This window comes from Argopecten irradians, chromosome 8 (assembly GCF_041381155.1).
Source record: "Argopecten irradians isolate NY chromosome 8, Ai_NY, whole genome shotgun sequence".
NCBI classification, from domain to species: Eukaryota; Metazoa; Mollusca; class Bivalvia; order Pectinida; family Pectinidae; genus Argopecten; species Argopecten irradians.
Window position 1 is genome coordinate 25846775 of NC_091141.1, and position 70267 is coordinate 25917041.

Below are 70267 nucleotides of genomic sequence, written 5' to 3' on the forward strand. Positions count from 1 at the left end.
CTAAATGACATTTTTTCTTTTTAATTGATGTTATATTATGGTATAAGAGTTAGCTATAACGCAGCTTGTAACAAACACCCAATCAATGTTAAGAGGTGATAAACTGAGAGTGAAGGATCGGTTTTATATACATTTTTGTATATTGTTTAACCAAGTAATCCGCCTAATATGCAGTAATTTCTGCATATTTTTGCATATATGTCACTAGTTTAATAATGGCTGGGATTCCATTGTGACGTCTTGGCTTGACGTCAGTTAACAATGACATGACGTCAGGCTTTGAGGAAATCGTGACATAATGGCGGCTTTCGCAGATTTTGACGTTAATAATCTTTGAAATGTAGGCTGTTGTAGTTACGTGATAAAAGTATCTTAAATGTTGATTTCAAATGCAAGATTTCATGAAACTCGTGTCGAAGTTTCAAAACACAGATATTGTGTTAAAGCCATATGTTCTTCAAATGATTCAATATTCAAACACAAATAACAACACAAATAACAGGAGGTTTCTATTCCACAAGTATTGGTTAATTTTGAAAAAAAAAACCTACAAATTCAAATGGGTAATTTAAAGCATTTGATGTTTTCTTTATTTCAATGTAAATGTTAAGACACAGCAGAAGGGGATGAGTGGTTTTGTGAAAAGAAAATTTGAAGGTTTTCTTTTTCTTGAATTTATATATATGATTCAATTTGAAAATGATACACACAAATCATGATGCACCGTGAGATATTCTCTACAAGACAAGTTAGATACCTTAGACATTTAGCGTTAACAGTTGCATCATCTGTGTGCTCAATATATATTTTCTATTTTTTAATTAAACAAACCCCACCTAGGAGGACTGACGAACAGGTTACCAAGGCTTTCTGCAACAGGTAGAAAAGGTGATAGTCATAATCCGTGCGATTGGTGATGTGGGCTAGAGTCATATTGTCGGTCTCGCAGATTGCTTTAGCGTCAAACCAGGACTTCGATGGGGAATAAAACTTGTACAAACACCATTGGTAATCTAAAACAAAATAAGGAGTTTAAATGTGTATGAGATGTTTGTAAAAACAATTAATAATAACAAGCTTACAGTAAGTGTTGCAAGCAACACACGTCCCCTGCCGTCAATTACATTTTCTAATCTATGGCAAGTTATTTTTGCTTAGTTATCATTGTATGAAGTTTGAACAAATTATATTGATGTGTTCTTAAATTATCGTCTGGAAACGAAGATTTGTGAAACACACTATGTTTAGCAATAGTGACCTTTGCATTTCGACCCGAAATTCACTCTCATGCTATGTGTTCTCCTGTGTTATCATTGTATGAAGTTTGAACACATTCCGTTCTCAAGTAATCATTCGGAAAATAATTAAACTGTGAACTTTGTAGTTGACCTTTGGACCCAAAATTAAATCCCAAGCTGTATTTTCTCAAATGCTACTATTGTGTGAAGCTTGATCAGAAATCCATTGATTTTTTTTATCAAGTTATCGTATGGAAACAGGGAAATTTTAAGCAATCTGTTTTTTAGTAACAGTGACCTTTGTTGTTGACCTTTTGACCCCGAATTTAACCCAAGCTGTATTTTCTCATATGTTTCGATTTTGTAAAATTTGATGCCGATTCCGTTGATATATTCTCATCCGGGAACTAAAATATGAGAAACAATCTTTTTTTTTAGTAACAGTGACCTTTGTAGAATTGATATTTTGACCCCAAACTCAATCCCAAGTTATTTTTCTTAAATGCCTCAAATGTGTGAAGTTTGATCAAAATCCGTTGATATTTTCTCAAGTTATCATCTGGAAACTAACATTTTGTAAAGCAATCTATTTTTAGTAACAGTGACCTTTGTAGTTGACATTTCGACCCCAAATTCAAACCCAAGCTGGTTTTTTTCTCAAATGCTATCATTGTGTGAAGCAAGATCACAATCCGTTGTTTTATTTCTCAAGTTATCGTCTGGAAACAGAGAAAATTATAAATAATCTAATTTTAGTAACAGTGGCCTTTTTGTTCACCTTTTGACCTCAAAGTCAATCCCAAGCTGTATTTCTTCATATGCTGCCATTGTGTAAGCTTGATCAATATCGGCTGATTTTTTCTCAAGTTATTGTTTGGAAGCTAATATATGTGAAACGAAACAATCTATTTTAGTCACAGTGACCTTTGTTGTTGACCCTTTGAGCCTCAAAATCAATTCAAAGCTATGTTATCTCCTCTGTTCCCATTGTGTGAAGTGTGAACAAATTCCGTTGATGTGTTCTCAAGCTATTATTCGGGAACTAAAGTTTGTGAAACACTCTGATTTTAGTAACAGTGACCTTTGTAGTTGACCTTTCGACCCCAAATTCAATCCAATATTTACACATATGATATCATTGTGTGAAGTTTGAACAAGTTCCGTTGATGTGTTCTCAAGTTAAAGTGTGGAAACGCAACATTTTAACAATCTATTTTTAGTAACAGTGACATTTGTTGTTGACCTTTTGACCTTAAAGTCAATCCCAAACTATGTTATCTCCTTTGTTACCATTTTGTGAAGTTTGAACAAATTCCGTAAATGTGTTCCCAAGCTATCATCCGGGAACTAAAATTTGTGAAACAATCTATTTTTAGTAACAGTGACCTTCGTAGTCGACATTCCGACCCCAAATTTAATCCCAGGCTGTATTATTACATATGCTACCATTGTGTGAAGCTTGATCAAAATCCGTTGATTTTTTCTGAAGTTATCGTCTGGAAACGAAATGATTTAAAAAAATTTTTTTTAGTAACAGTGACCTATGTTGTTGACCTTTTGACCCTAAAGTCGATCCCAAGCTATGTTATCTCCTATGTTACCGTTGTGTGAAGTTTAAACAAATTCCGTTGATGTGTTTTCAAGCTATCATCCGGGAACTTCAATTTGTGAAACAATCTATTTTTAGTAACAGAGATCTTTTTAGTTGACCTTTCGTCCCCAAATTCAATCCCAAGCTGTATTTACCATATGCTACCATTGTGTGAAGTTTGATCAAAATCCATCTATCAGTTCTCAAGTTATCATCTAGAAAAAAAAAAGCAAGCCAGACAGTCAGACAGACAGACAAACGGGAACACACACTAATGGATGTCATAAACCTGTTATGTATGACACTAAATACATGTAGTTTAGTGAGCTAAGGGAGATAACTCCTATAGCTTTTTTTATCAATACATCCTATGAAGGTCATATCATTGATTTAGGTTATAGAACTTTCTAGAATATAATCATGTATAAACAAATATGTTTGTAAACATGTTGATTTTAAGTAGAGATCTAGAATGATCTATTTCAGAAATGTTATGTGTGTTTTACCTTGTTTACTGTTTTTTAGTTAGATATTTCTAGAAGTAGAAGGTTCTTCCAATATTCTTGAATTAGGGTTAAGCATATATATACTCTCAGCTGTCCAAGGCTAATCAGAACTGTAATAAGGAGACCTGTTATAAGACATATCAAGAATTGTACAGCGGCCATATAAGATTCTATTGGGAGAGCTATTGTGACTTTATCTGTGGATTATTACAACACTTTGTGTGGATTTATTCATATTGCCTGGAACTTTACAAATCATCGGTGGACATTCAATTTCCTTGTGGATTTGTGATTATTGTTAATTTGAAACCTGGAAGGATCAAGGATTATACCAGGACATTCGCATACAGATAAGTAAACACTTTAAATCATCGTACTAGTCTTGTACCACCACCAATTACTTTAGATATTGTAAACCATCTCTGTATAATATTGTATATATAATTAAATTGTGTTTTGAATTTAGCTGCTGGTTTCTCCTTTCTGTTATTCGTTAATGTAACAGAATTGGGGGCTAGTGTCCGAGATCGATATTTAATTTGTGAAATCTAACTTTGAAAAATTTAAGAAATTGTAAAAATTTGTGTACAAACTTTGAGTTTACATTTGAAACCAACAGCTAGATAAATATGACTACTATGCAGGTAGAACAGTTTGTTAAAGCGCCATCCCTGGAAGTTCTTTTGCAAGTTAGTAAGAAGGATTTACTGTTATTGGGTAAACATTTAGGCCTTACTATCAAAACTAATTTGAGGAAAGCTGAAATTAGGAATGTAATTATAAGATATTTTGTTGACAATGGCAAATTTGACTCTAGTGCATTAGATAGTATAGAGGAAACAGTCACTTCAGAAATCCAAATTAGACAAATGGAACTTGAACATGAAATGAAAATGAAACAAATAGAGAAAGAAATGAGAGAAAGAGAAATAGAAAAGGAGTTAAGAGAAAAAGAAATTGAGAAGAAGTTTAAAAAAAAAAGAGAGAGATCAGATGTTAGAGCTAGAAGAAGCAAAAAAAATTCAAGCTGAAACAGAAAAACTTAGAATTAAAGAATTAGAACTAGCTTCTCAAGACAGTTCAAGTAATCCAACTTTTAGGGGTTTACAAGGAAACAGAGGTTTTGATGTCAGTAGAAACATTAATGGTTAGTTCCTCCTTTTCAAGAGAAAAAAGTTGACAAGTATTTTCCGCATTTTGAGAAAATAGCTGACAGTATGAAAATGGCCTGAAGATAAGCTTACAATGCTTCTTCAGAGAGTGTCTTGATTGGTAAAGCTAGAGACATTTATTCTTCTTTATCTGTAGATGAGATTTCAAATTACCAAGTAGTCAAAAAAGCTATTTTGACAAGCTTATGAGTTAGTTCCTGAGGCTTACCGCCAGAAATTTCGAAACTCGAGGAAAGAGAGATGAACAAACTCATGTAGAATTTGCCAGAGAAAAGGAACAATTATTTAATAGGTGGTGTGATTCTAAAGAAATTGATGAGGATTTCGGTAAATTGAGGCAATTATTGTTGATAGAGGAGTTTAAACGTTGTGTCCACACAAACATAAAAACTCATTTAGATGAGAGAAAAGTTGAAACACTTAGTGAAGCAGCTACAATGGCTGATGATTACGCTCTCACCCACAAAGGCTCATTTGTTAAAAAACAGTTCTCAGACAAAAACAGTACCACAGGTACTAGTAAATTTGGTCAGCCTAGGAACCCAACCTTTAGTGGCCCTTCCAACGACAAACCTAAAAATTAGGTGATAAAACTAAGTCTGATTCTAAAACAGATCATAGGGCAGGTGTGGGGTCTCCTTCTGATCCTGTTTGTAATTACTGCAAGAAAGTAGGGCATGTTATGTCTGAATGTTATTCTCTCCAGCGTAAGGAGCAAAGGCGTAAACAGTCAGTTCCTTCTGTGTTAGCTATGTCAAAGCCTAGTCAGAAACTTAGTGATATTGTGGAAGATTCTAAAGTGTCTGTTGAGATTAAGAGCTCAGAGTCTGATAGTGTCTTGGAGAAGTACTCTTCCTTCATTTCTGAAGGTTTTGTTTCACTTACTAGTGATATTACCAACTGAAAACCTGTGAAGATTTTTTGCGAGATACTGGGGCTTCTCATTCTTTGATATTAGATGGCGTAGTGCCTTTGTCTGAGGAAGACCTCATCTGGTAGTAGTGTTTTTGCTTCAAGGTGTAGAGTTAGGTTTTGTTAATGTGCCTCTCCATTGTGTTTATTTAAAGTCAGATTTGGTTACTGGGCCTGTCACCATTGGTGTTAGACCGGAACTTCCCATAGAGGGCGTGTCGCTCATTTTAGGCAATGACTTGGCTGGAGAGAAAGTTAGGGTAGATCCCTTAGTGTCCAGTATCCCTGATAAAACAGATGATGCTGAGACTATTCAACAGGAATTTCCTGGTATTTTCCCTTCTTGTGCTGTAACTCGTTCAATGAGTAAGAAGGTTTCTGATGTTGCAGTAGTTGAGGATCATTATAGTCCAGGGTTAGGTGACACTTTCTTGGCTCATGATATAAAGGATGTCGGGAGCAAGTGTGATCTTTTGAGCAATCCTGTAGACTTTGATAGTGATAGAGTTGTTCCTAACAAGGGTACTTCTTTGTCTGACATGATGAGCAAATCATCTTTGTCTAGAGAGGAGCTTATAGTAGAACAGGAGAAAGATCCTGAAATCTCCTTATTGTGTAATCGGGCTTTGAGTGAGAAGAGGCTGAGAAAGTCCCGGTTTGTTACTTCCGTCAGTCAGGTGTGTTGATGCGCAAGTGGCGCCCCCCTGATGTGTCTTCCGAGGAAGACTGGAAGGTTGTCAATCAAATAGTTGTTCCACCGAGGTATAGGCAAGATATTCTGAGTTTGTCTCATGACGTACCTATTGGCAGGGCATTTAGGTGTGACCAAGACTTATAACAGGATCTTAGATCACTTCTTTTGGCCCAAGTTGAAACGGGATGTGGCTGATTTTTGTAGGTCTTGTCATACTTGTCAGGTGGTAGGGAAACCTAATCAGAAAATCCCTGTTGCACCTTTGCACCCCATTCCAGCATTTGAGGAACCATTTAGTAGAGTTATTATAGACTGTGTAGGTCCTCTACCCAAAACTAAGTCTGGGAATGAGTATCTTTTAACTATTATGTGTGCTTCCACACGCTTTTCCTGAAGCCATTCCACTAAGGAATATTAAAGCACCTAACATAGTCAAGGCTTTGGTTAAATTTCTTTACATTGGTTGGTCTTCCAAAAGCTGTCCAATCGGACCAAGGTTTCGAATTTCATGTCTGGTATTTTTCAACAAGTCATGTACCAGCTCCAGATCAAGCAGTATAAGTCTAGTGCTTATCATCCAGAGTCTCAGGGTGCTTTAGAACGTTTTTCATCAGACATTGAAGAATATGATGAGATCTTATTGTTTTGAAAACAAAAGAGATTGGGACGAAGGTATATACACATGTTGTTGTTTGGCGTTAGAGAATCTGTACAAGAATCTCTTGGCTTTAGTCCCTTTGAACTTGTGTTTGGACATACTGTACGTGGTCCTTTGAAAATTTTGAAAGACAAAAATTTTGGACGAAGATTCTAAAGTGAATCTCTTAGAGTATGTGTCTAACTTTAAGCAAAGGTTGACAAGGGCATGTGAACTGGCAAAAGAAAATTTGGCCGTTACTCAAACCAAAATGAAAACATGGTATGATAAAAGATGCCCGTGCAAGAAGTTTTGATCCAGGTGACAAAATTTTGGCTCTATTACCAATACCGGGTCAGCCTTTTGCAAGCTAGATATTTTTGGACCTTATGTTGTTGAGAAAAAGGTCGATGATGTTTAACTACATATGTTACAAACTCCAGGGAGGCGCAAGAAAACTCAATTATGTCATGTTAATATGCTTAAGAAATATGTAGATAGAGAAGAGAGCAAGACCTCTCAACCTATTGCTACTTTGGCCTCTGTACCATCACAAAGTGAAAGTACAGCTGATATTTGTAAATTAGACTTAGATGGTGGTGTACAAGATGTAGGTTTTAGACTGTGGTGTTAAGTTACGGAATTCAGATGTGCTCGCGAACTTGGACAAGAAACTGTGTCATCTATCAGAAGAGGAACGCAATGAACTGAAAGATTTTGATACTTGAGTTTAAACATTTGTTTCCGGATACACCAGGCAAAACAGATGCTATCTATCATGACGTGGATGTAGGCGACGCGCCACCTGTCAAGCAACATCCTTACCGTGTCAATCCTTTGAAAGAAGAACACTTAAAGAAAGAAATTCAATACATGTTGGACAATGATATTATTGAACCAAGCAAAAAGTGAATGGAGCTCTCCATGTGTTCTGGTGCCAAAGCCAGACAAGACATACCGGTTCTGTACTGACTTCAGAAAAGTAAACTCTGTCAGTAAAACAGACTCTTATCCAATTCCAAGGATTGACTCGTGTATTGACAAAAGTTGGCAAAGCCAAGTAACGTAAGCAAAGTTTGACCTGTTGAAAGGATATTGGCAGGTGCCATTAACAGAAAGAGCCTAAAGAAGTGTCGGCATTTGTAACCTCGCAAGGTTTGTACCAGTACAAAGTTTATGCCATTTGGTATGAAGAATGCCCCGGCAACATTTTCAACGTCTTCTTAACAGCGTGATATCAGACCTGGAAGGCTGTGATGGATACATTGATGACGTCATCAACTACCACGACCCACGTGGGAAGACCATCTACGCGGGATTCGTGAATTCTTCGAAAGACTCACTACCATGAAATTGACTGTAAACTTATTGAAATGTGAATTTTGTCATGCCAACTGTTGAATTTTTAGGCCATGTTGTAGGACAGGGGCAGGTTAAACCTGTTCAGGCCAAAGTAGAATCAATTATAGATTTTCCATCTCCTGAAGCCAGAGAGAGCTGATGAGATTTCTTGGTATGGGCTGGATACTACAGAAAATTTTGTCAAAATTTCTCTGTTATAGCAGCTCCACTTACTGCTTTGTTAAAGAAAAAATGTCAAATTTGTCTGGTCAGACGAATGTAAGTCTGCCATTTGAGAAATTGAGAAAATTGAAAGCCATACTATCAAACTCACCAGTTTCTGACTGCTCCAGATTGTTAATAAACAGTTTAAACTGTTTGTTGACCGCCAGCGATGTAGGTGTTGTGTGCTGTTTTGATGCAAGACTTTGCGTACTGAACAAATTTGACCATCCAAATTGTTATTTCTCGAAAAAGTTTGGACAAAGAACACCAGTAAATTATTCCACACCATTGAAAAGAATGTTTAGCTGTTGATTTTGGCCATGAAACCAATTTGATGTGTATCTCTGCACAACAGTTTGTGCCTGTGTTTGTCTTCACCGACACACAACCCTTTAACATCTCATTAGGAAAGAGATGAAAAACAAAATTATCAAAGAATTCTCAGTGGAGTTTGTACTTTGCAAGAGTACAATCTTGACATCAAACATAGCCATAGGGATAGAACAATATTCTAGCAGATGCTTTCTCAAGGATTTAAATATACTTAATATTGTTTCCTTTCCAAGAAAACTTTCTTTTCTTAAGGAGGTGGTGGTTATGTCTGACATCTAAATACATGTAGTTACTGAGATAAGGGAGATAAACTCCTATATTTTTTTTTATCAATACATCCTATGAAGGTCCATATCAGTGATTTAGGTTATAGTAACTTTTCTAGAATATAATCATGTATAGAAACAAATATGTTTGTAAACATGTTGATTTTAAGTAGAGATCATAGAATGATCAATCTTCCAGAAATTATGTGTGTTTAACTTGTTACTGTTATTTTAGGTTTGATATTTCTGAAGTTGAGGAAGGTTCACCAATATATCTTGAATTAGCGGTGTTAAGCTAAATATTACTTCCAGCTCTGTCCCAAGGCTAATCAGAACTGTAATGAGACCTGTAATAATGACATGATCAAGAATTGTACAGCGCCATAATAAGATTATAATGGGAAGCTATTGTGACTTATCTGTGGATTATTACAACACTTTGTGTGGATTTATTCATATTGCCTGGAACTTTACAAATCATATCGGTTGGACATCATTTCTTGTTGGATTTGTGATTATTGTTAATTTGAAACCCTGTAGAAGGATCAAGGATTATACCATACATTCGCATACAGATATAGTAAACACTTTCAAATCATCGAACTAGTCCTTTGTACCACCATCAACCATTACTTTAAGATATTGTAAACCATCTCTGTATAATATTGTATAGATAATTAAATAGATGTTTGAATTTAGCTGCTGGTTTCTCCTTTTCGGTTTATTCGTTAATGTAACAAACCCACAACAGAATTCCCACTAATGGATGTCATAAACCCCAACAACTAGCGGATTCCTCTAATGGATGTCATAATGACCCCTACCAACAGTATTCCTTCTAATGGATGTCATAAACCTCACAACAACAGTATTCCTCTACATGGATATGTCATCAAACCCCAGAACAGTTTTCCTCTAATGGGATGTCCATAAACCCCACAATTTAGGTATTCCTCTAATGGATGTCGTATACACACATATGTTTGTAAATTCCTCTAATGGATGTCCATAAACCCCAGGAAATAGTAATTCCTCTAATGGATGTCGTTAAACCACACAACAGTTATTCCTCTAATGGATGTCATAAACCCCCACAGAACTAGTATTCCCTCTAATGGATATTCCAAACCCCACAACAAGTTTCCTCTCAATGGATGATTGTCATAAAACCCCCCAACTAGTATTCCTCTATGTGAGTGGTCATTCAACCTTTGTGGACAATCATTATTCCTTTAAATGGATTGATCAGGAAACCCATTCACAACAGTATTGCTCTAATGAATGTCATAACTTGTACCACACGCAATTCACTTAATGGATGTATTCATAAACCCCGCTGTCAACAGTCATTCCTCTAATGGATGTCATGCACAACCCTAACACCAGTATTCCTCTAATGGATGTCATAAACCCCACAACAGTATTCCTCTAATGGATGTCATAAACCCCCCACAACAGTATTCCTCTAAAATGGATTGTCATAAACTCCACAACAGTATTCCTCTAATGGATGTCATACACCCTCCACAACAGTAATTCCTCTAATGGATGTCATAAACATCCACAACAGTATTCCTCTAATGGCTGTCATAGAAACCCCACAACAGTAATCCTCTAATGAATGTCATTAAACCAACACAACAGTATTCCTCTAATGGATGTCATAACCCCACAACAGTATTGCTCATAAAAACCCCACAACAGTATTCCTCTAATGGATGTCATAAACCCACAAACAGTATTCCTCTAATGGATGTTCATAAACCCCACAACAGCGTATTCCTCTATAAGATGTCATAAACCCCACAACAGTATTCCTCTTAATGATGTCCAAAACCCCACAACAGTATTCCTCTCTAATGGATGTCATAAAACCTACAACAGTATTCCTCTATGTAAAACCCACAACAGTATTCCTCTAATGGATGTCATAAACCCCACAACAGTATTTCCTCTAATGGATGTCATAAACCCACAACAGTATTCCTCTAATGGATGTCATAAACCCCACAACAGTATTCCTCTAATGGATGTCATAAACCTCCACAACAGTAATTCCTCTAATGGATGTCATAAACCCCACAAACAGTATTCCTCTAATGGATGTCATACAACCCTTAATGGATTATCCCCACAACAGTATTCCTCTAATGGATGTCCGATAAACCGCCACAACAGTATTCCTCTAATGGATGTCATAAACCCCACAACAGTATTCCTCTAATGGGATGTCATAAACCCCACATACAGTATTCCTCTAATGGATATCCATAAACCCCCACAACAGTATTTCTCTAATGGTCATGAACCCCAGAACAGTTACCACTAAATGGATGACCCTAACCACACAACAGTATTCCTCTAATGGATGTCATAAACCACACAACAGTTATTCCTCTAATGGAGTGTCATATGGAAACCCCACAACAGTATTCCTCTAATGGATGTCATTAACCCCACAACACGTAATTCCTCTAATGGGATGTCATAAACCCCACAACAGTATTCCTCTAATGATTTGATGACATAACCACACAACAGTAGTCAAAAACCCCACAACACATTTCCCTCTAATGGATCGTCATAAACCCCACAAAACAGTATTCCTCTAATGGATGTTCATAAACCACCAGTATGACAAAAAACAAACAGTTATTCCTCTAATGGAATGTCACAAACCCACCACAACATGTATTCCTCTAATGGATGTCATAAACCCCCACAACAGTATTCCTCTAATGGATGTCATAAACCCCACAACAGTAATTCCTCTAATGGATGTCCATACCCCACACAGTATTTCTCTAATGGATGTCATAAACCCACAACAGTATTCCTCTAATGGATGTCATAAACCCCACAACAGTTATTCCTCTAATGGATGTCCAGAAACTTCATCTAACAGTAGTTCCTGTAATGGATACATAAAACCACCACAACAGTATTCCTCTAATGGATGTCATAAACCCCACAACAGTATTTCCTCTAATGGATGTCATAAACCCCAACAACAGTTTTCCTCTAATGGATGTCATAAACCCCACAACAGTATTCTCTCTAATGGATGTCATAACCCCCACAATCAGTATTCCTCTAATGGATGTCAATACAACCCCACTTCAACAGTATTCCTCTAATGGATGTCATAAACCCACACAACAGTATTCCTCTAATGGATGTCATAAACCACACAACAGTATTCCTCTAATGGATGTCATAAACCCCACAACAGTATTCCTCTAATGGATGTCATAAACCCCACAACAGTATTCCTCTAATGGATGTCATAAACACCACACTAATTGATATAAACCCCACAAAACAGTATTCCTCTAAATGGATGTCATAACCCCACAACAGTATTCCTCTACATGGATGATGTCTCAATGGATGTATAAACCCCACAACAGTATTCCTCTAATGGATGTCATAAACCCCACAACAGTATTCCTCTCTAATGTAAAGCGATGTCATAAACCCCACAACAGTATTCCTCTAATGGATGTCATAAACCCCACAACAGTATTCCTCTAATGGATGTGGCATAAATCCCCACAGTACTTCCTCTAATGGATATCATAAACCCCACTACATATTCCTCTAATGGATGTCATAAACCCCACAACAGTATTCCTCTAATGGATTGTCATAAACCCCACAACAGTTATTCCCTCTAATGGATGTTCATAAACCCCACAACAGTATTCCTCTAATGGATGTCATAAACCCCACAACAGTATTCCTCTAATGGATGTCATAAACCCCACAACAGTAATTCCTCTAATGGATGTCAATAAACCCCACAACAGTATTCCTCTAATGGATGTCATAAACCCCACAACAGTATTCCTCTAATTGGATGTCATAAACCACACAACAGTATCGTCCTCTAATGGATGTCATAAAACCCCACAACAGTATTCCTCAAATGGATGTCATAAACCCCACAACAGTATTCCCTCTAATGGATGTCGATAGAAGCCCCAACAACAGTATTCCTCTACTGGATGTCAAAAACCCTCACAACAGTATTCCTCTAATGGATGTCATAAACCCCACAACAGTATTCCTCTAATGGATGTCATAAACCCCACAACAGTATTCCTCTAATGGATGTCATAAACCCCACAACAGTATTCCTCTAATGATGTCATAAACCCCACAACAGTTTTCCTCTAATGGATGTCATAAACCCCACAACAGTATTCCCTCTAATGGATGTCATAAACCCCACAAACAGTATTCCCTCTAATGGATGTCATAAACCCCACAACAGTATTCCTCTAATGGATGTCATAAACCCCACAACAGTATTCCTCTAATGGATGTCATAAACCCCACAACAGTATTCCTCTAATGGATGTCATAAACCCAACAACAAAGTAATTCCTCTAAGTATTCAACTCTAATGGATGTCATAAACCACAACAACAGTATTCCTCTAATGGATGTCATAAACCCCACAACAACCAGTATTCCTCCCTAATGGATGTCATAAACCCCACAACAGTATTCCTCTAATGGATGTCATAAACCCCACAACAGTATTCCTCTAATGGATGTCATAAACCCCACAACAGTATTCCTCTAATGGATGTCATAAACCCCACAACAGTATTCCTCTAATGGATGTCATAAACCCCACAACAGTATTCCTCTAATGGATGTCATAAACCCCACAACAGTATTCCTCTAATGGATGTCATAAACCCCACAACAGTATTCCTCTAATGGATGTCATAAACCCCACAACAGTATTCCTCTAATGGATGTCATAAACCCCACAACAGTATTCCTCTAATGGATGTCATAAACCCCACAACAGTATTCCTCTAATGGATGTCATAAACCACACAACAGTATTCCTCTAATGGATGTCATAAACCCCACAACAGTATTCCTCTAATGGATGTCATAAACCCCACAACAGTATTCCTCTAATGGATGTCATAAACCCCACAACAGTATTCCTCTAATGGATGTCATAAACCCCACAACAGTATTCCTCTAATGGATGTCATAAACCCCACAAAACAGTATTCCTCTAATGGATGTCATAAACCCCACAACAGTATTCCTCTAATGGATGTCATAAAACCCACAACAGTATTCCTCTAATGGATGTCATAAACCCCACAACAGTATTCCTCTAATGGATGTCATAAAACCCCCACAACAGTATTCCTCTAATGGATGTCATAAACCACACAACAGTATTCCTCTAATGGATGTCATAAACCCCACAACAGTATTCCCTCTAATGGATGTCATAAACCCCACAACAGTATTCCTCTAATGGATGTCATAAACCCACAACAGTATTCCTCTAATGGGATGGTCATAAACCCCACAACAGTATTCCTCTAATGGATGTCATAAACCCCACAACAGTATTCCTCTAATGGATGTCATAAACCCCCACAACAGTATTCCTCTAATGGATGTCATAAACCCCACAACAGTATTCCTCTAATGGATGTCATAAACCCCACAACAGTATTCCTCTATGGATGTCATAAACCCCACAACAGTATTCCTCTAATGGATGTCATAAACCCCCACAACAGTATTCCTCTAATGGATGTCATAAACCCCACAACAGTATTCCTCTAATGGATGTCATAAACCCCACAACAGTATTCCTCTAATGGATGTCATAAACCGCCACAACAGTATTCCTCTAATGGATGTCATAAACCCCACAACAGTATTCCTCTAATGGATGTCATAGCCCCCCCACACAACAGTATTCCTCTAATGGATGTCATAAACCCCACAACAGTATTCCTCTAATGGATGTCATAAACCCCACAACAGTATTCCTCTAATGGATGTCATAACCCCACAACAGGTATTCCTCTAATGGATGTCAAACCTCACAACAGTATTCCTCTAATGGATGTCATAAAACCCCACAACAGTATTCCTCTAATGGATGTCATAAACCCCACAACAGTATTCCTCTAATGGATGTCATAAACCCCACAACAGTATTCCTCTAATGGAATGTCATAAACCCCACAAAGTATTCCTCTAATGGATGTCATAAACCCCACAACAGTATTCCTCTAATGGATGTCATAAACCCCACAACAGTATTCCTCTAATGGATGTCATAAACCCCACAACAGTATTCCTCTAATGGATATTCAAACCCCACAACAGTATTCCTCTAATGGATGTCATAAACCCCACAACAGTATTCCTCTAATGGATGTCATAAACCCCACAACAGTATTCCTCTAATGGATGTCATAAACCCCACAACAGTATTCCTCTAATGGATGTCAAAACCCCACAACAGTATTCCTCTAATGGATGTCATAAACATCACAACAGTATTCCTCTAATGGATGTCATAAACCCCACAACAGTATTCCTGTAATGGATGTCCAAAACATCACAACAGACTGCTGTGGGGTTTATATTCTCTAATAAATGAACTATATTGCACAGTTGCTCTTTGTCCTTTGGCATGTCTTTGTTGACGTTTTTTACGGTACAAGAAGAAAATGGTTGAAATCGAGCTCCAATAAGGTTTTAGAATCTTACATCATTTTTGATTAGCTTAATAAAAATGTAGGCCGAAGAAAATCGTCTCGAAGCCATGATAGCCACAAAAACGAGGGATAGGTTGGCGGAAACGTGTTGGTTTTTTCAAAGTTTTATTTTAAAAATGCTCCACCGTTGACAGAGTATAAACTTAACTCATCCATTTAAGCAATAAGTGATGTAAAATTGTGTTTATATGTGTCTTATCGACACACAAAATGTTTTTTTGTTTTGCTTTTGGTGCATGCCATCCTCTCTAGATCGTAAGTGATCGGAACCCCTGGAGTATCGAGGATGGGTGCATACGTAATAAGTACTAATATTCCGTAAAGGGCATACTGGCGTGAATTGTTTCGGGACGTAATTCATTATTTTTTATGTCTTTATGTTGAATTAAAAAGATGCTCCAACTTTTCAATAGTGGTAATAGTGTAAAGTTAGTATCTTTTGTAACTAAAAACTTCTATTTTTTCTATTCCTGCTTTGATAGAGAAAAAGTATAATTCGTCGGCGATGGAGCATCTTTAAAACTGACAGCTAGAAAATTTTCCTCGAATGACATGTTCACCTGTAGTTTTTGTCACACACACTCTGATATACATATCTATGCAATTGTGTATATATTTAAAAACACGCACGTCCTTCAATTAGATCATAATTTATTTTTTATCTTCATTCAATTTTCTGTCTTTTATTTTTTTTCTGTTCTTTCTTTTTTTACTTATATTATGATTATTTAGTAGCACGTAATCTAATACATCCAGTTAATTTAATATTGTTTTTTTTCTATGAATTTGAATTTTGTTCTTATCTATCATACATTTGTATTGGTTGACACACAACAGGTCTCGATAGTATTACCTGTAATGAGACCATGGTTATTTATAGACAGGAACATCTATACCAGTCGCGATGTCTGTAATATAATTGGCAATAAATCGGACATACAAATAACACCAATGTAATTGTTTTCTTTCTGTATTACAATGCTGACATCCACAGCGCTGGTGATGTCCAATGACTTTTTTATTTCTGTTATGGGTTATAAAACTGTCCGTGCGGGCCAGTTACAGATGACCGAGATACACAAAAAACTGCTGCACATTGTCACATGGTACGTTTTATGACATGGGCGTGTGTGCATATCATATTATCCATGCATGTTCAATACATTATTGCCGCATATAAAAAATGTTTTTTTAAGGTCTGAGATCGACTCAACTTTCGCAACATCAACTAAATACCATCCCCGATATTCAATTTGCTATTGTTACTGTTGTAATATCCACCCTTGGGATATATCATATTAAACTGAAGGCATTTCAGGAGAAAAAAAACTGACCAATCGTAGGCCTACAGAGTGTTCCTGTGAACAGTATGTAGAGAGCGGCGTTTGATTGTTTGTTTATTTTGATTAATTAATTACGTCCTAATAACAGCCAAGGTCATGTAAGGACGGCCTCCCATGTATGCGGAGTGTAGCGTCACGTGTATGAAGTGCGAGGTTCGTGTTTTGGGAGACTGCGGTATGTTCTTGTTGTGTCTTCTTGTATAGTGGAACTTTTGCCCTTTTTATAGTGCTATATCACTGATGCATGCCGCCGAAGACACCAAGTAACACATCCACCCGGTCACATTATACTGTCATTATATCGTCCTACCCCCTGTATGCTGAGCGCTAAGCAGGAGCAGAAAGTACCACTTTATAGAGAGCGACAATAGAAAAGATATGTATCCTGATTAATTGCAGCGATTTCATTAAAGATATTAACTAAGTCGTGTAGTTAAACGCAAAATCAACTTGATGACATACGAGTTGACCATGTATTTAACCATCCTCGATATCCCAGGGGTTACCATCACATCCACCCCTGTGTCATGTACAAAGCCATACAATCAACCACAGTGTATTGCTATTCGATTCTTTTGATTTACATCAAAGGACCTAACTACCCGTCTCATCTGCTGTCACACACAGAGCCTTATGCTATGACACATTTCAGGGGTGGATATTACGACAGTGATGGTAACCCCTGGGATGTCGAGGATGGTTAAATACATGGTCAACTCGTAATGTCATCAAAGATTATAATGATTTTGCGTTTAACTACACGACTTAGTTATTATCTTTAATGAAATCGCTGCAATTAATCAGGACACATATCTTTCTTTTTATAACTTGAATGATTTATCGAATTTTGGCACTCGCAGTTTACTAAATCTTTTGAAATTGGGGAATACAATAATACAAGATATGTATTGAAATTGTTTAAAAACTACTTATCAGAAATGATCGATGCGGTCGGTTATCCTGTGAAAAGTATAAGTATCGTGGTCACCTGAATCCGATAGCTGGGGTTTCACAAGGGCCTATCTTAGGGCAACTACTATTTCTCATTAATATAAACAATATAAGATACTTTCAGTTGTTTGATTCATTCAACAGAGAGGTTATAATAGATTTAGCAAGTAATAAGATTGTATTTTAATGCCACTTAGGCCACTTTCACCCCACAGACTTTACCTGTCATTTTTGTTTTTCACAAAATCTACTTTAACGGAATGTCTTTTCAAATAGTCTGTTCACAGGAGCACTGTCATTAACAAAATAAAAGACTAAAGTACCGGGTATATATTTATCAACTCTTCGGAAATCTCGTAACATTTTTAAAAGTTAATTGGAGAAACTATTTTTGACTTGTTGAGGGACATTCCGAGCATCAACTGTCAGAATTATTGCAGATTTTCCCATATTACAAGTATGTATTAACTATACACGAGTCACAAACTACGGAAGCCTATGGTCACATTGAAAAAAAGACATTATGTCGTTATGAAGACTTACATATAGTATGTCATAATAAAAACTTACATTGTAGTATCTCGTTATATTATAACGACTTAAGGTAGCTCCATACTTTTGGGAAAACCCATGTCATTTTCTTCTAACAGGTCTTATTTTCTTGCATTTTTCATGTAGATTTCAAATCTGTAAAGATAAATGGGTGTTCTCGAACTACTTTTTGAGATATTTGAGCTTGAAATATACCATCCATGCAAATTTGCTGACCGAAAATAGAAAAATTCGTAAAATTATGTTTTCTGTAATATTAGGGTGAATATAGTCTCGATCCTGTTGATTTTTTTTATGTATAACGACTTAATATGTTGTAATAACGATGTATTATGTCGTAATAACGACTTACCAATGTCGTTTATAATGACTTAGTATGTCGTTATAACGACTTAATACGCTGTAAACGACTAAGTATGTCGTAATAACGACTAACCGATGTCGTTATAACGACATAGTACGTCGTAATAACGACTTACATATGTCGTAGCTATTAAAATCTCGTAATAACGACTTAACTATTACGTTATAACGACATAGCTTAGTCGTTATTTCGACATACTTAGTCGATATGACGACATAGCTAAGTCGTTATTACGATATACTATGTAGTTATAACGACATTTTTTTTTCAATGTGACAGGCTTCCGTAGTTCGACATAATTTTGACATAAATAAATAAATAGATTGATTTGTGTATTTTTTTCATATTCTAAAAGTTTATATGGACTAGGGTATTCAGTACATTTCTGACATACACAATTAGAACTTGAGAAATACGTGACACATGTATGAAAATATTTCATTTCCAAACATAAGATTTTTTTCATTGTTATTATTATTTTGAGGCAACAAACTGTAAACAGGAGGTGATGTTTATTATTATCTTTATTTCCTCCAAAACTGAAGATTACAAAAAGAATGACATTTAACATGAAAACAATAAACAAAACAGCAAATATTTACAAAATATGTACAAGTTCAAGTCTAATAATTATTTAATTAGTAATTAGTTGAGATTTAATCGCAATAAATATCACCTGCTTTCAGAAGTCTGAATTTTTTTTTTTTTTGCATTTCCTAATCTAAACTCCTCTTAATCACTATTTGAAAAATCAAAAGCTTCTTCTTTACCCAACAAGGTGTTACATAAATTAAAATCTGATAAATTATGAAGCGATGACATGAACACTAATCCAAAATTATTCGGCAAAAATCCCCAGTAACAAATTTAAATTTATGGTACATATTTTTGTATATAATTCTTTTTCAAATCTACGACCAAATAAAGTTTCCGTAGCTTTTAAAGAGCCTGTAACATATATGTACATGTACTTGTTCATAATGAGATAAAACCCGTATAAACTAGTATAAATAAATTCGAAGTAAAATAAAAAATCATTTCTGTGGAATATATATTCAGTCACTATAGGGCCTTCTTCAGTCCAAAATCGTTCTAAAGGGGTCAAAACGCTGATGTACTTGTTCATAGAACATGTTTGTTATGCAATATATAATTACAATGTGCATGGGTGTAAACACAATTTTTTTTTTTTTTTTGACATTCTTGTAAACGTACATGTGCCTTATTAGCTTTTAACATGCAACGTGGTAAATGGTTTCGATGAAATTCGATACATAAAAGTACATGTTAAAGACATGTATGTAACATGTATGTGTGTCAATAACTGATAGAAGTTATAGTTAAATTTGCTCAAAGATTTTTTTTCAAATATTTCTTAAATATGTGTCCTAATTTATGACGATTTTTTCTCTAGTTTTGTATTCCCTTTCAAGGCCTTCCAAAAATGTGGTCGGTGAGCGTACAAGATGAGACAAGCCTTACAATGAAAAACGGGCTTGTTTTCTACGTTTTTACCTACCTGTATAAGAAATCTACCTGTTTGGAAAATTTACATCAATCTGATTGGATGTTCCCTGTCATGTGGTTTCAGTCCGTCACGACGCCATATTTTGTAAGGACCATTGACACTTTTACAGGTGGGACTTTGGTATATTTTACAGAAAGTTTGGGCAACTTTTCACTTACAACATGAGCGAAAGTGAAAAGAGACCTCGTGAATGCCATCTAGTAAAATGGCCAGAATTTGCAGGCTACGGTTTTAACTTGCACGCTGAGCAAGGCAAAGCAGGTCAGTAAATCCGACCGAATAGTTGAAGTAAATGGTACTAACATTGGTAACGAGAATCATCAGCAGGTTGTGTCCAGGATCAAAGCTGGGGGAGACGAAGTGACTCTTCTTGTCGTTGATGCCGAGACTGACAATTACTATAAAGAAAATCGTATACTGGTTTCGAGTTCGGACGAAAATGTGTTGAGGTTTTCGGCAACCCGCGAGAGTGAGCCACGCCCCCCCCCCCCCCCCCCCACCAGATAATTTACCCCTCCACACATATTCATCTCTGATATGTGACAGCTATAAATTAAAGTTGTCTTTGACATTTGTTGCTTTTATTGTCATGCCCGGGGGTGGTGCGATTGTTTAGGTAGAGTTCTATTTATTGACATATATACGCCACCCCACCAAATGAGTGACCTAGAATTGTACACAATCTCTATAACGGGATGTGTATTACAATCATGTGTATTCTAGAATACACAGACCGATGTATAAAATTGAACTCATAAACACTAGTTATGCAATTAAGTTTCAATATCGTTTTAAAAAGTTACAATATACATAGCATTTTTTATAGTTTGAATTAGTACACTGTTGTACAATGTGCCATTTGTGTATGTCTTTGCTATAAAATATCTTGGTACAAAGTTCATGTAAAACCACCCATCATGTTTATCATTATAATATTATGGTGTATCTTTGTTGCAGTTAAAATCTCTGTATTATTTATTTTGGCTAATAGCTTTTTTTTATCATTTCCATACATTTTGAGGTCATCATTAAATTCAGCCTTTATAATTGAGAAAAATGTGCTATATTTGCACCAGAAGGGTACTAACAAAGGGTTACAGTGTTGAAAAGATCAATGCTTATTTTATGTATTGAAATTATATGTATGGTATGTGCATTTGATTCTGTGAACACATTTAAATCGCGCCTTAACCATTATTGGCGCAATGATCCATCCAAATTCTATCCTACATGTTGCAGTGCTACCTGATCGATTAATTGATCACTATATTTAAGAAAACACCTCTAGAAGCAAGTGTGTTAATTACATGATTACATTTTACCTACGTATAATAAGTTTTCATCAAAAGGAAGGGTATAGCTGATTTTACCTACGTATAATAAGTTTTCATCAAAAGGAAGGGTATAGCTGAGGAATCCAGGTGTCACAGTTTTTTAATTAACATGTATAGTCATTATTTGAACGTACCCTTCCACCTTTCCTGGTAGCAAGTTCAAAACACATGCATGTGAGCTTGAGACAGCTAGACACAGACAGTAGTGTGGAGGGTTTTCTCAGGGTACTCTGGTTTTGCTCCACCACCCCTACCTGCGGCTTTGAATTCCTTAAGTTGATATTTAGTCACACCATGCCCACATACAGATCTGTATGGATTCAATGTCGGGAGCTAGGCTAAGTCGCATACTGTTTTTGACCCAATATGCGCCCAGGGCACTTTAAATTTGGAACCAATAAGGGAAGGGGGCTTCATAGAACCAAATTTGGACTAGCCTTTCATAAAAATTGCACAATGTAAGCCATAAATCAATTTGTGAAAAAAATCAGCAAAACAACTTACACAGTTTTCATATTTTCAGTCTGCATTTCATTCAATTGTAATTTAAATTCAGGTTTTAAGAAAAAGGAGGTGGGGATTAGCGGGGCATGTGTGAAATCCTCCAAACAGTAGTACAAGAATAACTATTTATTCTGTTATATCCTATGTTCATCAGACATTCTTGACAGCAGTACTATTTGACCCTGCATTACTACAGTAAGCGATAAATATTTTATTATCTGTATTGACCTGCAGTCTGTCAACAGTTTGTGCAGATAGTGGCACTGTTGTGTGTGGTATATAGGGGTATAGATTAGGAATGCTACAGGTCCTTATATAGTCGTAACATGTATAATTCACAGGGATCTGAACATTTCTTACAGTTTATGTTATATACTATAAACCAATCTTCTCTTATTTACAGCTACTAAATTTCATGATCATTTCCATAGCAAGAAAATTTCTGTCACCAGATTACATTAATTTTTGAACTTTTCTCAATAGAATGTTGGTTTAGTGTTTTATTTTGGACCCATCCCACTAGATTGAGTGTCCATAGAAGATAATATGTGTGTTTGGAGATCCCCAAAACAACCTGGGTAAAGTACAGTTTACCGTTGATTAGTCACACTTTCCAGTGTTTGTGACGTCATCTGTTGACGTCAATTTTGTGACATCACAATCACCAGATAAGGTGGGACTAATCGACAGTTTTACCCACGTCCGTTTTTGCTTCAGCTAACTCATGAAAAAACCCACGTATGAAAAAATAATGTTAGACATTTTAGGGGTCTAAAAATATCGAAAAATTCTATACTGTATACTGCATACATGCTACAGCTATCAGAGTAGTAGAACTTTGTGTGGAAAAGTCGCCATGACAAAAAATTGACCACATCTAGGTAGGTTTGTTGGAGAAACAAATCATATTTTTAGTTGTTATTCACAGAAATGGTTACTACTGCTGGAAAAGTTGATAATTTTTCTTTTCAAAAACTTCCTATACAATTGTATGTGCACAGTACCAGTGCTGCCATTCAAAGTGAACAGCATTTTTGTTCCAACAAAACTGATCATGACACGAAATTGTCATGGATTAGGTTTTGGAACCTTTTCACATTTTGTAAATACAATACGGTATGTATGTATGTATGTATGAACTGTATTCATGAATCTTATTGGCTGCATGACTGAAAATAAGTTATTTTAGGCCACCCTCAATCTCTAATATAACCGGTACCCCATAGCTATACATTACTGTACAAGATCTAGAGACACACCAGCAAAAACATACACAAATGTGCCACCACCAGTGTCTGAAATGTTAACATAATAATATTTAAAAAAAAATTATTATCTAACTTTCCAACAGTATATATTATAAAAAGATTAGTAACCATTTCTGTGGAAATTGACCTACTAGAGATATAATACTTAATTAATACAAAACATACATATATCCATTGAGTAGAATAACAGGTCAGTAATTCTGTATTATGGCCAGTTTGGATATACTGTATGTGTATCTGATATGGTATGTTTCAATGAGGTAGCACTTAAATACAGTTGGCAAAGTCCTCTAGCACAAAGAGACACATGATATATCTCACACTTTGAATTCCAAACACTCAAACAATTGAAGCAGTAGGGTATAATATTAATGCAATATTAAACAAAACCATTAAAAGCTCTGATACGTTTGTATTGCCTAGAAAATATCTGCTGTCTAGGCCTCTGATTTCCATTTTCACATTGGTGTCCAAGTATATATATCTTCCTTTTATTTTTGTGTAAAAGGTTAACAGATAATGTCTGGTTAGAATCTGAAGCATTTGAACAGATAACCTATATATATATAATTATACACGACACACTTGTACATCAGAATTTAGGCATTTGCATTAATATTATGCTGTAGTTTACATGTTTTACTACATTATACATCTATATACATATTTGTTAGTAGTTTATAACAAGACCTTTGGTTAAAATTGAGAAATAGTTTTAATCATACATTCATCGAACATACAAATTGTTGTGAACAGAAAGAAAAGTCTTTGACCTTTTTGCGAAATGAAGTGTCACCAATGTTAGTGAAAGGCTCACTTATGTATATCTATATGGTGGGCTTGACATTCCTGTATATGTTAGGTGTAATGTATGTACATATGATGATGCCTGTGGGCTGGTATTAGTTATAGTGCCGGGCGGGGTCCACCACTCATTATAACGGCCCTGTGATAGAAGGGGGAGTGTCCTGGTATTCACAGGTGTATAAGTGGTCCTGACAGAAATTAGCGCCACAGTCCAGTAAAAGTTTCTGTAATGGAGCCGCCGACAAACCCAGGTATATCTCTCTTTATTACAACCCTGATGTATTACGGTAATGTGGGTGCTCTTTGTTAACAGAGTCATACATTTAGTTATTTTTGACAAGGTTCTGTGATTATAGCTGTGATTGTATAACCGAATTGGAAGTTAGCTGAGTTATAATGTTAATTAAGTTGCCTGGATGGATTTATAAGCAGTACAGTACTTAATGCGTCTAACATTCCCTCAAACGCGTTTTAGATTCGTTTGCGTTTCTTTCATTTAGTTTCGTTTGCGTTTTGTTTCGTCGAGCATTTTTCGTTTGCGTTTCGCGTTTTCGTTCGTTTGCGTATTGATTCGATTTCGTTTGCGTTCGTTTGCGTTTTGATTCGTTTTGGCTTTCGTTCGTTTGCGTTTGCGTGCGTTTGCGTTCCAATTCGTTTACCGGATGTTATTCATTGATATTTGATTAGGAATTGTTGACTGCGCATGTGTTGGCTAACTAAAAGTGGAGTCAAACGACGGTGTAGGCCGATAAATTTACGTGTTCTGGACAATGTAGTAAACATACACAAATAAATTTAAAAAAAAATCCTTTTGTATCTAGACATCAATAACATTTGATACATGTAACCTACACACATTGTTTGATAGTAAGGATCATTTGTATACCTTTCTGCAAGGTCTTGTATAGTACTAGCTATACACGTGTATGTGCTACAGGGGGACAGGTACAATATACACTTGTAACACCCGCGGTGCTTGATAAAGTGGACTGAATGATTACAGACAGGTGTGAACTGACTGAACTCACGCCACAGGACGCCTTACTGCTGGTAATAATATATATATATAACTCACTGGTGCATACATTATAAAAAAAATTATATCCGACTCATCACTGTTAGCATTGGATCACATTATTTTCTAGTGATACACACTATTCTAATAATAAAATAACACAATTAATTATATCTCAACCATAAAACGAATACTTTTTTTTTTACATACCGGTATTTTATGTGAAATTAAGAACGTACCGAAGTCAATAGATATCAAATCATAATTGACTTATATATATATAATCGTCCAACACGAACTGACAGTTGATACATGTACATTCAACTGTATCTCTGTATTTACACGTATTGGCCATTGATATGATTGATCATGTATTTTATTGGTATGTTGATGTAACAAAACACACGAGGAATAAAACACCATAGAGCTGGTTTTTCTGTGATGACTAGAATAACACAACATTGTTGTTTTTGTGGTATGCTTTGGTACATGTACATGCACGGGGTCACGTACGCGTATTATACATCGTAGCCTAAATAAACATGTGAGGGGCCGTGCGCGTCTGAGGCAATCAGTGAGCCATTGTTCATGGGTGACTGCACTTGACCAGGTGTGATACAAGTTGACACAAAAGCAAAATATGCCGCTGTCAAATAACAAATGGAAAGCAGGTAAATCGAGAGGGGGGAGTGGGGATGGAGAGGGGTAGAGTGTTGTACATGTGTTGTCCGTGAATTATAAAGCAAGTTTATATATAAGATCTCCAAATGGGTCGGGTAAATGCTACAGGTGAGTGTCCACATTGATATCTATATAACGGCCGGTACGGGGACCTCCTCTGCAGTCATATATATACATGTAATATATAACTACCTAACCGCTAGACCTAGGGTTTATACTTGCAGTAGTCAAATGTACATGTTCACAATACCTACACTAAAATAAGAAAGTTCTTCTGAAGTGTTTTTCTTTTCTGAAACTGATAATTTCTATAAAACAGTACTAGTATGTGTGACAAATTCAGAGCAGACTTATAGATACTAGCATTGATTGAAGACTATTTGTACACATGCATGTTTTATAATTATTTTTAAAATCTCGCTTTATAAGTTAAAAAAATGTATTAATGCTTGGATACTATACGTAATCACATACTTATTGGTAATATATTTATAACAAATGCATATTTTCTTAGACAAAATATATTTTTCATAATGATAAATCGTACTAAATCAAAATTGCGAACGTAAAATAGACATCGCTTTCAGAATCCGGATCACTAAGCTACCGGAGTCCCGATCGACATTTATGATTGCTTTCTGGTCTTCCGGTCACGCTTTCACTTTGTTTACGTTTTTCTTTTTCGTTTTGCGTTTAGCGCTTGACGAAACGCGTTTTTCGTTTTACGCTATTCGTTTTTCGTTTTACGCTATTCGTTTTTCGTTTTGCGTTTTCGTTCGTTTTCGTTTAACATTTCGTTTGCGTTTTGCGTTTCGCACTCGTTTCGAGGGAATGTTAGACGCATTAAGTACTATATGAAAATGATGATGGTTATGATGATATAATTATAATACCATCACCCGTTGATATTTGGATATAGAAATGGAGAAATTTCTTGATACTGTCTAGAGATCTAGATGCTTACGTGCTGTGCTTCGTCATCTGATTTGGAATTCTGGTTGTAAAGTTCATTGGTTATAATTCTATGGCGATGATGTGTATGATGACCTTGTCCGAGAATTCAAGGACAACATATTGGATGTACAGAGATCATCTGGTCAAAATCTGTTGGTCCAAGAAAACCTTTTTATTCAGTAGCTTTTACTTTTCAGTAAGTTGATAATATAGAGGCCGGTTTGTATCATAACCAAATCAATTAAAGATGTACTCCACTGCCGTCAGAGCAAAAATAATATTTATCATTTGGACAATAATTGAAGTTTAATGATGTATGTCAAAAAACAGAAGAAAATACATTTAAATATTTTTGTTGTCTGAGGAATTAGTTTCTCAGTCTGCAATAAAGGGCATAATGTCGTGGATTTTTTTTTTCGGGATGCAATTTATTATTTTAAAAACTTTAAAGATGCTCCACCGCCAACAAATGGTATTTTTTTCACTATCAAAAGCAGGAGCAGACGATTTAGTATTTTTCTTCAGTTACAAAAATTACTTACTTTACACCATTACCACCACTGAAAAGCTTGAGCTTCTAATTTTATTTCAAGTTAAAAATATGAAAAATAATTAATTGCATCCCGAAAAAATTCTGTGGCTCTATATCATTTATGGAATGAATTACTGATTGCGCATGCACCAAAGGCAAAATAACAAAAATGTATTATTTTCTGTGTTAATTAGACATACATATATACGATTGAACACCAAATATTGTTGAAATTATTAATAACATTTATGCTCTGTCGGTGGTGGAGCATGCATCTTTAAATTGATCGAGTAAAAGAAGAAGCTCAAACTTTTCAATGATAGAAATAGTGTAAAGTAAGCAAATTTTATTTCTAAAGAAAAACACTAATTTATATCTGCTCCTGTTTTTAATAGATGACAATTATCATTCATCAGCAATGTAACATCTTAAAAAAATGATTGAGGATTAAATTTGGATTTTATTGAACTCAAGATTTATTGACAAATCATTGGTTTACCATATATATCCGTTTTTCGGTTGGTGAGTTCCTTATATAATGATCACCCTGTCCTATTGTTTCGACCTGTGATACACCACACCCATATCAATAGATAGTATACACATGAATCATAATACAATGTACATCTGTATATAGGTATTTCCTCTTTAGGTTTATATATGTTACTGTCTGGTCATGATAATTAAAGTAGCCAGTGAATCATAATTATAAAAACTCATCAAATAACAAAATTTTATTTACTCTGAGCTATCTAATTATAATGAAGTAATAATTTGAAAGGATTAAGCCAGCGTTAAGTGCACATGTCTACAATTTATATCCCACATTCAAGATAATCTGTATGTCTAGTCAAATAAGTTTTAATGTTAAATGATTCATTCTAATGATATGCTGTTTTTTATCTTACAGGACCAATAAAGCATATTTTATATGGTTTATGTGTATATTATGAACAAAACCATTTAAGTTTATTTTAGATTGTTCATCTTACGGTTTATTGGTCGTTTGCTTTGGTTTAACAACGTTCTATTAACAGCTATATAAGGTCATAACATTTGTGAACAGACCCTCTGTATATTTATGTAATGAAAGTTGATGCCTTATATGAGTGTGAAGGGGAGGCTGTGCTGCCGTACATTCGTATTGTCTTATTGTGAAAGTGGGTGAACCATGAAAGTATGTAACAGGCCTGTTATTAATTTATTAAAACATATTTGAAATGGTTTATAATTATATATATATATATATATATATATAAAGGACCATTAAATGATATATTTATATCCTAGACTTGTACATGACCATATTTAGAAAAGCTAATGGGACGTTCATTCGTTTATATGTTCCAGAACCATTAAGTTATATTTTGTATGGTTCATATTTTTCAGAACCTGAAATGAGCCTGAACAGCCAGAACCACTGGTGGAACAGGACCCTGAACCTGAACCCGAACCTGTCAATACCGACTACGAAACTGTCCCCCCTTATGAACCACCAACAGATGAAGAACCAGAGGTGGTGCCAGAACCCGGAGGTGGTGCCAGAACCAGAACTGGAGGCGAGTGAACCTGAACCAGAGGTTAGCGTGGAGCCTGTCGTTGTAAATGATGTTCCTGAGGATGTCCCCTCCCATTTGTGTCCACGTCTGTGCCATATGATTAAGTGGCCCGACTTTGTTGGCTATGGATTTAACTTGCACGCTGAAAGGGACCGTACTGGTCAGTTCATCGGTACCGTGGACGAGGCATCGCCCGCTGAGACAGCAGGTCTAAAGGAAGGTGACCGAATTATAGAAGTCAATGGTTCGAATATTGAGTCAGACACTCGATCACCAGGAGGTCATCGGAAAGGTCAAAGCTGGAGGCAATGAGACGAAGATGTTAGTGGTGGACAGGGAGACTGACGAATATTACAAGTCTCGGGGTATCCAGGTACACAACGGTCTGGAGGAGGTCCGATATAAAAAGTCCGACCGCAGCGGTTGTCACTCTTTACAAAGTAAGAAAGTATCGATTTCAATTCAGAAGGTTTATATCTAAGGGCAGTTAAAATTTTAAAGTATCTATATATACACAGGCGCACACATGGAGAAAAAAGGAAAGTTTAATATGAAAAAGTGAATAATATACCAAATTAGAAATTACCACCATGATATTAGAGGATTAAAGTTCTCTGATTTTCCTTTACTTCTTGGTTAATGATTAAATTGACCAATCATGCTTGCCAACCCTCCCTATTTTAGAGGAAGACTTTCATTTTTGAACCCCCCATTTTAGGTCATTTTAGCAATTCCATATTCTTTAATATTCAAAATGTAAAAAATCAGAAAGAACAAGTCAAAATATGCAATAATCAACTTTTAATTTCTTCATAGGGTGTTACTAAGTAGACTTTCTTGAGGTTAAAAGTATGACCAATTGTTTCATTTATAGAATTACCATGTTTCAATATTTTGCTTCCATTTTGTAGAAATTCAGGAAAATAAGGAGAACAAAGTCCCAAGTGTGAATAGCACGGCCACAGCAAGATTATGTCATATTACAAAATGGCCAGATTTCCAGGGCTACGGTTTTAACTTACATGCAGACAAGAACAAAACTAGCGGACAATTTATTGGTAAAATAGACGAAGGTTCTCCAGCCCAAAGTGCAGGATTAAAAGAAGGAGATAGAATTATTGAAGTGAATGGAAAGAACGTTGAGGTAGATTCCCACCAAGCAGTGATAGGATACATTAAGGCTGGTGGTGAGGAAACAAAACTTCTTGTGGTAGACTCTGCTGCAGATCAGTCCTTCAAATCACAGGGAATTAAAGTCAGCAGTTCCATGTCCCAGCTACAGCACATCAAGACTGAAGCTAGAGGTAAGATACACAATACATGTATATGTGTAACATGGTGATATCAGGGATGTGATTCCTCCCTCCTCTTTTCAGAGGATCAATATACACTGCCCTCAAAACGTTCTGTTACATGTACAGTTTTACAAAAACACAAACATAAAGTACAGAAATATGTTAACCTTTTTAATACAGGCATCACTATATATCATTTATTAACTTGTGACGTTTTTTCTTAGAGATTTATTGTAAGAGAACTTTTGGAGAGCAGTGCACATATTTACTTTGACAGTCACCATATACATGGTCAAAAAATTCTGTTTCTAGTAAGTTGATTAGAGTCAATCCTCTCTAAAAAGTAAGCCAAGAGTCCAATTACAAGAAAACGGTCTTAACAGCCAAGTGGCTTTTAATTTATACATAGAGCACATTGTGTTGAAATTGACCATTTGGGTCCTTGAGAAAGTGGTCGTTATACAGAGGTGGTCACTAAGACAGGTTTCACTGTATATTGTTACGATCAGCTGTATACATATGTTGTTGGGGATACCTATTATTTTTGGTGACCTGTACTACTACATGTGGTAGTGTGTATTGATCCAGGAAAGTGTATAGCTCTGACCATGACAATGGATTGTGGGTTTTATTGTCCCCTAGCCGTGCCTTTTTATGTACATAGGCTCAGTCATGTGTGAATTCGCAGTCTTGGCCATGGCCAGTCCTGCTTGATTGATACATAAATGACTAGCTATATAGTGTGCACATGAATTAAATTTCTGGTTTCTAAGAAGGTTTGAGCCCCCAGGCTGTCGGACCTGTACGTGTTAACATTGTGGTACTGGTATAGGTCATCTGGTACATATACGGTATTGTACAAAAGTAATGCCTCATTAACTTTCAAGTTCAGACTGATTGCTGATATATAATTCATCTGTGTTGACCATTACATAGAAGTAGTCTCTATTAGGTAATAGCACTTGTAGGCCTAGCTCCAACATACAATATAGGCTTACTGCTTTCTGTACAAATTTGGATTAATTTGCATTTTTTATCCTAATTGCAACTACCGTATTAGCAGTAATTAGCACCCCTCCCCTTTAAGTGCCCTCCCCTTTTCTAGAGAAGAGTTGAAGTTGTATAAATGTCAATCCCTTAGATTTAACAATGTTTTCTACCATGTAATGCCAGTAACATCAGCATTGTATCTCATATTACATGAACTTGCAAATTTTTTACCTGTGAATCACGACATAATAATGCGTCTCAAAGTCTAAATGGCATATATGCATGCTTACTCCAACAGTAAATGTACCATTAGTACAGAAAGATTTAAAATATGGACGACAATTTCATCCACAACTTACATTAAGGTTCCCTAATAGGCGCCCCCTTTTGTTACAATTATTTAAGCACCCTGGGCACTAATTACGGCGAATACGGTAGATATACAGTAAAACACAGTTATAATGAACCAGCTGGGGACCAACAAAATCACTTTGTTATAAACATATAGATTGTTATACACTTATCACAGACATATTATGTGAATGAGAATCACTATGTTATAACCATGAATTTGTTGTAAGTGTGCTCATTATAAATGTGTGTTATTGTATCGTATTCGGCGTAGGGAGCTTAAAAAAACTTGTAACAAAGAGAACGCTTATTAGGGAACTAAAATGTAAGTTGTGGATGAATTTTTATTTTTAATCAGCCTTATTTTAACTCTCTAAACTCATGTCACATTAATCTTTCATAGTTATAACATGCATTTTATATATATGCTTTAATTTCTTCCCTTTGAGACACATTATTTCGTTGTGATTCACACATGAAAGGCTCTAAAGTGAATGTAATATGGGATACTTATACCATGCCAATATGATAAACATCACATGTTAAATCCATTGGATGGGGGAGGGATGATTCCTTCAATTTCTCCTAAAGAGGAAAGGGCGTTTATAGGGGGAGGGGCGTTAGTTACTACAAATACAGTATGTACATTTACTATATAAAGCTACATTATCATACTGTTTATATCACATAAGATACTGAGTCATATATGAGAGAGAATAACACAGTAATTAATTAACCATGTAAATAAAGGCAATAAATCAGTAACCAGGCCCAGGGATATATACATATTTATACATATGTCACATATAGTAAAAGACAAGGTCAGAATGAATCAGAAGTTCTACTATACAGTGTAACCTGTCTGGACCAGCCATTGTCTAATCCGGAACCCTGTCTATTCCTAATTAATTGTTTGATATTTAATTATCTTTCTTAAAGATGCTCTGCCGCTGACAAATGATATTTTTTCACTATCAAAAACAGGAGCAGATGATTTCGTATTTTTCTTCAGTTACAAAATTTACTTAATTTTCACCATTACCACCATTGAAAAGTTCAAGTACTTCAAGTTAAAAATATAATTGCATCCCGAAAAAAATCGGTGGCAAAATATCCTATATGGAATGAAGTACTGATTGCGCATGCATCAAAAGCAAAATAAATTATTTGATATTTTGTTTTGTGTTAATTAGACATACTTAACACGATTAAACACCAATTATTGTTCAAATGATGAGTACCTTTTATGCTCTGTCGGCGGTGAAGCATCTTGAAGGCTATAGGTACACAGTAATTATACCCGAGATGGTAGTGTAATTATTTAATCATGTCTATTGTTTAGATATTATAACGAAGGTCTACCACGTGCACACGGTTTGTTTACTGTAGGAAAACAAGCAGAGCTAGAAATAAAGTGAAAGTTTCGTATTCAAATCACACGGATTTTTTTTAGTCAATTATCTGTATGAAGAAGCCGAAGCCATGTATAGTTTTAGAAAATGACTATGTCATATAATGACCGGCATCAACTGATCATCGTGTAATTAGACCATATAATTTTGATTCTTGGCATAACCGGAAGCGATCGTAGTGTAGGTTAGTGCAGACGAGAACATCCCCAAGAACATTCACGCAACTAACTAACTAAACTACGTTTACAAGCGGTAACAAAGTCAAGATTGTTGTAATCCATTCCTTTTTAAATGTATGATTCTCTCTTTTGTGATAACATTCACATTATCAATCAATATCGATCGGTTTTTTACGAATATACTAGCCATTACATGCGGTACACTAGTGTAAAAAACGACTTCCGATCGATTAAATCCGGATCGTAATGATCGGTATTCGGTTCACTTCTCCAAACCGAACCCTCTCTAAACCGACCGAAATTATGTGCACCGACCATGACCGGTTTCGGGAGGTTCCACTGTATTAATAAAGAGGAATTCATTCTCTACATGACATCCATGTTTGGTTTCTAGAGGTGATCGGTTTTGAGAAGGTTCGGTTTTGGGAGGTTCCACTGTATTATAAATTTTCCATTTTTTAGCCCACCATCATCAGATGGTGGGCTATTCAAATCGCCTTTTGTCCGTGGTCCGTCGTCCGTCCGTCCTTCCGTCCTTCCGTCCGTCCGTCCGTCCGTTAACAATTCTTGTTACCGCTATTCCTAAGAAAGTGCAGAAAGGATCTTTCTCAAATTTCATATGTAGGTTCCCCTAGGACCCTAGTTGTGCATATTGCATTTTGGGACCGATCGGTCAACAAGATGGCCGACAGTCGCCCATCTTGGATTTTGATAGTTGAAGTTTGTTACCGCTATTTCTCAAAAAGTGCAAAAGGGATTTCTCTCAAATTCCATATACAGGTTCCCCTAGGACCCTAGTTGTGCATATTGCATTTTGGGACCAATCGGTGAACAAGATGGTCGACAGGCGGCCATCTTGGATTTTGATACATAGTTAAAGTTTGTTACCGCTATTTCTCAAAATGTGTAAAGGGATCTTTCTCAAATTTCATATATAGGTTCCCCTAGGTCCTTGTTTTGCATATTGCATTTTGGGACTGATCGGTCAACAAGATGGCCGACAGGCGGCCATCTTGGATTTTGATAGTTGAAGTTTGTTACCGCTATTTCTCAAAAAGTGCAGAAGGGATCTTTCTCAAATTTCATATACAGGTTCCCCTAGGACCCTTGTTGTGCATATTGCATTTTGGGACCAATCGGTCAACAATATGGCCGACAGGCGGCCATCTTGGATTTTAATAGTTGAAGTTTGTTACAGCTATTTCTCAAAAAGTGCTGAAGAGATCTTTCTCAAATTTCCTATACAGGTTCCCCTAGGACCCTAGTTGTGCATATTGCATTTTGGGACCGATCGGTGAACAAGATGGCCGACAGGCGGCCATCTTGGATTTTGATAGTTGAAGTTTGTTACCGCTATTTCTCAAAAAGTGCTGAAGGGATCTTTCTCAAATTTCATATACAGGTTCCCCTAGGACCCTTGTTGTGCATATTGCATTTTGGGACCGATCGGTGAACAAGATGGCCGACAGGCGGCCATCTTGGATTTTGATAGTTGAAGTTTGTTACCGCTATTTCTCAAAAAGTGCTGAAGGGATCTTTCTCAAATTTCATATACAGGTTCCCCTAGAACCCTTGTTGTGCATATTGCATTTTGGGACCAATCGGTCAACAAGATGGCCGACAGGCGGCCATCTTGGATTTTGATAGTTGAAGTTTGTTACCGCTATTTCTCAAAAAGTACTGAAGGAATCTTTCTCAAATTTCATATACAGGTTTCCCTATGACCCTTGTTATGCATATTGCATTTTGGGAATGATCGGTGAACAAGATGGCCGACAGGTGGCCATCTTGGATTTTGATAGTTGAAGTTTGTTATCGCTATTTCTTAGAAAGTGCTATAGCGATCTGTCTCAAATTTTATATATAGTGTGTTTGAAAAAGTTTGAAAAGCAGGGAAAAGATCCCTCTTTCCATTGTCAGACCCAGATCATTCTTTGGTGGGCGCCAAGATCCCTCTGGGATCTCTTGTTTTTTTTTGCTGGGCTAGTAGATATTTAGGCCGGGCTAGTGAGACTTTGGTGTCTACTAGCCCTGGGCTAGTGCTTTGAAATAAATTTTTACACCCCTGACTATATTATAAGGAACCTGCAAAATAAGTATTAATACTAAATAATTCATAAATCAACAGTTGGCCTGACTTTGTTAATTTGTATAGTGAAGCATCACAGGCTTTGAAAATGGTGTAGCCAGGGGAAGCAATGCGCATTTAGAAATTGGGTTTCACTTTGTGTTAAATGTAAAAACAAATCCAGGTAATTCAACACAAAAAAATAACAAGTAATATATATATATATATATATATATATATATTTTATACCACAATGAAACGGTATATTTAGTTGAAGAGTAATGTGTTTCAATTTTGAAGTGAGGACGAAAGCCGCCATATTGCATTTACTGACCCCCTATAAAGGCATAGAGGGTCAGTAAGATTTATAGGGGGCGAGGGCGTAGCCCGAGCCTCCTAACTGCGTAAACAAAACATGGCGGTCGAAAAGTAAAGCATGGTTTCTCCAACTGATCGTGAACTACAGGTACGTTACGTTCACAAATAAACATATTTGAAACTGTAAATGCCTTAAGTAAATGTTTTTGGTAATGATTGTATTAAGTTAGAATCCACGACTGCAGAAACGATCTGCATCAATGACGAACATCTTTGCCGATTCACGTAAAAAATGACAAGCCGTACGAACACTAATACGTGTTGATCATGCCGATATGAAGCGTTCTTGGAAACATATATCGGCGTATTTTATTGAAAATAACCTCCAATTAAACATGAGCACTGTCCACAATTCGTAGTTATTGATAATTAAATTAAATCACCCGTGAATTAACTTTAATTAAATGACAAAAATAACAAGCACACAAACAGTTGTTTACTACGTGATTTTTCTATGCCAATAAAACAAACAAAAAGAAGTTCCGATGCAAAGTCATTTTGGTGATATTTGTAATTACTCCATTGCTCAAATCCATCATCCAGTAAACTGAAAAATAGGTGGGGGTCTTATTTGCAGACATCCCCCCTAAGTCTGAAAATGTGTCAAAATAGGTGGGGGGTCTTATTTGCGGGAGGGGTCTTATTTGCGGTGAAATACGGTATACTTCTTACTGACCCTCTATGCCTTTATAGGGGGTCAGTAACTGACTATATAACGAATTTATCGCATCGAGGACCTTTGGTTTGTTTCATAAGGTCTTTATTTCCTATTTGTTTTGTCAAGAATCTGAATTCAAAGTTGGATTATGCTGGCGAAGTATACAACCAATCGCCGCTTTTAAAATAATTCAGAAGTGGCCTAACGTTAGGCACTAGGCCTACATATTTATTTATGTATTTCTTTGCAAATATACTGTATTATGGAACCTGCAGTATACGTACTGAATATCCATAAATCAACAATATTCGACATTCCTAGTGCACAGTAAGACAGGCCTACCTCAATACGACACCAAACTGGCTGTATATTGAAAGCATCACAAACAAAAGTGACACAAACATCCATCCAACATTTAAAGTGCAATCTCCTTTATCATCTGTGCATTCTCGTTGAGATAATCACTTAAAAGTTATGCCGATAAATTGATTGTAGAGTGAGGATTGATCTATAGGTACGAACTCCTCCATTTGTTTATGATCACAGTCTAGAAAACGCTTGAATTGTTACGTTTGACTTTCGCAGCGTCATCAACTTTAAAACTGGCATAGGGGAAGCAACTTGTATTTAAAAATATGCATTTCATTTAATTTGTAGTATTAAAGTTATTTTTACACAAAAAACTAACAAGTAATATACATGTATAGTTTAACGGTAATGAAGTAGTATATTTAGTTGAAGATAATGTGTTTAAATTTTGAAGCAAGGGCAAGAGCCGCCATATTGCACCATAATAAAATTTACTGACCCCCTATAAAGTGATAGGGGGTCACCACGTGACGGCTCTCCGCCAATCATTTGAGGACATTTCTGTCAGAGGTGCGATAAAAAGTGTTACAGGGTCACCGTGTGATCATGATATTTTTTCAAAAGTATGGTTATTGAAACAATGTCGCTAGTGCAAACTGTAAATATTTATACTTACGCATGCTTAAGTAAATGTGGTATTGTTTAGTGGGTACCCTGCCATACTCTAGCTTGCATGTTATAATGTATACAAGTTGACATGAAGTTAGTTAACAGTTCTGCTGTGAAAAGTCATTAAGTAAAGGAAGAAATACACTTTGATTTCCCATTTCAAACTTCAAACACCTCTTCACTAAATCCTTTCTTAGTATTGTCTTCATGGCATAGTTATGTTTGTTAAACATACAAAATCCTAGAGTTCGCCAGTCACAAGGTCTTTCAAACAAAGCTTCTGAAGAGTGGTAAACTCTGCACATAAAAGAGTTTTCCGTTACTCTACGCACAGCTTCGCAGTATTTTCCTGATGCTATCTAATATGCATTATCTGGTTTTTTGGTATAAATTTGATTGTTCAACTTGTAAACTATATTCTGATTTGCACTCATTTTCTTCAAGGACCCTTTTTACAATCTGGCTGGCAGGATTTTGTCCGCAATGGACTTTTCTCTTCAAAGTCTGCATATAACTTTCAAATGGCCATGCTGCACATTTGTCCAGACATCCAAACTTCTCCACTTCCTTTTTGAGATGAACTAAGCTATGTACATTATATACTAAAAATTCCCTACCATAAATATCCTTACACTTGCTTACAAAGTGTAGTAATAGTTGGTGGGCATAATCACGGTAGTTGAAAGCCATTTCCTCACTCACCAGAATGCAAATTGCAACCCTCAGGCCTAAATTAAAATATTATTTGTTTGCCCTCCTCCGACCGACCCATGAAAATAGGCCCGACTAAAAAAAATTTTATTGAAATATTCTAGTGAATTTTTTTTTATTGTCGTGTACTTTCCATTGCCGTGTGAAAACCTTTGATGAATTGCGGTATAAATTTTTGTTTGGCCTTATTTTAAAATATTTAAATTCAAATTTTACGTACATTTGTCTCAGCCAAATGAGCAAACGATCGTGATTTAACTTCAAGGTGCCGACATGCACTGATGCAGTTGTTTGTAACATTTTCCGTGTGTAGGAAAATGGCGCTGGGTTGAAGCCATACTTTCACATTTTCACACCGGGTGTTTGTGAATTTGATCGGTATTGCTATTGATACAACGATAGTTTGATAATATTTCAGATATTAATCCAAGTATTAACTGCATTAAAACGTCGTAGCAAGTATTTTTGTTTCCAGAGTAAAATACGAAACTTTGCGGCTAATCATATTATACTGACTGCGTAAACAAAACATGGCGGCCGAAAAGTAAAGCATGGTTTCTCCAACTGATCGTAAACTACAGGTACGTTACGTTCACAAATAAACATATTTGAAACTGTAAATGCCTTAAGTAGATGTTTTAGGTAATGATTGTATTGAGTTAGAATCCACGACTGCAGAAACGATCTGCATCAATGACGAATATATTTGCCGATTCATGTAAAAAATGACAAGCCGTACGAACACTAAAACGTGTTGACCATGCCGATATGAAGTGTTCATGGAAACATATATCGGCTATTTTGTTGAAAATAACCTCCTAGTAGATATGAGCACTATCCACAATTCGTAGTTATTGATAATTGAATTAAATCACCCGTGAATTAACTTGAATTAAATAACAAAAATAACAAGCACACACACAGTTATTTACTACGTGATTTTTCTATTCCGATAAAACAAACAAAAAGAATTTCCGATACAAAGTCATTTTGGTGATATTTTTAATTACTCCATTGCTCAAATCCATCATCCAGTAAACTGAAAAATAGGTGGGGGGTCTTATTTGCAGACATCCCCCCTAAGTCTGAAAATGTGTCAAAATAGGTGGGGGTCTTAATTGCGGGAGGGGTCTTATTTGCGGTCAAATACGGTAAAAGTTGAATCATTCCATGGATCTTCAAACGTTTTGGTAGTCGGATGTAACATGGTCGATTGTCAGAATATTGGGGTCAAGGGTCAAAGATAGAAGTCCATCGTCGGACGTATGGATTTTTTTTTGAACTTCGGTTGATGTACGATGGTCCAGAAAATATTTCAAGACTCTTTCCCGAGGGTATAGACGTTCAATGCTAACCCTGCCGAGACAAAACGCCCATGTTTGATTATTTTTCTTATACGTCTTGTACTTGTATTGACACATTATGTGTAGTGTGAGTCACAGCTGTTTATGACGTCATAACAATTGCATGTGATTTGATTGTTCTACACACGGACAATGGACATTTTCAATTGTTGTGACATCCAGTGATAAATCTATGTTTTGACAATGATGGGACAATTTGTGGTAATTGAGTCAAAACTATATAAGTTTGAGGTTTGGAAAAAAAAAAAAAATTCCTACCTATCGAGTTCATCAAGCATCGTTTGTTTGGGGTGTTTGAACAATTAATCGATTAAGAAATCTGTAATCGAGTTTCGTCGAAATTGCCCGATATCATGATAAACGAGAGGGTTTAAGTAGCCAGTCAGTAAAACAAGCAAGAAATGTCATAGAAAACTTGTTGCAATCAATCGCTTGTGTGTGTTGTTGCTCATATCATTTCAAATATCAAGCGTCTAAAGGAATTGAAGAGCACATAAGCACTATGTAGTAATTAATGTAAACGTTCAGAGGAGTATGATTTTATTTGTGAAAACATAAGCGACCTGGGAACATGGCAACATGTGAGCCTATAGAAGAAAGTTTATATAATTTTCCTGCAAAACATACGCGGTCAAATATAATCTATTTTAATTGATCATTGATTGGTTAAACAAAACTGTGATCATCGATCATAAAATTTCAACCAATTCCCAACGCTAACGAATAATCATACCTGCCTCCAACCTGAACGACATCGGGCATTACACATAATAATGGTTGTGATTTATCTCCCCTCGGTACGTAGCTCCGGTTGACCCTGCCTCCACTCCGTTCCTGGCAGGGGATGAATTCAACCCTATTGCCGAGTGTTGCACAGCGCTTTGAGGCTGATAAAAATATATTCTTCATAGAATATCCATATATAACTGTATTGTTCCGACAACTATGATCAATATCAATTCACAAACCTTTCCATTAGAATCCAAGACAAACACAACACATACATGATTCTGTTCAAATATGCCACAATGTTTTATTTTCTGGAAACCATGACGAAATGAAACACTCAACAGGTAAGATGTGTTGAAGTTTAAAAAAATGCCAACAAACTAAGAATAAACCTTGTGAAACTGAACAAATGTAAGTATTATTTAGAATTTAGCGAAAAAGAATTTTCAAAATTCATGTTAAAAACTCTGTGACATTATATTTTTTATGTAGTAAAAACTTGTAGGTCATTCCATATATGGTACGTATACTGTATATGTATACTTGCGATATTTGGAGCGCAAGATTTTCTAAGGAGAAGACTCAAGCATCATGGCAGTGTCAAAGATGTGAGCCATTCAAATGTGCTTACAAAGTAAAAAAAAACATAATTTAGACATGGAGATGAGTAAATAAATAATCATTTTATGTTTAAAATGTTTGATATAGATCTAGTAATTTAATCACAAATTTACATGACACACGTGAAATCAAATGTAACATTTTGCATCACTAGTCAATGGGACGGAATCATAGCTCTGACGAAAACCATCTGTCCGTCGTTCAGAGCTATGTCATCGCAGCTACAGTAACGTGCCAAAAGTCTTCGTAATTTTTATTTTTTCCCCTATATATTCTATGAATTTTTACATTTTTTCTTTGATTTTTCCTTGTCTCGTCTATTGGCGGATTTTACTCAATTTTGGTATACTTGTAGAGAATTATTTTCACTTTCAGCTCCTAATATTTGTATAATTTTTTGATATCTTGTTTTCAAAATATATATCTTTTTTGTGTACCACTTATACTTATGACGACATTTCCTTCTTTGTTTTTACCAAAATGGCAACGAAAAAGTATTGCGTGGTAATGAAATACGGTTTTCTCAAAAAGTGCAGAAAGGAAAATTTTGTAAATATTATTAGCTGTAAGTGTAGATAATTTTTCTACAAGTATGCCAAATTTGATAAAAATCAGCGCCTAGATGAGATCAGGAAAAATCTAAGAAAAATGTAAAAATACATGGAATAAATAGGGAAAAACTAAAAATTACGAAGACTTTTGGCACACGACTGTAAATGTCAACCAAATCACCAAGGTCAGCTACTTTCGATTGTAAGTTTTGTAGATTAATAGCATTGTCTTTTTTTTAATGACTGCTATAATCATTCCTCACCAACAATTATTTCAACACTAACAACATTCAAGTCTCATCAACAATTATAGGGACATAAAACTTGTATTTGTCACTTAATATTCACTATTTTTTAGGTCACCTGAGACGAAGTCTCAAGTGACCTATTCTAATCGCCTTTTGTCCGTCGTCGTGTGTCGTGTCCGTAAACAATTTACATTTTCGACTTCTTCTCCAAAACTGCTGAAGCAATTTCAATGAAATTTTGCAAAAACCTTTTAAGGCATAAGGCCAGTCAAAATTGTGAATTATATGGTCCCCACCCCCCAGGGAGCTATGGGAGGGGCCAAAAGGGGTAAAATTGACTAAAATTTCAAAAATCTTCTACTCCACTCACAGATGTGATGGAATTAAATACTCTTCATAGATAGAAAGGTCCTAAGGTCCTTTACAAAAATTGTGAATTATATGACCCTGGGGTCTCAGGTTTCCCCCTGGGGAGGGGTTAAGTTTACTATAGTTTATATAGGGAAAACACATTTTTGAGTATTATTTGATCATTTGTAATAGGAAATGAGTCAAATATTGTCAGAATTATCAGTATGAGATGGCCATTGAATCCTATTAACCGATTTTCCATGACTGACCCCCAGGGGCCTTAGGGCGGGGTCAAAAGGGGTCAAATAGGCTATAACTTCAAAAATCTTCTTCTGAAATTCTGGAAATGGTAGAATCACATACTCTTCATAGATGGAAAGGTCTTGAGGTCCTTTACAAAAATTGTGAATTATATGACCCTGGGTCTCACGTTTCCCCCTGGGGAGGGGGTCAAGTTTACTATAGTTTATATAGGGAAAACACATTTATGAGCATTTTTTGCTCAATTTTCATAGGAAATGAGTCAAACTTGTTTAGAATTATTAGCCTGAGATAACATTTTAATATCATATCTATATTGGTCCTGGTCAACCCCCTCGGGGCAGAGGGGCGGGGCCAAAAGGGGCAAATAGGCTAAAACTTAAAAAAAATCTTCTTTAATACTGGAAATGGTAGAATCAAATACTCTTCATAGATGGACAATCTTAAGGTTTTGATGAAAATCAAATACCCTGGGGTGTCGCGTTTCCCCCTGGGGAGGGGGTTAAGTTCTATAGTTTATATGGGAAAACACATTTAGAGCAATTTTTGCTCAATTTTCATAGAAAAGACTTGTTTTTATAAGCCTGAATAAATTTTTTTGAATTATATGTCCTGGTCAACCCCCTCGGGGCAGAGGGGCGGGCCAAAAGAGGCAAATAGGCTAAAACTTAAAAATCTTCTTCTTAAATACTGGAAATGGTAGAATCAAATACTCGTCATAGATGGACAGTCTTAAGATTTTTATGAAAATTGTGAATTATATGACCCTTGGGTCTCTGTTTCCCCCTGGGGAGGGGGTTAAGTTTACTGTAGTTTATATAGGGAAAACACATTTTTGAGCATTATTTAGTCATTATAATAGGAAATTAGTCAATTGTAGTCAGAAATATCCCTATGTGATGGTCATTGAATCTTATTACCAAATTTTCCATGACTGATCCCCAGGGGCCTTAGGGGCGGGGCCAAAACGGATCAAATAGGCTAAAACTTCAAAAAAATCTTGACTCTGCATAGATGGAAAGGTCTTAAAGTCCTTTTACTAAAATTGTGAATAATATGACCCGGGGGTCTCACGTTTCCCTCTGGGGAGGGGGTCAAGTTTACTTTAGTTTATATAAGAAAAACACATTTATGAACATTATTTGCCTATTTTTCATAGGAAATTAGTCAAACTGGGTTAGAATTATTAGTCTGAAATAGCATTTTAACATCATATCCATATTGGTCATGGCCGACCCCCAGGGGCCAGAGGGGCGGAGCCAGAAGGGGTCAAAATGGTAATTTCAAAAATCTTCTTTTTGAATTCACAGATTTAATGGAACCAGATACTCTTGATAGATTGGAAGGTCTTAATGATCAGGAAAACGAAACAAGAGGCCCAGAGGGCCTGTATCGCTCACCTGGTTTGTAATGCCAAATAATTTTCTGAATACAGGTTCATTGTTTCTTTTCTGAAGGAATTTTAATATTAACCTCTAAATCCACTATTGGGCCCCACCCCTCCTGCCCCCTGGGGGTCAGAGCCAAAATTTATACATGTTCTGTTCCCCTTCCACAAAGGATGTTTCTGGCCAAATTTGGTTACATTCCAAGCAGAACTCTATGAGAAGAAGTGATTTAAAGGATTTACCTCTATTTCCCCTATTGGGCCCCGCCCCTCCTGCCCCCTGGGAATCAGAGCCAAAATTTATACAAGTTCTGTTCTCCTATCCCCAAGGATGTTTGTGGCCAAATTTTAGTTACAATCCATACAAAACTCTTGGACAATTAAGTAGCAATTTATGAAATTTACCTATAATTCCCCTATTGGGCCCCGCCCCTCCTGCCCCGGGGACCAGAGCCAAAATTTTTACAAACACACAGTTCTTATTCTCCCAAGTTCTGTTCCCCTACCCCCACGGATGTTTGTGGCCAAATTTGGTTACAATCCATGTAGAACTCTATGACAAGTAGCGATTTAAAGGATTTACCTATATTTCCCCTATTGGGCCCCGCCCCTCCTGCCCCCGAGGGGTCAGAGCCAAAATTTATACAAGTTCTGTTCCCCTTCCCCAACGGATGTTTGTGGCCAAATTTGGTTACAATCCATGTAGAACTCTATGACAAGTAGCGATTTAAAGGATTTACCTCTATTTCCCCTATTGGGCCCCACCCCTCCAGCCCCCGGGGGGGCAAGAGCCAAAATTTGTACAAGTCCTGTTCCCCTTCCCCCAAGGATGTTTGTGGCCAAATTTTGTTACATTTCATTCAGAACTCTATGACAAGTAGCGATTTAAAGGATTTACCTATATTTCCCCTATTGGGCCCGCCCCTCCAGCCCCCGGGGGGTCAGAGCCAAAATTTATACAAGTTCTGTTCCCCTTCCCCAACGGATGTTTGTGGCCAAATTTGGTTACAATCCATGTAGAACTCTATGACAAGTAGCGATTTAAAGGATTTACCTCTATTTCCCCTATTGGGCCCCGCCCCTCCTGCCCCCGGGGGATCAGAGCCAAAATTTATACAAGTTCTGTTCCCCTTCCCCCAAGGATGTTGTGTGGCCAAATTTTGGTTACAATCCATGTAGAACTCTATGACTAGTAGCGATTTAAAGGATTTACCTCTATTTCCCCTATTGGGCCCCGCCCCTCCTGCCCCCCGGGGGGGTCAGAGCCAAAATTTATACAAGTTCTGTTCCCCTTCCCCCAAGGATGTTTGTGGCCAAATTTAGTTACAATCCATGTAGAACTCTATGACAAGTAGCGATTTAAAGGATTTACCTATATTTCCCCTATTGGGCCCCGCCCCTCCTGCCCCCGGGGTGTCAGAGCCAAAATTTATACAAGTTCTGTTCCCCCTCCCCCAAGGATGTTTGTGGCCAAATTTGGTTACAATCCATACAGAACTCTATGACTAGTAGCGATTTAAAGGAAATGTTGACAGGACTCCCAGATGTGGACGGTACAACAGGAACTCTGGACGGACGGACGGACGACGGACGGACGACGACGACGGACGCCGCGCCATGACATAAGCTCACCGGCCCTTCGGGCCAGGTGAGCTAAAAATTTGTGAATTTCATGGCCCTGGGATCTCAGATTTTCCCCTGGGGAGGGGGTCAAATTTACTATAGGTTATATATGAAAAACACATTTAGGAACTTTATTCATATCCATATTGGTCCTGGCCGACCCCCAGGGCCAGAGGGGTGGGGCCAAAAGGGGTCAAAATGGATAACATTTCAAAAATCTTTCTTCTGAATTCACAGATTTGATGGAAGGAAATAATCTTCATAGATTAAAAAGTCAAATTCATAAAGTCACTGACTGACTTCAAGGGCCTGATGGGCCAATATATAGTGTTTATATGCATGTCTTTGTTTCATTCTGTATCTGAACACAGGTGACCGTTAAGGCCCATGGGCCTCTTGTTATAAATTTAAGTAGTCTCCTAATAATATATTATAAGAGTTTACTAGTTTCAAACTCAAACATATATGTCTCTGGTCATGTCTACCAGATTTTATAATTTCATAATTTAATTTTTGCATTTTGTTTCTTAATTTTATATAATCAATGATTCACATGTTAAATTTCATTGAATTAAGATAAAGACAAACAGAATTACAAATACGAAAAGACATAGGAAATTGGAGAAATAATATTAATTAGTTACTAGCAAATACTGAATTATGTCCCTTTGCCTTGGCAATACTTTAACCCGCCATTTTGTTTTAGTTGCAAGATGCATGTGCACCTAGAAAATATCTAAATTTGAATATTTTATGACAACTATGTCTTCAATAAAATAATAACATACGGTATATATAGGAGGTATTTTATATGACTTTTACACTTATTTACTTGACTCACCACTATATCGATGGCGACGTTATCGTGTCACATGGTTGAGATACAAGTTAGGCGTTTGCTTTGTAAAGATTTAGAAAAAAAATAAACATGCGAATTTAGATATTTATATCAGTATATAAATATACGTACCCTTTGACTGTTGTTGACGCTTGTCTTCTAAGTTGATGCTTTAGATTATAAATAGGCCTATGTCTTTTCCAGCAAACTCGCGGACGGCAACTAATTTCCCGGAAGTTACTATGTAAGGAAGAAGCCGATCCCGTTATCTTTCTCCGGACTAGTATGCAGCTAGCATAACAGTATATCACATAACAAGATAGTTTCCTACCACCAGATAGTGCGTATGCGTGGTCAATAAAAGTACAATATAGGCTATATCAGATGTGTCTATTTAATTGATACCAAAATATTATTAAAAATCCAATTTTTAGCTCACCTGGCCCGAAGGGCCGGTGAGCTTATGTCATGGCGCGGCGTCCGTCCGTCCGTCCGTCCGTCCGTCCGTCAACATTTCCTTTAAATCGCTACTAGTCATAGATTTCTGCATGGATTGTAACCAAATTTGGCCACAAACATCTTTGGGGGAAGGGGAACAGAACTTATGTAAAGTTTGGCTCTGACCCCCCGGGGGCAGGAGGGGCGGGGTCCAATATGGTAAATATAGGTAAATCCTAAAAATCGCTACTTGTCCTAGAGTTCTGCATGGACTGTAACCAAATTTGGCCACAAACATCCTTGGGGGAAGGGGAACAGAACTTGTATAAAGTTTGGCTCTGACCCCCCGGGGGCAGGAGGGGCGGGGCCCAATAGGGGAAATAGAGGTAAATCCTATAAATCGCTACTTGTCCTAGAGTTCTGCATGGATTGTAACCAAATTTGGCCACAAACATCCTTGGGGGAAGGGGAACAGAACTTGTATATAAAGTTTGGGTCTGACCCCCCGGGGGCAGGAGGGGTGGGGCCCAATAGGGGAAATAGAGGTAAATCTTGTAAATCGCTACTAGTCCTAGAGTTCTGCATAGATTGTGGCCAAATTTGGCCACAAACATCCTTGGGGAAGGGGAACAGAACTTGTATAAAGTTTGGCTATGACCCCCCGGGGGCAGGAGGGGTGGGCCCAATAGGGGAAATAGAGGTAAATTTTATAAATCGCTACTTGTCCTAGAGTTCTGCATGGATTGTGGCCAAATTTGGCCACAAACATCCATTGGGGAAGGGGAACAGAACTTCTATAAATGTTGGCTCTGACCCCCCGGGGGCAGGATGGGTAGGGCCCAGTAGGGGAATTTGAGGTAAATATTCGAATTCCTTCAGAAAAGAAGCAATGAACCTGTATTTAGAACATTACTTGGCATTACAAACCAGGTGAGCGATACAGGCCCACTGGGCCTCTTGTTTTTCAACATTTTAGTTGACGACTAGAAATGTTTTATAAATGTTTTTGTAACGTTTTGGAATGTTTTGTCTACAGTAAAATAAATAATGATTTGAAATATTAGGACTCAAATACTCCTGCTTCAGTCTTATTTATTGAAAACTATTCTATCCATTTTAACATGTATAGGTGGGAAATAATTGATTTCAGCAATGGTCACATACATGTATCTATAAGTTTTTCAATATCGACACGGATTTAGGACTCAAAGCACAGCTAGGAGCTTGACGTTATGTCAACAATATATTGCATATATATGATATATAAATATGTAAAAAAAAAAAAAAATACCGCTATCACTACTATATCAAAACACCAGGAATGAAATGCATCGCTGGCCAAAGATTTCACCACCTTCGGTAAAAGTTGTCTTCAATCGCGCCTATATAATAGATATCATTCTTCACAAACATCAACACTAACTAAAGTCATTTTGAAAGTTATTTTTAAAGTTTTCAGATTTCAGAATCAAAATTTATACAGTACTTCAAGAAAACGTTTTCATTAATTAACTTGCAGCCGACCGGAAAACATGTTAGGCCGGGTACTTAAGGTGACATATATAGAGGTGTTTATTTTTTTTACCTGAAATCGATGAATTGTATATATTTTTACGAAAATCGTTATATCTTTTTACGAAAATCGTAAATAATTCTGTAATATTCATAGCTCAATGGCATTGTACAACTTTAGAATTAATATACATGTTTTATATTTTATACATGTACGTACATATAGTTTTTACGCATTGAAATTTTCACTGTAAAATGAGACACCAAGAGCATACGCGTACGTCTGGGTTATATATATAGAATATTAAACAATCTGGGGTTTGTTTTTTCAAACTAAGACAAACCAAGATCTTAACTGGTTAAAATGCTGTAGGAAATTCAGCAAAAAAAACCCATTCTGTTTCACATGAAATTTGAATTATTAGGACTCAAATACTCCAGCTTCAGTCTAATCTATAGAAAACTATTCTACATCCATTTTCATGTGGGAAATAATTGATTTCAGTAATGGTCACATAGAAGCCTCTAAATTTTCAAAATTTCCAGACTCCCCATGCTTTAAACATTATTGACTTTAAACCATTGTTAGATGGAATTGAATTGGCATATTTTGAATGGCTAATTACCCATCTATTTAGCTAAGAAATAGTTGATTTTAAAGGCCCGACTACCTTTCTGAAACGACCGTTGATTTTTAATATGGGAATGTAAAACGAGGTTGACAATTTTTAGTTTTTAGCTTTATACCGATTACTACAGCTATCATCACTTTCTGAACAATTTAATTGAAATATATCAAATTTATATTAGTTTTCATAACGCGGGTCATATTATATATGTTTCCCGCCGCCGTCCTTATTACCGCGCGTTTGTTGACCATCAATGCGCCAGACGGCAAAATAGCGAAATAATGAATCTTCAATATGTTAACATAGATTAAGCAGAGATACTTGCATTTGTTTAGTGTTACAACTTCATCTAAGGTCATCGATATGTATTTTCTTATGTTAACGTTGTTGTTTTTAAGAAACTTTTAGCTGCAATATTGTAGCTCAAAAGACTCTAGACAGAATATAGTGTCGTTTTTTCCGGCTGAAAGGTATATAGTAGGCCGGGTACGTAATTCGTTCGAAGTGGAGCACTGCCTAAGAAAATCACTTGGGCACAATTTTATATACTTTTTTGTAGGTTTCCAATTATTTTATGCGAATACATGCATTTATATATTATTTTTCAAAAAAAAAAAAAAAAAAAAACCCCAACAATTCTTAAATAATATCTACCGTACACCGCTCACAAGACGCCAAGTTCACAATTTGGACACTTGCCATTTTTCTTCATTAAATTTTATATAATGTCTCGCTGAGAATGTGATATTTTATATGGTTCAGTTGTATTGCCTAGTAGGTAAGAAATATAAAAAAGCACGATAAAATGCTTACAAAAGTTCTAATATTGGTTTGCATAATCATTACTTTGTTCCATTAGCAGTAACCTTTTTAGGCATCAATTTTAGCTCTAAAATGGCACCATTTTCTGTCTTTTGAGCTACAATATTGCAGTTAGGTTTAGAAATCAAAACCACAATTTCATTTATAAAAAATGTATCTTACTTCAAACTTGGATTTTGCGTAAGGATGTCAGTAGTTATACGTTCAATGTTGAAATATCGTTTGGCAAACATTTGTTAAAAAACAAAAGGGAAATGTTGAAACTAACATTTTATTGATATTTATCTAACAAAATGTCTGACGAACGTGATAAACATGTGTTTTTCTGCAATATTTCTACAATATCTGAAAAGTGGTGGAACATATGTTTGTCTAAAAACAAATGTGCGATGTTGAAAAACTTTCTGGAGAATATTTTAGAAATCAAAACCACAAGTTCATCTTTAAAAATCGTGTTTTAAGCACAAATGCCAGTAGCTATACGTTCAATGTTGAAATAACGTTTAGCAAACATTTGTTAAAAACAAATGGGAAATGTTAAAACAACATTTTATTAACATTTATGTAAAAAAAATGAGATATTTATACTTTTTTTTTCGCAACGTTTCTTAAATATCTACAAAAACATGGAAATGTACGGTCTACATACATTTGTAAAAAAACAAATGGGCGATGCTGAAATAACTTTCAGGAGAACTCTTTAAGAAATCAAAATCACAAGCTCATCTAAAAATCTTCTTTTTTAGGACGGCGGACGACGGACCACGGACGGCGGACCACGGACCACGGACGCAGGGCGATTTGAATAGCCCACCATCCGCCGTCCGTCGTCTGTCGTCGTCGTCCGTCGTCCGTCCGTAAACAATGCTTGTTATCACTATTTCTTAAAAACTACTGCAGGGATTTTGTTCAAACTACACATGGAGGGTTCTCTTGGTCCCTAGTTGTGCCATACAGATTTTGAGGATGATCGGAAAAACAAGATGGCCGCCAGGCAGCCATCTTTGATTTTGGCAGTTGAAGTTTGTTATCGATATTTCTTGAGAACTACTGAAGGGATTTTGTGCAAACTTCACATGGAGGGTACCCTTGGTCCCTAGTTGGGCCATACAGATTTTGAGGATGATCGGAAAAACAAGATGGCCGCCAGGCAACCATCTTTGATTTTGGCAGTTGAAGTTTGTTATCAATATTTCTTGAGAACTACTAAAGGGATTTTGTTCAAACTTCACCTGGAGGTTACCATTGGTCCCTAGTTGTGCCATACAAATTTTGAGGGTGATCGGAAAAACAAGATGGCCGCCAGGCAGTCATCTTTGATTTTGGCAGTTGAAGTTTGTTATCGATATTTCTTGAGAACTACTGAAGGGATTTTGTTCAAACTTCACATGGAGGGTACCCTTGGTCCCTAGTTGTGCCATACAGATTTTGAGGCTGATAGGAAAAACAAGATGGCCGCCAGGCGGCCATCTTGGATTTTGATAGTTAAGGTTTGATATCCCTATTTCTCAAAAAGTGCTGAAGGTATCTTTCTCAAATTTAATATGTAGGTTCCCCTAGGGACCTAGTTGTGCATATTGCATTTTTGGACCAATCGGTCGACAAGATGGCCGCCAGGTCGCCATCTTGGATTTTGTTATTCAAAGTTTGTTATCGCTATTTCTCAGAAAGTACTGAAGGGATCTGTCAACAAGATGGCCGCCAGGTCGCCATCTTGGATTTTGTTATTCAAAGTTTGTTATCGCTATTTCTCAGAAAGTACTGAAGGGATCTGTCTCAAAATTCATATGTAGGTTCCCCTAGGGCCCTAGTTGTGCATCATGTGATTTGGGACCGATCGGTCAACAAGATTGCTGCCAGGCAGCCATCTTGGATTTTGTTATTCAAAGTTTGTTATCGCTATTTCTCAGAAAGTGTTGAATGGATCTTTCTCAAATTTCACATGTAGGTTTTCCTAGGGCCGTAGTTGTGCATATTGTGATTTGGGACCGATTGATCAACAAGATGGCCTCCAAGGAGTCATCTTGGATTTTGATAGTTGAAGTTTGTTACCGCTATTTCTCAAAAGGTACTGAAGCGATCTGTCTCAAATTTTATATGTTGTATGTTTGAAATAGTTTAAAAAGTAGAGAAAAGATCCATCTTTCCTTTATCAGATATAGATCATTCTTTGGTGGGATCTCTGGGATCTCTTGTGATAGTTAAAGTTTGTTATCGCTATTTCTCAGAAAGTGCTGAAGGGATCTTTCTCAAATTTAATATTTAGGTTCCCCTAGTTGTGCATATTGCATTTTGGGACCAATCGGTCAACAAGATGGCCGCCAGGCAGCCATCTTGGATTTTGATATTCAAAGTTTGTTATCGCTATTTCTCAGAAAGTACAGAAAGGATCTTTTTCAAATTTCATATGTAGGTTCAACTAGGGACCTAGTTGTACATATTGCATTTTTGGACCGATCGTTAAACAAGATGGCCAACAAGCAGCCATCTTGGATTTTGATAGTTAAAGTTTGTTATCGCTATTTCTCAGAAAGTACAGAAAGGATCTGTTTCAAATTGCATATGCAGGTTCCCCTAGGGACCTAGTTGTGCATATTGCATTTTGGGACTGATCGGTCAACAAGATGGCCACCAAGCCGCCATCTTGGATTTTGATAGTTAAAGTTTGTTATCGCTATTTCTCAGAAAGTACAGAAAGGATCTGTCTCAAATTTCAAATGTAGGTTCCCCTAGGGACCTAGTTGTGCATATTGTGTTTTGGGACCAATCGGTCAACAAGATGGCCACCAGGCAGCCATCTTGGATTTTGATAGTTAAAGTTTGTTATCGCTATTTCTCATAAAGTATTGAATGAATCTTTCTCAAATGTCATGTGTAGTATATGTTTAAAAAGTTTAAAAAGTAGAGAAAAGATCCATCTTTCCATTGTCAGACATAGATCATTCTTTGGTGGGCGCCAAGATCCCTCTGGGATCTCTTGTCTTATTATAACTCGCATTTTATGTACAGATGCCAGTAGTTATATGTTCAATGTTGAAATAACGTTTGGCAAACATTTGTTCAAAAACAAATGGGAAATGTTGAAATAACATTTTATTAACATTTATCTAACAAAATGTTTGACGAATGTGGCAAAAGTTGGTTTCCGCAATATTTCTAAAATATCTACAAAACGTTGTAAAATAATTGTTTTTTTCATGATATCATTAAAACATTTTCAAAACATTTCGATATTTTTGTAATGTTTTCACAATGTTTTTATAATGTTATACGTTTAATGTTATAAGGTTACATTGTTGAGACCTTTTGAAAATATTTCGAAAATGTTATATTCTCATTGGGATGGTACTATATACGAGAAGGGTGGAAACTTAGCAGATGAATGTCAAAATGACAAAAGAAAAAAAACAAAGCACTGAGGTATTTCATTGAAAGCGAATTTATCTTTTGATGGAGTATGATATGAATAGATGATATTTATCTCTCCATTTTATTGTACTTTTGTGGCTGATCACACAAGCTTGTGTTCAGTTTCGCTAAATGTCAATGTAAACGATAGATCTCTCTAGGTTTCTTGTTGTAAAGGTTGCTACACCAATATATTCGCCAGCTAAGTTTGGGTATGCCATTATCCAACTTCCGAAACGTTTCCGGGATTGATTTAAAATCAATATGTTTTTGCTTTTAATTTATTTTCATTTAAGTATTGATGTCACTATTTTCTTACTTCATCTGGGTACGAAAGATTTTTTTAACATCATAACCCAATGAAATTAAAAATAAAGAATCTTCTAATCAGAAAGTTGAATTAAGTATGAAAACAAATAAAAATCAATTATTGATAGATAAAAGTGGAAAAATGAATAAATGATCGAATTCAAAACATAAGTAAAAAAACAAAATATGACAGAGGGACATCATGTCGTTAGCAGAGACATATTGTACACAAAATAGTCCAGTGTGTACATATATTCTGGGTCTATATAGTGGAATGATATCGCCGTACGACTGCAGCCCTGAAAATATGTGTTACGTGAATAATCAATATCTTACAAGCATGTTGTATCAATATTTTATGTGCAAACATATATTATGTTAACTTGTTTGATTTGAAACGGAACAGTGTTAGAGTAATGGCATGCATTTAGTCATTTTACTGTCATGTCAGTAGCACTGAACGACCAACGGGCGGATTTATAAAAAGTGAACATTATACAATGTAAATTCGTTTGTAATGTTCAATGATCCAAGGGCACCTTTTATTCTTTAATGATTCGATAAACAGAATCTCATAAAAATTTCTCAATTGAATTGCATGGGTATTTAATTGACATGAAAGCAGTCTTATAACTTTATTGCACGAAATAAAGAATTATGTTAAAAATGCTATTCTACTTACTAGTATAAATGGATAGTACAAATGACCCCAGTACCAACTATTGTTCCCAAATAGTCCGGGAACAATATGGTATTTTGGTTGCATAGGGAAGAACCTTTCCTTTCCTTCGGAGTCCCTCGTGTCACCCGCTTTAACGCCTACCAACTCGAGACATCTACCAAGCTGAACATCCTCGCCAATAAAGTTCTGTGCGCATACGGAGTTTAAGTTGTGGAAGAATTTCTTTTTTGAATTAGAGACCTGACCGCTTCACGACTCAACACATATCCTGCCCCTCCGCTCATGAAGCCTTGCTTTACGTAAGGTTTGAACCTTCTTCCATAATAAATGGACTCGTTTTGGTTTTTTATCACGGAGGAAATGGCATAAGTTTTCCACAATTATGTATGTGTCGTCATCAGCTTTTAGAAACCAATCGTAATCATGTAAATATGAAGAGTATATATGCAAAAATGCTTCTTTCGTTTTCTGCCATAGCTGTTCTCGGCCTTCGCTCACCGGAAGCTCAACAATTGGGAGATTCTTTGCAAGTTCCCGTGTTCCATTTGAGCTCATGAACAGGAGCTTGTCACACCGTTTACCCCATGTGTTTTGAACATGAGGTGCCTTGGAAACGATAGTTTGTGGTGACGTCATAACCCAACATAGCAGTCGTGCACCTAAGGTAAGAAAAGACAATAAATAATCATTTTGACAGACATAAATGCATTCCCTTCGTTCATTGATAAAAACATAAAGTCTTATTTATTCTTATTTAGAATGTTTTGTTATTTTTGGATGAATCTGGCTGTCAGGGTTTGGGATGTTGTCGTGTTTCTACGAAAATAGTCTATGTTGTCTATAGGATGTTTGAAAAGTAGGTCACAATAACTTTCATATTGACCTTTAAAGATGATCCACAGGCGCCTGCATCTGGTTTTGTAAAATAAAATATCCTACCCCTACTATATGAACAAGGGGAGACACTCCATGAACCGGAAGTTGAGGGTACGCTCCAATTCACTTTGAAATTAGACCAAATTTGAAAATAGTGTCCGCTCGTTTAATCAACGTACATTGATTAAGAATCCTCTTTTTGCACTGTAAGCCAGGTTTTTATCGCGAAGTTATGTTCTTTTAATATGAAACAGGACACCAAGTATCCAAGTAGCGGACGATGCATCAACTATGGAACGGAAGTTGATCTTTCAAGCAAGCAGTTTTGCAAGGAGCAATCTGATTGGTTAAATAAATTAATTGACAAATCAGACTGCTACTTGCAACTGCTCGCTTGAAGAGTTCCACTTCCGTTCCACAGTTAAAGTATCGGAGTGTCTCGCCTTGTTCATATAGTAGGGGTAGGTTATTATATTTTTATCAAACCAGAAGCAGACGCCTGTGGATGATTCGTCTCCGACAGAGCATAAGCGACGCTCATCACATGAAAAATACTTCGCGTTTATTCATGTAAATATATGTATAAGTAACACAAAAAATATATAAAATAATCGACTTTGCTTTTGGCGTATGCACAATTAGAACTTCATTCCATATAGGGCATAGTGCCGTGGACTTTTTCGGGACGCAATTAATTATTTTTAATACATTTATCTTGAGGTAACATAAGAAGCTCAAACTTTTCAATGTTCATATAACGTTGTAAAGTAAGTAACTTTTGCAAATGAAGAAAAATACTAATTCTTCTGCTCCTGTTTTTGATGAAGAAAAATACTAATTCTTCTGCTCCTGTTTTTGATGGAGAAATATAAATCTCATTCGTCAGCTGTGCAGCATGTTTAACTTACACTAAAAACTATCGGTTTAACTTTATATAAAGGCAATAACGTGCTTTGCTATGCGTATTATCATTTCAGACTCTTTTTTTTATCCCCAAGAAAACTTAAGTACATGTATGTTTAATTTCAAACTTCTATGTCGGGTATATTAAAACAGTAAACCGAAAATAAATCAACAGGAATGTTCGATGAATGCACCACAAACTCTTTATACGTACATTGCATATCTCAATCACCAAGTGATCTTGCATATCTCAATCACCAAGTGATCTTAAACATATTTGAAATTAGTTAAAATACAATTAAGGTTCATGTAATGGCTTTAACCAGTGATATTTTGCAAGCCTAAAACGCATTACTGTGCTGCAATTGAACAGAACTAATTTCATTAATTGTTGGTATATACCCTGGCTAACTGTCAGTCTTACTGTTGATAAGTAATTTGTGAAGCTGCTTGTAAATTTCAGTAAAATAAGAGAAAAATGTATATTTCTGGAGAAGACATAGAACTCGTGTGAATTGCATTGATGGAACCAAATAAACATGCTATCGTGTTCAGTAGTGACTATGCCAGGTACTCCAACAGTTTTGTTTGGCAAAATCGGACCAGCAAATCGGTCGTTATGGCACGGCGCGACATGTCATTTTCACGTGCACGAACCAAGCGTATGTTATTCTTTCTAAAAGTCTCCTTCAAAAGAAGAACATAGACAAACAAGGCAAATGACAGTAGATATACAGCTGTTCTCCATCTTCTATGATTACACATAGGAATAATTCCCATGCCATATACGATAAGTTCGTCGAACTGTTACTGTCAGTAACGTTGCTTATGCTCCGGTCACACATGTACAGGTACGGATAAGATCCTAGAGCGAAACATATTTGGTCGAAGAAAGTGTGCGATACACAAGCTATTCGTCAAAATGTCTGAAATTTACTGCCAGGGGGAATTTCTGTTTGTTTACGCGTGTACTTGATTATTCTTATCAATATACACACAGGGGTTTGGCACATGCGGGATACGTGTATTTTTAGAACGAATATACATACCCGGGGTCCCGAGGGTCGTTTTCTGATTAAACCAGGAGACACTGGAATCAATTATAAATGTGACCTGTTTGGTGAAGACTCAAAATTAAAAAAAAAAGGAAATTAAAAAAAAATCAATGAAATCGCATTTTATTGATTCGTTTCCATTACATTAATCAACACATCACTCAATACAAATATAAATAAAGATAGGTGTGAATGTATCATGAAACAAATATGAAATTTTCAATTTACAAAGAATTAGAGACGATGTCAAGTAGCTGCATTAACGACTTCTAGATTGAAATTTATGTCGTTTCTAGTACATGTATAATATATAGTACTACAGAACTTAATATCGGGGGTTCAATTTTGCAATACACCGAATCCTCTGAATGCAATAGTCGCAAATCTAGATCAATACAGTTTTAATGATGCTTATATTATATTCTTTGCAATTGATTTTGAGAGCAGAATAATTCTGGAAAGAGATCAAACAGTTGCCAATAGTGTAAGTGTTCAAGGAAACGTTCTCGACAATCATGCGATATTATCGCACCTCGGACAGAAATGTCCCCAAATGATTGGCGGAGAGCCGTCACGTGGTGACCCCCTAATACTTTATAGGGGGTCAGTAAATTTCATTATGGTGCAATATGGCGGCTGTCGCCCTCGCTTCAAAATTTTATTACATTCTCTTCAACTAAATTTACCATTTCTTTACAGTAAAAATATATTTTACTTATTATTTTTTATGTAAAATTCATTTAAAATCGTTTTAATACTAAACGCATTTTTAAATACGAGTTGCTTCCCCTACGCCAGTTTGAAAGTTGATAGACTGGTTCCCGCCTCAGTTACCTCCCTTGCGTACGCTTCACTGAGGACCGGTAGCGAGTAGCCATCTTGAGTGGGAATTCCAACTCCAGAGAATTTCATTTGTAGTATATGTTTAAAAAGTTTAAAAAGTAGAGAAAAGATCCATCTTTCCATTGTCAGACATAGATCATTCTTTGGTGGGCGCCAAGATCCCTCTGGGATCTCTTGTCTTATTATACCTCGCATGTTATGTACACATGCCAGTAGTTATATGTTCAATGTTGAAATAACGTTTGGCAAACATTTGTTTCAAAAACAAATGGGAAATGTTAAAACAACATTTTATTAACATTTATCTAACAAAATGTTTGACGAATGTGGCAAAAGTTGGTTTCCGCAATATTTCTAAAATATCTACAAAACGTTGTAAAATAATTTTTTTTCATGATATCATTAAAACATTTTCAAAACATTTAGATATTTTTGTAATGTTTTCACAATGTTTTTATAATGTTATAAGTATAACGTTATAAGGTTATATTGTTGAGACCTTTTGAAAATATTTCGATAATGTTATATTCTCATTGGGATGGTACTATATACGAGAAGGGTGAAAACTTAGCAGATGAATGTCAAAATGACAAAAGAAAAAAAACAAAGCACTGAGGTATTTCATTGAAAGCGAATTTATCTTTTGATGGGAGTATGATATGAATAGATGATATTTATCTCTCCATTTTATTGTAGTTTTGTGGCTGATCACACAAGCTTGTGTTCAGTTTCGCTAAATGTCAATGTAAACGATAGATCTCTCTAGGTTTCTTGTTGTAAAGGTTGCTACACCAATATATTCGCCAGCTAAGTTTGGGTATGCCATTATCCAACTTCCGAAACGTTTCCGGGATTGATTTAAAATCAATATGTTTTTTGCTTTTAATTTATTTTCATTTAAGTATTGATGTCACTATTTTCTTACTTCATCTGGGTACGAAAGATTTTTTTAACATCATAACCCAATGAAATTAAAAATAAAGAATCTTCTAATCTGAAAGTTGAATTAAGTATGAAAACAAATAAAAATCAATTATTGATAGATAAAAGTGGAAAAATGAATAAATGATCGAATTCAAAACATAAGTAAAAAAACAAAATATGACAGAGGGACATCATGTCGTTGGCAGAGACATATTGTACACAAAATAGTCCAGTGTGTACATATATTCTGGTCTATATTGTGGAATGATATCGCCGTACGACTGCAGCCCTGAAAATATGTGTTACGTGATTAATCAATATCTTACAAGCATGTTGTATCAATATTTTATGTGTAACATATATTATGTTAACTTGTTTGATTTGAAACGGAACAGTGTTAGAGTAATGGCATGCATTTAGTCATTTTACTGTCATGTCAGTAGCACTGAACAACCAACGGGCGGATTTTTATAATGTGAACATTATACAATGTAAATTCGTTTGTAATATTCTTTAATGATTCGATAAACAGAATCTCATAAAAAATTTCTCAATTGAATTGCATGGGTATTTAATTGACATGAAAGCAGTCTTATAACTTTATTGCACGAAATAAAGAATTATGTTAAAAATGCTATTCTACTTACTAGTATAAATGGATAGTACAAATGACCCCAGTACCAACTATTGTTCCCAAATAGTCCGGGAACAATATGGTATTTTGGTTGCATAGGGAAGAACCTTTCCTTTCCTTCGGAGTCCCTCGTGTCACCCGCTTTAACGCCTACCAACTCGAGACATCTACCAAGCTGAACATCCTCGCCAATAAAGTTCTGTGCGCATACGGAGTTAAGATAAGTTGTGGAAGAATTTCTTTTTTGAATTAGAGACCTGACCGCTTCACGACTCAACACATATCCTGCCCCTCCGCTCATGAAGCCTTGCTTTACGTAAGGTTTGAACCTTCTTCCATAATAAATGGACTCCTTTTGGTTTTTATCACGGAGGAAATGGCATAAGTTTTCCACAATTATGTATGTGTCGTCATCAGCTTTTAGAAACCAATCGTAATCATGTAAATATGAAGAGTATATATGCAAAAATGCTTCTTTCGTTTTCTGCCATAGCTGTTCTCGGCCTTCGCTCACCGGAAGCTCAACAATTGGGAGATTCTTTGCAAGTTCACGTGTTCCATTTGAGCTCATGAACAGGAGCTTGTCACACCGTTTACCCCATGTGTTTTGAACATGAGGTGCCTTGGAAACGATAGTTTGTGGTGACGTCATAACCCAACATAGCAGTCGTGCACCTAAGGTAAGAAAAGACAGTAAATAATCATTTTGACAGACATAAATGTCATTCCCTTCGTTCATTGATAAAAACATAAAGTCTTATTTATTCTTATTTAGAATGTTTTGTTATTTTTGGATGAATCTGGCTGTCAGGGTTTGGGATGTTGTCGTGTTTCTACGAAAATGGTCTATGTTGTCTATAGGATGTTCGAAAAGTAGGTCACAATAACTTTCATATTGACCTTTAAAGATGATCCACAGGCGCCTGCATCTGGTTTTGGAAAATAAAATATCCTACCCCTACTATATGAACAAGGGGAGACACTCCATGAACCGGAAGTTGAGGGTACGCTCCAATTCACTTTGAAATTAGACCAAATTTGAAAATAGTGTCCGCTCGTTTAATCAACGTACATTGATTAAGAATCCTCTTTTTGCACTGTAAGCCAGGTTTTTATCGCGAAGTTATGTTCTTTTAATATGAAACAGGACACCAAGTATCCAAGTAGCGGACGATGCATCAACTATGGAACGGAAGTTGATCTTTCAAGCAAGCAGTTTTGCAAGGAGCAATCTGATTGGTTAAATAAATTAATTGACAAATCAGACTGCTACTTGCAACTGCTCGCTTGAAGAGTTCCACTTCCGTTCCACAGTTAAAGTATCGGAGTGTCTCGCCTTGTTCATATAGTAGGGGGGGTAGGTTATTATATTTTTATCAAACCAGAAGCAGACGCCTGTGGATGATTCGTCTCCGACAGAGCATAAGCGACGCTCATCACATGAAAAATACTTCGCGTTTATTCATGTAAATATATGTATAAGTAACACAAAAAATATATAAAATAATCGACTTTGCTTTTGGCGTATGCACAATTAGAACTTCATTCCATATAGGGCATAGTGCCGTGGACTTTTTCGGGACGCAATTAATATATTTTAATACATTTATCTTGAGGTAACATAAGAAGCTCAAAACTTTTCAATGTTCATATAACGTTGTAAAGTAAGTAACTTTTGCAAATGAAGAAAAATACTAATTCTTCTGCTCCTGTTTTTGATGAAGAAAAATACTAATTTATCTTCTGCTCCTGTTTTTGATGGAGAAATATAAATCTCATTCGTCAGCTTGTGCAGCATGTTTAACTTACACTAAAAACTATCGGTTTAACTTTATATAAAGGCAATAACGTGCTTTGCTATGCGTATTATCATTTCAGACTCTTTTTTTTTATCCCCAAGAAAACTTAAGTACATGTATGTTTAATTTCAAACTTCTATGTCGGGTATATTAAAACAGTAAACCGAAAATAAATCAACAGGAATGTTCGATGAATGCACCACAAACTCTTTATACGTACATTGCATATCTCAATCACCAAGTGATCTTGCATATCTCAATCACCAAGTGATCTTAAACATATTTGAAATTAGTTAAAATACAATTAAGGTTCATGTAATGGCTTTAACCAGTGATATTTTGCTAGCACTTAATTAAAGCATTACATGGGCTGCAATTGATCAGTTACTAATGTCTTTGTACCCAATTGTTGGTATTTACCCTGGCTATAACGGTCCTGTCTTACTGTGGATAAGTAATTTTGTGATAGGCTGCTTGAGGGATAATTTTCAGTAAATATAAGAGAATAATGTATATTTCTGGAGAAGACTTAGAACATCGGGCTGTGTATTGCGCATTGATGGAATCCATAAAATTTTATTCATGCTATCGTGTTCTCAGTAGTGACTATGCCAGGTACTCCATCAAGTTTGTTTGGCAATATTACGGTCCATGCTATATCGGGGTAGTTATGGCACACGGCGGGCCGACATGTCTTTTTCACACGTGCACCGAACCTAGCGTTTGTTTGTCTTTCTAAATGTCTCACTCTCAAAAGAAGAACATAGACTCAAACTAGGCAAAATGACAGTTACGATATACTGGCTATTCTCACCATCTTTCTATTGATTATCACATAGTAATTAATCCCTCATGCCATATACAGATAAAGTTTCGTTCGAACTGTTACTGTCCTCTTGTAATTGTAACGTTGCTTATGCTGCCGGTTCACACATGTACAATGTTACGGATAGAGATCCCTAGAGCGAAATCTTATTTGGTCGAAGAAAGTGTGCGGATACAACAAGCTATTCGTCAAGAAATGTCCTGGAACTTTTACTGAACCAGGGGGAATTTCTTGTTTGTTTACAGGGTGGTACTTTGATTATTCTTATTCAATATTAACACACAGGGGTTTTGGCCACACATGCGGGATACGTTTGTATGTTTAGAAACGAATATACATAACCGGCGTCCCGAGGGTCGTTTTCTGATTAAACCAGGAGACACTGGAATCAATTATAAATGTGACCTGTTTGGTGAAGACTCAAAATTAAAAAAAAAAGGAAATTAAAAAAAAAATCAATGAAATCGCATTTTATTGATTCGTTTCCATTACATTAATCAACACATCACTCAATACAAATATAAATAAAGATAGATATCTGAATGTATCATGAAACAAATACGAAATTTTTCAATTACAAAGAATTAAGACGATGTCAAGTAGCTGCATTAACGACTTCTAGATTGAAATTTATGTCGTTTCTAGTACATGTATAATATATAGTACTACAGAACTTAATATCGGGGGTTTCAATTTTGCAATACAAACCGAATCCTCTGAATGCAATAGTCGCAAATCTAGATCAATACAGTTTTAAATGATGCTTTATATTATATTCTTTGCAATTGATTTTTGAGAGCAGAATAATTCTGGAAAGAGATCAAACACGTTGCACAATAGCGTAAGTGTTCAAGGAAACGTTCTCGACAATCATGCGATATTATCGCACCTCGGACAGAAATGTCCCCAAATGATTGGCGGAGAGCCGTCACGTGGTGACCCCCTAATACTTTATAGGGGTACTTTACCTATAATTTAGTCAGTAAATTTCATTATGGTGCAATATGGCGGCTGTCGCCCTCGCTTCAAAATTTTATTACATTCTCTTCAACTAAATTTACCATTTCTTTACAGTAAAAATATATTTTACTTATTATTTTTTATGTAAAATTCATTTAAAATCGTTTTAATACTAAACGCATTTTTAAATACGAGTTGCTTCCCCTACGCCAGTTTGAAAGTTGATAGACTGGTTCCCGCCTCAGTTACCTCCCTTGCGTACGCTTCACTGAGGACCGGTAGCGAGTAGCCATCTTGAGGAATTCCAACTCCAGAGAATTTCATTTGTAGTATATGTTTAAAAAGTTTAAAAAGTAGAGAAAAGATCCATCTTTCCATTGTCAGACATAGATCATTCTTTGGTGTGGCGCCAAGATCCCCTCTGGATCTCTGTCTTATTATACCCTCCATGTTTATGTTTTGTTTTTCATACAGATCTGACTTTTTTAAATAAATGTTTTCACAATGTTTTTATAATGTTATAAGTATAACGTTATAAATTGGGAAAATGTTTTTCTTGACCCCCAAAAAATCAGAAAAATAGGGATATTTGCATAACTTGCTAACTTTGAAACCAAGTACTGTATAAACTTTCATGGTTATCATGAGATAGTAGAAAATTATTGTATGGCAAGAACGTTATAAGGACAGCACAGATTGCGTTATTAGGACAGCACAGACTGCCAAAAAAAATATATGTTGAAATCAACACGGAAGAAGTATGACAACATGAAAATAGCATAAGTATGTCCTTGTAACAGCCAAATATGCTTTTGTTGGATTGTTAAGATAATTTTTTTTATAATCAACAATACCATTGATGATTAAAGGCTTTAAAAGTAAAACATTTTTCTTCCACTACCTGAGATAACATGGTTGCTCAAAGTTGGTCTTTTGGCCTTTTTCAAGGATATTTTGAAGTCAAAATTGAATAATATGGTTTTTTAGCTCACCTGGCCCGAAGGGCCGGTGAGCTTATCTCATGGCGCGGCGTCCGTCGTCCGTCCGTCCGTCCGTCAACATTTCCTTTAAATCGCTACTAGTCATAGAGTTCTGGATGGATTGTAACCAAATTTGGCCAGAAACATCCTTGGGGGAAGGGGAAAAGAACTTGTATAAATTTTGGCTCTGACCCCCAGGGGGCAGGAGGGGCGGGGCCCAATAGGGGTAATAGAGGTAAATCCTATAAATCGCTACTTGTCCTAGAGTTCTGCATGGAGTGTAACCAAATTTGGCCAGAAACATCCTTGGGGGAAGGGGAACAGAACTTGTATAAATTTTGGCTCTGACCCCCTGGGGGCAGGAGGAGCGGGGTCCAATAGGGGTAATAGAGGTAAATCCTATAAATCGCTACTTGTCCTAGAGTTCTGCATGGATTGTAACCAAATTTGGCCAGAAACATCCTTGGGGAAAGGGGAACAGAATTTGTATAAATTTTGGCTCTGACCCCCAGGGGGCAGGAGGGGCGGGCCCAATAGGGGTAATAGAGGTAAATCCTATAAATCGCTACTTGTCCTAGAGTTCTGCATGGATTGTAACCAAATTTGGCCAGAAACATCCTTGGGGGAAGGAGAACAGAACTTGTATAAATTTTGGCTCTGACCCCTCGGGGGCAGGAGGGGCGGGGCCCAATAGGTGTAATAGAGGTAAATCCTATAAATCGTACTTGTCCTAGAGTTCTGCATGGATTGTAACCAAATTTGGCCAGAAACATCCTTGGGGGAAGGAGAACAGAACTTGTATAAATTTTGGCTCTGACCCCTCGGGGGCAGGAGGGGCGGGGCCCAATAGGGGAAATAGAGGTAAATCCTAAAAAATTCTACTTGTCTTAGAGTTCTGCATGGATTGTAACCAAATTTGGCCAGAAACATCCTTACGGGAAGGGGAACAGAACTTGTATAAATTTTGGCTCTGATCCCCCGTGGGCAGGAGGGGCGGGGCCCAATAGGGGTAATAGAGGTAAATCGTATAAATTGCTACTTGTCCTAGAGTTCTGCATGGATTGTAACCAAATTTGGCCAGAAACATCCTTGGGGAAAGCGGAACATAACTTGTTAGCTCACCTGGCCCGAAGGGCCGGTGAGCTTATGCCATGGCGCGGCGTCCGTCGTCCGTCCATCCGTCCGTCCGTCTGTCTGTCCGTCAACATTTCCTTTAAATCGCTACTAGTCATAGAGTTCTGCATGGATTGTGACCAAATTTGGCCACAAACATCCTTGGGGGAAGGGGAACAGAACTTGTATAAATTTTGGCTCTGAGCCCCTGGGGGCAGGAGGGGCGGGGCCCAATAGGGGAAATAAAGGTAAATCCTATAAATCGCTACTAGTCATAGAGTTCTGCATGGATTGTAACCAAATTTGGCCACAAGCATCCTTGGGGGAAGGGGAACAGAACTTGTATAAATTTTGGCTCTGAGCCCCCGGGGGCAGGAGGGGCGGGGCCCAATAGGGGAAATAAAGGTAAATCCTATAAATCGCTACTTGTCCTAGAGTTCTGCATGGATTGTGACCAAATTTGGCCACAAACATCCTTAGGAGAAGGGGAACAGAACTTGTATAAATTTTGGCTCTGACCCCCTGGGGGCAGGAGGGGCGGGGCCCAATATAGGAAATAAAGGTAAATCCTATAAATTGCTACTAGTCATAGAGTTCTTCATGGATTGTAACCAAATTTGGCCACAAACATTCTTTGGGGAAGGGGAACAGAACTAGTATAAAATTTGGCTCTGACCCCCTGGGGCAGGAGGGGCGGGGCCCAATAGGGGAAATAAAGGTAAATCCTATAAATCGCTACTAGTCATAGAGTTCTGCATGGATTGTAACCAAATTTGGCCACAAGCATCCTTGGGGAAGGGAAACAGAACTTGTATAAATTTTGGCTCTGAGCCCCCGGGGGCAGGAGGGGTGGGGCCCAATAGGGGAAATAAAGGTAAATCCTATAAATCACTACTTGTCCTAGAGTTCTGCATGGATTGTGACCAAATTTGGCCACAAACATCCTTAGGAGAAGGTGAACAGAACTTGTATAAATTTTGGCTCTGAGCCCCTGGGGGCAGGAGGGGCGGAGCCCAATAGGGGAAATAAAGGTAAATCCTATAAATCACTACTAGTCATAGAGTTCTGCATGGATTGTAACCAAATTTGACCACAAACATTCTTTGGGGAAGGGGATAAGAACCTGTATAAATTTTGACTCTGACCCCCCGGGGGCAGGAGGGGCGGGGCCCAATATGGGAAATAAAGGTAAATCCTATAAATCGCTACTTGTCCTAGAGTTCTGCATGGATTGTGACCAAATTTGGCCACAAACATCCTTGGGAGAAGGGGAACAGAACTTGTATAAATTTTGGCTCTGACCCCCTGGGGGCAGGAGGGGCGGGGCCCAATAGGGGAAATAAAGGTAAATCCTATAAATCGCTACTAGTCATAGAGTTCTGCATGGATTATAACCAAATTTGGCCACAAACATCCTTGGGGGAAGGGGAACAGAGCTTGTATAAATTTTGGCTCTGACCCCCAGGGGGCAGGAATGGTGGGGCCCAATAGGGGAATTAGAGGTAAATATTCAAATTTCTTCAGAAAATAAACAATGAACCTGTATCCAGAATATTACTTGGCATTACAAACCAGGTGAGCGATACAGGCCCTCTGGGCCTCTTGTATAAATTTTGGCATTGACCCCCCGGGGGCAGGAAGGGGGGGGGGGCCCAATAGGGGAAATAGAGGTAAATCCTAAAAAATTCTACTTGTCTTAGAGTTCTGCATGGATTGTAACCAAATTTGGCCAGAAACATCCTTACGGGAAGGGGAACAGTACTTGTATAAATTTTGGCTCTGATCCCCCGTGGGCAGGAGGGATGGGGCCCAATTGGGGAAATAGAGGTAAATCCTATAAATTGCTACTTGTCCTAGAGTTCTGCATGGATTGTAACCAAATTTGGCCAGAAACATCCTTGGGGGAAGGGGAATTTACACAGTGATATTTTGCAAGCCTTAAACTCATTACTGTGCTGCAATTGAACAGAACTAATTTCATTAATTGTTGGTATATACCCTGGCTAACTGTCAGTCTTACTGTTGATATGTAATTTGTGAAGCTGCGTGTAAAATACAGTGAAATATGAGAAAAATGTATATTTCTGGAGAAGACATAGAACTCATGTGAATTGCATTGATGGAACCAAATAATCATGCCATCGTGTTCAGTTGTGAATATGCCAGGTACTCCAACAGTTTGTTTGGCAAAATCGGACCAGCAAATGGCGCAGGAGCCTAGTGTAGTAAATGCAAATGGCTGCTATAAATGGCGGATCAAAAATATCGCATATAAGAAGCCATCTCAATTGATACAAATGTTTTTATAGACACCGTCAGGTACTCTGAACATAACAAGAAGACTCTTCACGAAAAAAATAGTTCAAACAATCTGTTTGGGGCGAAAAATGCAAATTTCCGGAAAGAGCCTCAAAGTCCACATTTTAACTATTTTTTTCGTAAATATTCTTCTTGTCATGTTCAGAGTACCTATTAGTGTATATAAGAGCACTTGTATCAATTAAAATGTCTTCTTATATGCTATATTTGTGATCCGCCATTTAAAGCAGCCATTTGCATTTACAACAATAGGCTCCTGCGCTATTCGCTGGTCCGATTTTGCCAAACAAACTGTTGGGAGTACCTGGCATAGTCACTACTGAACACGATAGCATGTTTATTTGGTGCCATCAATGCAATTCACACGAGTTCTATGTCTTCTCCAGAAATATACATTTTTCTCTTATTTTACTGAAATTTACAAGCAGCTTCACAAATTACTTATCAACAGTAAGACTGACAGTTAGCATGGGCAGGGTATATACCAACAATTAATGAAATTAGTTCTGTTCAATAGCAGCACAGTAATGCGTTTTAGGCTTGCAAAATATCACTGGTTAAAGCCATTACATGAACCTTAAAGCACTTTTGAATGGTTCACATCTCCGACACGGCTCACTTGAATTGGCCGCCATGATGCTTCTCGTTAGAAAGTCTCGCGCTCCAAATATGGCAGCTAGTAGATTTCCGAACATATGATTTTTGGCGACTTTTTTCATGGTAAAATACTAAGATCCTCCAAACCAAAAGCAGAAAACAAATTCTGTTGCAATTATTTGGAGGTTGGGCCTCTATTTTTCGTATATATTTACTGGACTATGTAGGTATCTTCGGATATTGCGTATGCTTGATGCAGGTTCCCTTATGACTGTACATAGCTTTCTCAACTGCATTTCATACAGACCACCCACAGGGCCATGTGTAGTTTCTATATGAAAAAATAGCCAGAAATATGTATTTCTGGCTATTTTTTCATATAGAAACTATACATGGCCCTGTGGACCACCATCTTGAATTTTCAATCGTAATTTCTGAAATTTCATATCTCTGTTTCTCTTGAGTTACCGTTGTAGTAATTGCAGTTTAGAACTGATCAGAAAACAAGATGGGCACAGGCTAGAAATGGAATGATAAATTTCAATTGCCAAAATAGAATTGTAGTGAAGAGCTCATGGTTACCAGGTAGAGATACAGTGTATTTATAAACCAATTTGATTAAAATACAGATCCTTACAAACACTCAATAGGTAGTCCAATAGCCGATCTGAAAACGTCCTAAAAAGGGCCATGTTCAGATGACCTTTATACTAACTGTACTTCAGACCCAAAGCATTTTCTACATCAATTGAAAACGCCATTTCGTCCCAGTATAATATACATTTAGCTTTCTTGTGCTCTTTGGCCGAGATGACTACGTACATGTACACGAAAATAATTCCAATCTAATTAAAATTAGACTTGTAATTCCGCTCCACTACGATACTCTACGTTACGCTCCAATACAAGGAGCGTAACGTAGAGTATCGTAGTGGAGCAGAATTACAAGTCTAATTTTAATTAGATTGAAATAATTCTGACAGCGTTTTCAAACTGTTGCGTCAGTCAGGATTATTGGTTTGGCAATTTCCAAAGGTCACAAGAACACGACCCCTGATGTGTTTTTGTCAAATCCTCTCATCAAACGTAATTTGATTTTTAATCAGATTGTAATAAGGTGATAACCATGGCGATTCATAGTCCGCTAAACCTGCCTATATTATTAGGCTTTTTTGTTTTGTTTTTGTTTTGCCTAATATATAGTCTATATATGAGGCTAAAAAAACAAGCCTAATAATATAGGCAGGTTTAGCGGACTAGGCGATTCACACATCAAAATGCTCACTATCTTTCCTAATTTTTAAAATGGGAATGTAAAACAAGATCGATAATTTGTAGATTCACATAAGTTATTAACTTAATTACCGTTAATACTACACGTATCATAATCTTCTGAACAATTTTATCAAAATGAATAAAATGTTGATTTTCATAATTTTCTTATGTTTCCCGCCGTCGTCCTAAATACCGCGCGGTAGTTGACAATCACTGAGCCAGACGGCAAAATAGCAAATGACTCTTCACTGTTATCAAATATTAGGGAGGCAATCTTGCATATCTTTGGTGTTATAGCTCATTTTAGGCCATCGTATATAAAGGCCCACTACCTTTCCAGAGCAAAATATGAAGGTTTCTTAAAAACATTAATAAAATCAGAAAATATATACCGATGGCCTAAGATGAGGTTACAACACCAAACATGCACAAGATTTCCTGCGTAATGTTTGATAACAGTGGAGAGTAATTTCGCTGTTTTGCCGTCTGACGCAATGATACTCAATACCGCGCGGTATTTAGGACGACGGCGGGAAACATAAGACGACCCGCGTTATGAAATTTAATATTTAAATTTATTTTAATCAAATTGTTCAGAAGGTGGTGATACATGTAGTATTGACGGTAAGTTAATAACTTTTGCGACTCTACAAAATTACCGATCTAGTTTTACATTTCCAATTTGAAAATTAAAAGCCGTTTCGGAAAGGTAGTGGGCCTTTAATACATATTCATTGCAAATCATGCCATGACATAACACTAGAACAATTAGAATTGTTAAAAACAAAAACAAAAAAAAACCAAATGAAACTTGTTAGCGGAGTACGTGTAACAAGAAATAACCCCTTACATGTCCTGACAGATACGTACAAGTGTAGTCAGGGTTGAAACAATGCCAATCTAATTCAAATTAGATATTCTAAGTGGATGCAATGTTATTCCCTGCTGAATCCAAGCTAAAGCAATTTGTCCCGGAACAGTGCAAACGATCCAGGAAATCAGACCACTACGACTCAGCTTTTGATATATTTTACAATGGGGCAGTATATAAAATCCAAATAAATACTGAAAATCGGGATTCCCGTCACTTCATTTCTTGACACTTTTAGTATTGTAGGTGTATTCAGAATATAATTTAATTCGTGCCTTAGCATACCACAAGTGGTTATGCTAAGGCACGAATTAAATTATACTCTGAATACACCTACAATGTACAATAATAACAAGAGATCCCAGAGGGATCTTGGCGCCCACCAAAGAGTGATCTACGTCTGACAATGGAAAGAGGGATATTTTCTCTGCTTTTCAAACTTTTATTACATATTACTACATATGAAATTTGAGAAAGATCCTTAGAACAGTACTTTCTGAGATATATAACCAACTACTAAAATCCAATACCTGTCGGCCATCTTGTTTACGGATCGATCCGAAAGGTCCTAGGGGAACCTAAATATAAAATTTGAGACACGCTTCAGTACTTTTTGAGAAATAGCGGTAATA

The 70267-nt window shown here is 36.6% G+C and overlaps 2 protein-coding genes across 2 annotated transcripts; one reads left to right on the forward strand and one right to left on the reverse strand.

Annotated features, from left to right (window-relative positions):
- The first annotated feature begins 24280 nt into the window (after positions 1–24280).
- Positions 24281–54319, forward strand: LOC138329978 (Na(+)/H(+) exchange regulatory cofactor NHE-RF2-like). Its single transcript, XM_069277291.1, is given in 5 exon segments — positions 24281–24377; positions 28698–29125; positions 29127–29289; positions 29779–30171; positions 54138–54319. Coding segments are annotated over 5 exon segments (1086 nt in total). The 5' UTR covers positions 24281–24355; the 3' UTR covers positions 54218–54319.
- A 4133-nt stretch (positions 54320–58452) lies between these two features.
- Positions 58453–59772, reverse strand: LOC138329807 (glycoprotein-N-acetylgalactosamine 3-beta-galactosyltransferase 1-like). The gene is given in 3 exon segments (XM_069277101.1): positions 58453–58514; positions 58517–58550; positions 58909–59772. Coding segments are annotated over 3 exon segments (834 nt in total). The 5' UTR covers positions 59647–59772.
- Between the last annotated feature and the right edge of the window lie 10495 nt (positions 59773–70267).